Below are 69861 nucleotides of genomic sequence, written 5' to 3'. Positions count from 1 at the left end.
CGGCACCGACACAGCTTATCGCCGCCAGCGCAGGAGGGTACAGCACAGATGTGCTGCAGGTGAGCCTGGCGTGCGCAAGTCTTCTTCCCAGCTGAAGTTCCAGACAGCGAGTGGCAGAGACGCCATCCATCTCCCATGCCCTGTCTGAACCCCTAACCCACAAGATCCCAGTGCATGTGAAGACGGAGGTTTTAGTCCCATAATAAATGGGTGTTTGGGATAGTTTTCTTTTGCAGAGTAGTAACCAGAACACACTCCTTTGATAAGAAAAGGGAAGCTTTCTCTGTAGCCATTACATCCCATTGGTAGAGCAGTGTCATGACGCCACCCTTGCTGCAAAGGGGTCTGGGAAAAGCACCCATTTAGGGCTTTATTCATGAAGAAAGGGGAGGGAGCTGGGGCATGGGAGGTGGGTGAGCTAACTGCAGTGTCTGCCACAATTGAAGATACACACACACACACACATCTACATATTCTATTTTAGTAAGCAGAGCTGCATAATAACATAAGCAACCCATGCTCCGAATGTATTTAAAGTACACTAATAGCACTCACTCACAGAAGACTTTAAATAAATGTTCTTTGTACTTAGAATATCATGAACAGTGTATCACTCCTAGAATCTGCAGCCTAATCTCTTGCAAGAATCAAAATCCTCATCCTTGGCTAATGGAAAGTAATTTCAAGATTTGGTTTGGACTTTTGTTCATCAAGATAACAGGGAGTGAGCAAGTTTTAAGGAGGCACTGTCCTATGAGCCGGAGCTGCTGCGGTGGAATTGTCTGTTCCTAAGATAAATGGGTTAGTTCAACGTTATCTAGTTATCTTTTAATTACAAATGTCCCCGTGTTTCCTTGGGAGAATGTGTGGTCCTCCTTTACAAACTCAAAAGAGAAGCTTCAGGAAACCACGCTGAGGTTTGTGGATTGCCTGTCTTTGAGAAATGCGTAGGAAAGAACTGGTTTCCTTGGTTTTTAATAACTCAATGATCAGTTTAAGTTTGTTGGGGTTTTTTTGTTATTGAAGATATGCATGCTATGATTTGTGTTGTATGGCTGTCTAAAAACAAACGTAACAGTAATGATAACACCTTTATGTTTATATGCTGCCATATTTTCAAATAAAGGTAAAGTCCTGGTCCCCAGAAGTGCTATGAGCCTTCCTATAAACACACGCTGTGAGGGCCAGGCTCCCATAATCCTGTCTCAGCTTATTAGTAAACAGCATGAGGAATAGAGCTGAGAATGGCTCTCTCAGAAGCCAGGATGGGCAGCATGGGGTTGTGTGAGAACTAGGTAACAACTCACGGTACCTCAAGGGCTGTGTTTTACAATGGCATTGGACATTGTTCCCCCAACGATTATCACCCCCATTGCAAGGCACCGCTGGAGGGACTGGGTGGGGTGCAAGGCTGCAGGAGGCAGGGCTGTGGTTCCTGGGGCTACGGCTTGCTCACCAAGAGGAGAGACTGCTGGAGCCTGAGATCAAACTCTCCCCCTCCCCCCTGCAAACCTAACTCCCAGGTAAATGCTAACGTGTGGTTAACCGTAGGAGGGGTTCTTTAAAATGCAAAACTTAAAATTTCAGTGTGTGGCTGGTGATGTTCAAATGATACAAATCTGTTTTCTCTTTTAGAGGAGTCACACTGTCAGGACATGGAGTTTTACTTATTTGTTTGTTTGTTTGTTTGAACAGGCAGAGTTACAGTGAGAGAGAGAGAGAGAGACAGAGAGAAAGGTCTTCCTTCCATTGGTTCACTCTCCAAATGGCCGCTACAGCCAGGAGCCAGGTGCTTCTCCTGGTCTCCCATGCGGGTGCAGGGCCCAAGCACCTGGGCCATCCTCCACTGCACTCCCGGGCCACAGCAGAGAGCTGGACTGGAAGAGGAGCAACCAGGACAGAATCCGGCACCCCAACTGGGACTAGAACCCCAGGGTGCTGGCGCCACAGGTGGAGGATTAGCCAAGTGAGCCGCTGCGCCGGCCAGGACATGGAGTTTTAAATGTGGAACCTTTTCTCAATTGAGAGATGTCACAGATGACCTACTACAAACCTTTTTGTAGGTGAGAAAACTATAAGTTGTTAGAAACTGAGATGAAACTCCAGTCTCCCAGTACCTGCTCTCCAGTGTTTTCTCTAGTATGCTGTAGGGCCTTGGGGAGTATGAGTGTGTCTTTATATTAAAGTCGGGGTGAAATCCTTTTATACCCCTGAGCTAAACAGCAGTTGCTCATTCATTTTTGACATCTGAATTTCAGAATTTAAAATTCCATTTATTGTCATTGATAGTTAATTAGCATCTGATGACTGTTTTAATACTTTTTTTAAAATATCTATTTTTTTAAGAGGCAAAGAGAAAGGGAACTAACTCTCATCTGCTAGTTTGCTTCCCAAAAGCGCAGTCCAGGTCTCCCACTCCGGCGGCAGGAAACCAAGCACTTGAAGCAGTCACACCTGCCCGCCAGGGTGTCATCAGCAGGAAGCTGGAGCCAGAGCAGAGCCAGGGCTGGGAATGGGCCTTCTGCAGGGTTGGTATTTTAAACGTGGACTTACAGACTGTGGACATTCCAAAAGGAGAATCTGTGCCGGTCTGCTACAGAATTCTTGGAGTATGGACAGGGTTGACAAAACTACAATTCATCTCAGCCAAGGCTAACACGCTTCCCTAGTTATAGTGATGTATTTTCGAAAGTACACATCAAAACACATGGCCCACGCATGGTCCTACAATCTGGATGTTGGACAAGGCAGAATTATTTGCCTAATGGTACGGGCAATCCCGCCCCTGGAGTTTCTCTTGGTGAACCATTCCTGAGAGAGCCTACCTAACTTCTTGCCGTTTCTATGCGCCACCAATTATGAGATTAACCGATTTTTATCACAAACGGAATTAACGTTCATTACAGAAAACCCAAAACAGATGAGCACAGGAACGCCGAACGAATCGTTTATATTACATTTCCATGAAGAGGAAGGTTTTTTTTTTTTTAATATAAACTCAAAATGCTTGCCATAGTTTCACAATTCAGTTCTACTCTCCTCTGTTCGCCACCAAACCATCCCAACCCTAATAAAACAAGCCTAAATGTGGAGTCCCCGGGTACAACTTTAGGGATCCGAGCGACAAAAGGAGGCCCCGGCCACGCCCCATCCCCAGACCCCAGCTGGCCCCCGGCTCCTTCCCCTTCCCGCACGCACGGAGACTTCTGAAACATCGTCTCTCCCTGCGGCTCCTTCTCCGGGGTGGGGTGGGGGGTGTGCAGAAGGCGGCTGCACCCAGATTTCGCGCCCGCACAGCGACCAGCCTCTGGCCCGGACACAGAAAGCGGGTTCGTGCCCGCGCAGCGCAGCGGGTCTACGCCGCGCACCGCCTTCCGCGAGCCCCGCTCTTCCGCGGGCGAAGGCCGGCGGCAGCGGCGGTGTTCCGGGAAGCGCGCCCGGGCGCAGGGCGCAGGGCGCAGGGCGCTCCATTCACGGCCCCGAGGCCCGCTCCCGCCCTCGCTCCCCCTGGACCTTCTCTCCGCTCCAGCGGGTCCGACTCTGACGTCCGTCTCCTGGATACCAGGCGGCCAATCGCCTGCTCCTCAGGGGCCGCGCGTGGCCAATCAGGCGTCGTTGCTACCTGTGAGTAATATTTTTAGCTGCGAGGGACGCCCCACGGCTCCCAGTGTAGCTCGGTGTGTTTCTCCGCGGCCGGTTCTGACAAGCCGCTTGCCCGTCCCCCGTGGGTCCCTCTCTCGCCCCGCTCCCTAGGTTTCCGCACCTACGTCCACCGAAAACCCTCCGGAACGCGCCGTGTTTATTCCGTGCACCTGTGTTAACGCCCTTGCCATGCACAAACGCACACGCACACAGATACATACGCAGCTTGGCACGGCGGCGCCACCCCCCAGCCACCGAGGGGCCCTGGGAGTGACATGTGCTCCTTCTTACGGCCTCGGGCCACCCCCAGCTCCGAGCCGCTGCGGGTCGCCCGGGGAGGCCTGACGCGGGACGGCGGAGGCGGTTAAACTGTCACCTGGGCGGAAGGTGCGGCGAGCTGGCCTCCCGTCCCCACCCCCAGCCCGGCGGCTTTGGGTTCTGCAGTTGCCACTCTGCCGGTGGCAGTTGGCCTAGGCCCTGAGGTGATTAATATTCAATTAACCGAGCGCACGAGCCCCAGTCCCAGTCTAGACTCCCTCGGCGTGGGCCAGAGGTCGACTTGGTAGCTCATCCACCAGAGGGATTTTCCTCGGTCACAGTCCCGCTCGGGCCTGTGCGCATTTTCTGCACCCGACCCCTCGCTCTCGAGGTCCCGGGCCGTCCGCCCCGTTCCCCCTGCCGCTTTGCCACCTGCTTCGCTCCCCTCCCCCTGCCTCCTGGCGCTCTCGGCTGCGTCCGAGCGTCAGCAGCCCTGCCCCACCCCTTTCTACCCTCTCTGACACGTCTCTCCTCCAATCCCCGTCTAAGTTTCCTCTTGGTCCCGCCCACAGCCCCTCCAGACTGTCGGCTCATTGGCCATTCTGGTGCCCGAGGAGGTGTGGCCTTCCCCCACCCGGGCCGTTCGCCGCCCGACGGGACATGGGCAGGCGGGACTTGGCCAATGGCGTCGAGGGGTAGGGCCGGGGTGGAGCGAGCCGGCGAGAGTCCGGGGTGCTGGACGGGGAGGGCGGGGAATGGTTACGCCGCCCCGAAGCTGTGTGACGCGGGCGGGCGCGCGCACCCCCACGGAGGGGATTGGGGGCAGGGAGAAGAATATAAAACGAGAGGCGGGGCGCGCGCCGCGGCAGAAGGAGCGAAGCTCTGGCCCGGCGTGGAGTGGGCGCTCTACGGGGACGCTGGGCCGGGGCACCGGGCTGTGTGGAGAAGTGAGCGCGCTCGCCTGACCCCCGTCCCCGCCACCCCGAGCCAGAAGCCGCGAGCTCCTGAGGCCCGCCCGAGGCCTGCGTCCTCCGTCCGGCGGCGGCGGCGACGACGTCTTGCATTCGGTCGACTCGCCGCTCCCGCGCCCCCGCCCTGCCGCCCCTTCTGCCCTCCCGGCCGCCAGCCTGTGGTGGACGCAACCCCGCAGCAGCCCGTAAGTATCGGCGAGGCGGCGGGCGGCAGGGAGACGGGAGCCCAGACCGGGGCGCCGAAGGAGGGGCTGCAGCGTCGTCGAGCCCCGGGCCCTCGGGGTGGGGTGGGGGTGGGGGGCTCGGGGACGGCGGCTTCGCGGCCGTGGGCGCGGACGGACAGCTCCCGGGACCCGACGGGAGCGGCTCCGGACGCCCGGCCCCGAGGCGTCGGGCTCGGCGGGGGCCCGGCGGGTGACCGGGAAGGGAGGCCCGGGGCGAGCCGCCGGAATCGGGGGTTGGGGCTCCCGGGAGGGGCGGCGAGCTCGCGGGCAACGCTGGGGTGCGAGGGGCCGGTGGCCGCTGAGGCCGAAAATGGTGCCGGGGAGCCGGTGCTCCCCGGGCCCTGGCCGGGTCCCAGGAGCCTCGGGCGGGGGGCGGGGGCGGGGAGAGGCGGGTCAGGTTACGGCGGGGGGAGGGGAGCGGCTGACCGGCGGCGCCGGACCTGCCCGGTGCCCGGTGCCCGGCCGCGGGAGCTGGCCTTTCCCCTTCCCGTGGCCTTCGTCGTCGTTGTCCCCTTCCTCCTCCTCCTCCTCCTCCCCGGGAGCTCGTACTCTTCCTCCTCCTCCACCTCCTCCTGCTGTAGCTGCCGCCGTAGCGCTTGGGCTCCGGGCGCTGTGAGCAGAAATCTAATGAGAACTGGCTGTTTATGTAATTCTCCACACTCCCGTGTTCAGGCGCCGCCTGAAAACTACCTTCCGCCCAGCCCGAATGCGCTCGGCGGCACCTTCCAGCCATCGAGCCTCATCGGCCGCCTCTGCCCGCACTCGGGCGTGGGGCTCGGAAAGTGTGGGTCGTTCGGGCGCAGCCGGGGGCTCCCTTCCCTTTGTCGCCGCGAGCAGGGGAAAAACGGAAGCGGGGCTGCCAGGTCGGTCTTTGCACGACCTTTCCCATCCATCTCCCTGTACACACAGGTCTCCTTTGCAAATATCTTGTGTTTGCCCTTGATCTTTCCTTATCCCCACCCAGTGCTGACCCAGCAAGCGTGTAAAGGTCGACCTTATCATACGTGCCTCATGGCTGTTCTCTTATCCTGAGAGGCTGGGAGGTGCTTTTCAAAATCAGAATAAAACTCCAGCCCTGCCCTTTAAGCAGAATCATCGGTGTTCGGAAATTCATTTGTCGCTCCCGTGCGGTGCCAGAGAAGCACTTGCTTTGCTCTCGCTGTCCAGGAGGTGTTTCCAGAGGTAGAGAGGGACGCACCGCCAGGCCCGGGGTCGTGTGCCTGCCTTAGTATAGTTAGTCCCCGCGTCCACGCAGGTGATTTAGTGCGTGCTTATCGTTGACTAGGATGACAGATTCATTCGGCCTATAGTCCCTTTAATTTTAGCATCATGTACTTTGAAATGAGTTTTCCTGGCTTCTCAAATTTCCACATGTTTACCGATGGTGCAGATTAAACAGTCTATAACCAGATAGAACTGAGATAGGATTCACTTCCAAGTCGGTGGATAGCGCTAACAATTAACGATCAACTTCTACCAGTGGCATATGTGTGGGGGCTGGGGGTGAGTGAGTGGGAATGCGGAATTGAATTTCCAGTAAATATTTTTGTGAGAATTTGGAGGAAGGGGAAGGAAAAAAAAAGGTATTCTGTAGATACTTTTCTTAGAACTCTACTCAGTAAATGATTCTTTTGAAGACTGTTTATTTCAACTATAAATTTACATCTCCCCGAGATTTTGAGCCTTAAGAAACAATTTTCTATTGCATGTTGATTTCGTGTGGGTTGTGTTTTTCAGGCTGTCTAGCCTATGAGGCATTTTTAAAAAGTGAAATTGCGGGGGGAATAGAGTGAAGGTCATGGGATTTGACGCTGCACGTCTCTTACTTGGACATATCTGCTTTTGTTTTGTTTTCTGTAAAGGACGAGAGCGCCGAAGGTGAAGGATAATCTTCTAAAACCAGCACTTTGAATGAAAATTTGTTTCTCTGCCACACACTGAACGCCTTTTTTTTTTTTTTTTTTTTTTTTTTTGTGGGAGAGTTGAAACAAACCTAATTTTGTGGCATAGCAGCTATGCAGCTTGAAATCCAAGTAGCACTCAATTTTATTATTTCATATTTGTACAATAAGCTTCCCAGGAGACGTGTCAACATTTTTGGTGAAGAGCTTGAAAGACTTCTTAAGAAGAAATATGAAGGGCACTGGTATCCTGAAAAGCCATACAGAGGATCAGGGTTTAGATGTATACACATAGGGGAGAAAGTGGACCCAGTGATTGAACAAGCGTCCAAAGAGAGTGGTCTGGACATCGATGATGTGCGTGGCAATCTGCCACAGGACCTTAGTGTTTGGATCGACCCGTTTGAGGTTTCCTACCAAATTGGTGAAAAGGGACCCGTGAAGGTACTTTATGTGGATGATAATAATGAAAACGGATGTGAGTTGGATAAGGAGATCAAAAACAGCTTTAACCCAGAGGCCCAGGTTTTTATGCCCATAAGTGACCCCGCCTCGTCGGTGTCCAGCTCCCCATCGCCTCCCTTTGGTCACTCTGCTGCTGTAAGCCCTACCTTCATGCCCCGGTCCACTCAGCCTTTAACCTTTACCACTGCCACTTTTGCTGCCACCAAGTTCGGCTCTACCAAAATGAAGAATAGTGGTCGAAGCAACAAGGTTGCACGCACTTCTCCTATCAACCTCGGCTTGAATGTGAACGACCTCCTGAAGCAGAAAGCCATCTCTTCCTCAGTGCACTCTCTGTACGGGCTGGGCCTGGGCGGCCAGCAGCAGCCGCAGCAGCAGCAGCAGCCGGCCCAGCCGCCGCCGCCGCCGCCACCACCGCAGCAGCAGCAGCAGCAGAAAACCTCTGCGCTTTCTCCTAATGCCAAGGAATTCATTTTTCCTAATATGCAGGGTCAAAGTAGTAGTACCAATGGAATGTTCCCAGGTGACAACCCCCTTAACCTCAGCCCTCTCCAGTACAGCAATGCCTTTGATGTGTTTGCGGCCTATGGAGGCCTCAACGAGAAGTCTTTTGTAGATGGCTTGAATTTTAGCTTAAATAACATGCAGTATTCTAACCAGCAATTCCAGCCTGTTATGGCTAACTAAAAAAAAAGGAAGAAAGAAAAAAAAATGTACCGTACAAATTAAAATGCTCGGGCCCAAGGGGGTTTTTTTTTTTCACCTCCTTGAGATTTTTTTTTTTAAGCTTATAGTAAGGATACATTCAAGCTTGGTTACAAAAATAAAACATGCATCATTTTTCATTTGCCAACCAAGCACAAAGTTATTTTATACTGACTGTATATTTTAAAGTATACTCTCAGATATGGCCTCTTACAGTATTTAAGATATAGCAAGGACATGGCTGATTTTTTTTTTATAAAAAATTGGCACTAATAAGTGGGTTTATTGGTCTTTTCTAATTGTATAATTTAATTTAGTACAAAGTTTGTAAAATATCAGAGGATATATATATTGTTTCTACGACATGGTATTGCATTTATATCTTTTTACTACAGTGATCTGTGACAGCAGCAGCTTCATGTTGTATTTTTTTTACTGAAATTGTAAAATATCCATCTTAAAGACATCAACTATTCTAAAAATTGTGTACAGGATATTCCTTTAGTGGTGGAATTAAAATGTACGAATATTTGCTTTTTCAAAAAAATGTATTTTCTGTTAAAGGTTTAAAGATTTTTGCTATATATTATGGAAGAAAATGTAATCGTAAATATTAATTTTGTACCTATATTGTGCAATACTTGAAAAAAACGGTATAAAAGTATTTTGAGTCAGTGTCTTACATGTTAAGAGGGACTGAAATAGTTTATATTAAGTTTGTATTAAAATTCTTTAAAATTAAAAATGCCTCTTGTCATTTTTTCTTAAGCCTTTGGAAAAGATCTCCCTCTAGAGTTATGCTGTAAATGCTAATGACGGGGGAAGGCCTGACTCAAGGAATCACAGAAATAATGGAAAGCAGTCGCTGCCGCAGTGCCACACAGAAGTGTCCTGGCAGAATTAACTCCGCCGGACCCGTGCTTGGGACAGCTTGCGTTTTTGAGGAAGCCTCTTCAGGCCACCTTTGTCTTTCCATGATGAGGATGGCATATTCAGGCTGTTCAGCCATACGTTCTAGCACGTTTTCAAAGGAGGTGTCACACTGACATCTCAGAGTCAGGTGATCAGAGGAATTTCACTTGTGTAATCTGGGAGAATTTGTTTGAATGTGTGGAGAAAAATCATTGGATTGGTTTTCTGTCTTTGCCTGGGAGATGAGTAAGTTTGATACTTTCTTGGACAAAACTGCTGACCCAACTTTAAAAGATTTAGATCTGTTTACTGATCCTCATGCTTAAAGCTCTGTCATTGTGTGTAGCTAGAGAGAATGTATGGCCAGAATTATTCACAGTTCAGTAATAGATTGCTAAATGGTAGCCTTTATGTTCATTTTCCCAGCTAAAAGTTTACAAGTGGGTATCCAGCTTGCTGATGGGGGGGTGGGGTTGAAAGGTCAGTCCATGTGTCAAATCATGGTGGCTTGGTGAGGATAGTTTTTTAAAGCGGTGACAAGAAGTTGGAAGAAACTAAAATGATGAGTCATTTCACTATTTAAATGCCCATTGATAGTGGTGTTGACACAGCATTGGTAAGAAAATGGTCTTACACTGGAAACTTCCCTGTGCTTTTATACTAAGAAACCAGTCCTGAGTTGCCAGTGAAATAAATTTTGATCTTAAATGAGTTTTTTGGACACCAGTCTACAAAAGCCTTTTGTCACTTACCCATGTGGTTTAGAGCAATACAGAGTTTTAAGGAAATAAGCATTGGATCTAATAAGAGTTTGGCTCTTCCGTTGGCTCCATGGTGAGGCCTTTGTCCTTCAGGGGACAGAATGAGGCTATGAAGAAGTATTGGGAAATAGTGGACCTGCAGAGACCTGGCTGGCCAGCACTTAGCGGTTACGCACTTTTGTTGCCATGAAGTTTGAAAGCTGTCGGAGCAATCAGCAAGGGTTTTAAGCACTAGCTTGTGCTGGAGAGTGATGAGGTTCTAGCCTGGGAAAAAACTAAGTGAAGAAAGAATCAAGGAAACTGAAAATCAGAAGGCAATTCGCATATAAACTAGCATTTGTAACAGTCTGGACTGTGAACATAAATTCCCATTTTAATGATGGAGCTTAGTGATAGGTATTTTGACGAAAGTCTTGGGAAAGTTGCATTTTGGGACATGTTGGTTCGGCAGTTGAGAAGGGTTGAATTTTATCTTGATTGTTTTCATAAAAACTAGTTTGAGCTTAGTTCTTCATAATTTTTTCTTTTAAAGAATGAAGAAAGACCTTGTGTGTGTGTGCCCTTTTGCTCTTTAGGAATGGAAGGTCTTTAAATGTAAAAGGTGTTTTTGTCTAAGACCTCTTTATGGGTTCTTGCCCCTGGGCCATCACAGTTTTGGTGCTCTGAAGGCTTTGTTGACAGTTTGAAGAAGTGATTATTTTCAGGACTTTCCCTTCCACGGACTCCTGTAACCACAGATGCTGTAGCACCCCCTGAATATCCTGCCTTGGCCAAAACGCTGCCTTGCAGGTCTCACAGCTCACCAGTGAGTGAGGAAAATGACACCAAGTAGCTTTCCAAGTTCAGTTCTTGTCTTTGCTGTGTGTGCTTAATTTTTTCTAAAGTCAGGTGCATTGTGAAGTCTTTGCATAGCTTCACTTCTAATAGATGGCAAATACAGGCTTTCAGGCCAAATGCTGCCTTTTCGACAGTGACAGTTCTTATTTAATCCTGTGACCAGTTCGCCTTTGAAGGGGAAGCTAAGAGGCCCGGGAGGTTAGCATGTCTTTCTAATGTATGTTGGTGTCAATGTCAGTCATTTCGGTGCTGGTATTTTGCTTGGGTGAACTGATCTGACTGAATCTAACCTTCAGGACTTGGGTGATTTTTAAAATAAGCCACAGCAATGTAAAGAAAATGAAGTGTGCCTCTTTGGACATCATTAAGCTGATGAAGTAAAATGCTGTTTGGAGGCCTTCCCACATCCTTTTTCTTCCCTTGCATGGGCATGGTGCATCAACTAGCTGTCCTTACTTGACAGGAGTGCTTGCTGACAAGAAGGGCAAGAACAGGTAAGCCCTGTTAGAGGACACGGATGTGGAGTCGTCATTGTTGTTGAGGTATGCCACCCAGTGGTGCTTAATCAGCGTGACCCAGGAGGTCATGTGAGGTCAGAGCTGCTTCAGGTTTTGTGGTATTTGGGGAAGATAACTGTCTTCTGTTTAAAAGATCTAAGATCAATATCTGTGTGCATACAGCTGGAAGATTGTGCACTTAGGTGCGTTATGGTCGTTTTTAAAGACATTCTAAATCCTGCCATTAACAAACACTCATACACCACTCACTGTGGCAGGTGCAGCTTTACCCCAGTTTATTGGGGGTGGGGGGAGGCGGTGACAGGCACCGAAAGCTTGCCTCACCCAGGGTTGCAGGCCAGGGAGTGGCCAAGGGCATTCAGATTGGTGGTGGTTCTGATCTGAAGTCAGTGACAGGAAGCCGTTTTTACTGTGTGAGCCAGTATGTGTTGAGTCGGGTCTATTGGGAGCAGATGGTGTTAAATATGCCCAGAAGTCATAGTGTTGTTTTGAGAGACTGTTATGTCCATTGGCCATAAAGTGATCAGAGGCTATCTGGAAATGTTTTTAGAAATAAAGTTACCTCAATGCTCTGATTTTGTTGGTTTTCTTAACGGGCTCATGTAAATCACTTTCCTCATTCGAGAACCACTGGATGAGTCTTTAAGGACTTCAGTGCCCTTGCCTCAGTGAAATTTTAACTGCTGGCCCCTGTGGCTGTTTTCACACATGTTCTTTATCTCTGCTCACTGATAAACACTCCAAAAAAAAAAAAAAAAAAAAGGCCAGGTGACTTACAAAATGGTCCTCGGGTGTGTGTTTCTAGTACCCATGACTTTTATTTTGAAATTTCGATTAAAGTAATACTTGCACACTTTCAAGGGGGTACAGTGCAATATTTCATTACATACACACGTTACAGACCAACCATCTGCTTTGTTTTTAAATTACTTTGAAAAGCTTTCTTAAGCAAACCTTTGTAATTCTCAATTTCTATATGAACAGGTGTTGTGATGGATGCTCTCTTTGCTTCAATTTTAAAACACGAAGGAAACAAAATGACCTCCCATTTCAAACTTGTTCTGAAAGCCCTTCTTGAAAATACCAAAATGTATTTTGGTTTAAAATAAACCTGGTCACATTTTAAAAGCGTAAGTAAGCTATCGTAGATGAACTTACATAGTCTGTATTATCACTGTTAGTTCTGAACGTGTTTAAACTGCCGAGGACACAGAAGGACCTCCCTTTTGAGTGGGCTCAGGAGAATTTCCATAGCTTCTATATGGACTAACTCCTGATGTACTGAGTTGCCTGCTACATAGATTTTTGTGTCAGTCAGAGTTTGATCTGCTGAGCCGTGAGATGGGCTTTGGGGGTTTTGTTTGAGCTAAAAGTCTTATTGTTAGTGGTATTTGACTTCTAAGTCATAAATTTCTAACAATTTCTCAATATTTGAGTATTTGAGTTTTAAGATTTTAGAAAACTTTTTTTTATAGACAGTCTGTTGATGAGAACTTTGAGATGATGTCACAGCTGGACAAACCTTAGAAGAAAACCTTCTTCATACATGGGATATTTCGTGTCTACAGGCTATTTGAAAGTGCTGGTCTGATTCCTTGCTGAATCCTATTAGTCATTTGATGCAGACAGTTCAGTGTATTCATTTGCAAAATGGGTACAATCAATGATATCAGTCAATTAATATATAGAGTATATGTCCTAGATGCTCTTGGTATTTAGAAGCCATGAAATTCAGAATTTTAGCCATGTTTGCTGCCCTTTGAAATCAGAAAAGTAAATGAAAACCATAACTGTCCTTCTATGTCAATGTTTTGTTGCCTAGTGAGTTATTTGCATCAACCAAGCTTTAAATTCTAGTAATAGCTTAAAAGCTATTCTGTTTGTGCTTAATAAATATCATGGAGTTGTATTTCTAATTTTGAGGCACTGAAGGAAACCAGGATCTGAGATCCTTTTCCACACACTTGGAAACTTGACTTAAGCCCAGGGTACTAGTTTGCATTCTTCATAGAAGCAACCAAAAATGTTGCTAAATTCAAATGTCTATACTCTTGAGAAAAATATAAAAGTAGTTCACATTTAAACAGTATTGGCTCAGGAATAGTAGTAGTTAAAATGCAGGCTCTGATGGGTTTGTCATGTGGATAACGGTGCTAGCTTTATTTTAGTGCAGGTAGAAAAGAAGAGGAGGTTTGCTTTACAGAAGGGAAAAACATTGAAGACTTGGAAGGAAAAACACATTCCGTCTGGTGTTATGAGTACTTACTTCACTGATAAAATATGACCAGTGTGCAGAACAGAGAACAGGTGTAAAATATTTTTAGACAAACCTTGGCATATACCGTAGGTCGCATCCCTTCTGTCTCTATACTCCTCAAGTGTTCAAAAATAATTGCAGAAAAATCACATCGACAAAGTGAGCTAGACGTTGTGCGAGTGTAGGGAGGGGTGTGTGTGCGTGTGTGTGTGTGTGTGTGTGTTGCACTGAATGCTAAAGTCAAGCATAAACTTCCTTCCCAGCCCTCAGGTTGCAGCTATTTTTAGACGCTGGTTCTTCACATGCCCTTCTGCAGCTCTTGAGGTCTCTCTTCTTCTCCTTCCTTAGTAAAATGAGAGAGCTGCAAAAATGTGGCGCCGTAGACTCTTGGGTTGTGTGTCCTCCTAAAACGAGATTCTGACTTAAAATGATTTCATGCTTCCGTGACAGGCAGGGACATGGCGTTAGCGTGGTCATCTAGTAATCGGGTGGACGCTGAAGACTGCTGGATACTGACAGGAATACGATCGGCGTCATGTCAGGAAGGTTTAAGGAACGCGGTCACAGCTATTGTCCCTATCCTGCCATTGTTCAGTCCTTCCCAGGCAAAGTCCTTTTCTCTATGTTTCTATTTTGCACCAAACACAAGTACTCCTTTCAGATGGCTTTTCCTTATCATTCCTACCAATCATCAGTAGTCACTTCTAGTAAGGGTGAAGGTTGGGCTTTGTTTTGTTTTATAATAAACAAGCCTGTCCTTTTTGTTTTGGCTCTAATCCAGATTTGCCTACACCCTCAGAGCTGTCTTCCCAAAAAGAGCTCCCCTGGTTTTGTCAACTGCCAGCGGTCCTGAAGGTCTACCCCTTCCTAGTCCCAGGACACGTGATGGGCACCCCCCCCCAGCATTTTGATGTGATGTGTAAGAGAGCTGCAGTCCCTGGGCAGTGTTCCTAGAAACCGGGGTGTCACAGAGGCTCACTAAGGACTTGGTCTTCCCACAGCTGTGATGGATTTTTACCTGGGGAAATTTCACCTTTCTGAATCTTACAATTAGAAGAAAGGAAGGGAACCTTTTGTTGTTGTTGTCTGGTAACTTAGGAAGAAACTTTTTTTTTGGAAGAAGGCCCCTGTTTATTATCTGAACCACAAAAGTTCAAGGAACATTTTGGGTTCTGTGTAGAGGGAAGATGAGAGAGATGGAGGCAAGGTCTTATCTCCCCCGCAGGGTCCAGCTGAGAAGGATGGGCAGCAGGCAGAAGGGGGCTCGGGTGTGTGTCTTTTATCTCTGCCTTTGCTGGGGTTCTGGGGAAGGCAGACGAGTAAGAGGAGAGGGTCTGTGCACACTGCTTGGGGAACTCACCCTGGGGATGAGTTCGCCTTGGAGGCTGGGCAGAAGTTCTGAGGTTTGGGACGGGCACCTCTAGCAGGCATACGGGTTCCTGCTGGCCACGTGTCTTCTTCCAGATTCTGCGGGAGGGTAGGGAGCTGCTGCTGTGCTGTACGTGTTACCTGTTTGGAGAGTGAGAGTTTCGATGCTATTATAAGTCTTAGGGGGTCCGGAGAGAGTGAGCCAGCCTCAAAAGCTCAGTAATAATAGCCAACATTTGGATGGCATTTACTCTGCACTAGATATTATTCTAAGCACTTAGACATTTTAGATCTTTTCCACTTCCTACCAGCCCTCTGAAGCTTGCCCTGTTTCCCCCATTTACAAAGAAGTAGAGGCAGAGAGCCGGCGACAGCCACAGCCGATGGACCTGGGACCTGAACTGTGGGAGTCTGATCCCCAAGTCCATGATCCTCACCCATCCTGGTGACCTCATGAGGTAGATTTTTTTAAGAGAACCACACAGGGTTACTTAGGAGCAGTCGCCCGAAATGCAGGCTCTGCCAAGTTTCTCTCTGCACACCCAGCAGGATCCTTAAGTGGTTGTTTGCTCAGCAGCCACAAACCCAATTTTAATACCAACCTTTCACAGGCACAATTGGGAAAGTGCCACCTGTTGCAAGAATACAATGGAGTCAGATGTGAGTTTGAGGCCATGTGCCAGTCTTATTTACCCACATCCCTGCTGCTGGCTGGACGAGCAGTCTTCTAAGAAGGAACCACAGGAGTTCACCTAGTGAAGTCTTTGGTCCTAGCCTTTGCTAGCAACTTGTGATAGCTAAACAGTGGTTTGGGCTCAAGTGGCTGCTCTGGGCTCAGGTTCTGCTCTTGTCTGTGAGGATCCAGGCCCTCGTGTCCATCCACCCAGCACATTCATTGAGCATCTGCTGGGCTGCGAACTGGCAGCAGTGTATGTAGCCCGTTAGAACCTTCTAGAAGCTCAGGATCTGGCCGAAAGGTGATGCACAAAGCCCAGATAACCCCAAAACACAAGGACGTGTTGAGATCTGAGACCAGGCCTGACTGTGGGGTTTGAGATCCGGCAGCAATGTAGCTGTGAAAAACTGGTGAAACACTCGTTGGAAGGCCTGGACTCCCTCAGGTTCCCAGCTCCAGCGAGGAGCCGCCCAGCAGGGGAAACACTTCATCGAGCGTGTCCACAGCGGGAAGGGTGTGTGTGGCAGAAGCACAGCCGGCAGCAGGAGCAGCAGCTCTGCGCCAGCCCATTGCTCCTGGGAGAAGCTGCCTTTGCATCTGGACATTTGTCTTTATTTCTTCCCCACTGTTCCAAGCTTTGTATGGAAACATGGTAGAGCGATGGCTTAAAACTTCTTCATTCACCAGGGAAAGGTGGGGAAGACAGGGAAAGAAGTGGTGGGAGGGAGGGAGGGAGGGAGGGAGGGAGGGAGGGAGGGGTCAGTTTGTGTAGGAGGAAGACTGATGCCTGTCTTCATAGAGGTTCAGTTTCATGCTTATCCTAGACACCTCCTCAGGCCAGAAGCTCCCTCTAGGGGCCATCTCATTTGTTTTCTACCTTTGGTGACAAAACCTCCTTTTGGTTTTGTGATGTCAGGGTTCACAGCAGGTACCACCCTTCCAGAAGCTGGTGTCAGTGGAAAGTGTGCGTTCATTGCAGAAACTGAGACGCTCCCAGGTCAGCCCCACCCTGCCCCACCCCGGCCGTGGTAACATGTCTTCGCCGAGTTCACCTGTTCCATTTTCCAGGTTGGCTTTTGGATGCTTGCAGTCTCTTCCAGTGTGAGCTTCAGAGAATGAAGCTTTGTGTCGACTGCAAGCAGAAATCAACAGCCCTGAGTCATTTTCCCCGTGGGCCACTTCCCCTGGGCCTGCCCTTCTGCAGTGCCGAGCACCCTATCATCCACTGAAAATACCCCCACAAGCTGGCCGAGCTCCTCCATGCGCCCCAGGCTGCTGGGAGAGGCATCCGCGAACGCGGGTCCTGCTTTTGTGCAGGAGACACCAGTGTCTGCTCCAGACCGCCAGGCGGCGTCACCTGCAGGGACATCTGTAGGCCTTCGGGCCGTTCCTCCTTCGTCCTGTTGCCCTTCGCAGTACCCCCTCACAGCACCTCGAGGGGAGGAGAGCTGAGCCCTGCACCCCTGGAGGTCCCCATGTCTACCCGGAAGACCACACTTCTTCTGTGTGGGCCCCTGTCTGTCCCCGCCTCCCCGTCTTCTCCAACCACCCTCGTCCTGCCCTCTTCCCAGGTCAGCAGGGGAGCCTGCATCTGCTCTCACCCCGTCTCTCTTGGTTCCTGGTCGAGACATGCGGCAGCCACTGTCCCCTCTGGAAGAGTACTATGGGGACTGTTATTATCCCATTTTATAGATGGAGATACTGAGGCACAGAGAGGTTAAATTACTCCCAAGCCACACAGCCGGTATTTGAACCCAGGAGATCTGACTCAGAAGCCCATACGCTTCCATTACTTCACCCTTTTCTCACCGTCACCCACCCTGAACTTGAAGGGGTTTTGAGGACCCTGAGCCCTAAAATATTTGGGTCCTCCTTTTAAAGGCTGATGTGATGCAATTATAGCAGCAGTGAGCACCAACCAAATGATCCTTAGGCTTTTCATCAGCACTTGCATGTGAGATTACAGCTCTGGCACAGGTGCCTCTGCAGAGCTGTTGAGTAACCGGCCTGTTGTCTGATACCTGGAAGGCAGCAGTTTGATGAGCGCATCTTCACCTGAGCTCATGCCTGTTGGTACAAGGGCTGTGTGTGCTAATTTGCTTATCTCTTTAGGAATTCCAGGGTACTGAGAAAGCTGATAGAGAGCTTTGCACAAAGGCCTCTAAGCTTTCTGGGAGGAAAAATGAAGGGATTTTGAGACCAGGTTCAGGGCTCAGAGGCAATGGGGATGATGAAAGAGCCCTTGTATGGCCGGTGCCGTGGCTCACTAGGCTAATCCTCCACCTTGCGGTGCCAGCACACCGGGTTCTAGTCCCGGTCGGGGCGCCGGATTCTGTCCCGGTTGCCCCTCTTCCAGGCCAGCTCTCTGCTGTGGCCAGGGAGTGCAGTGGAGGATGGCCCAAGTGCTTGGGCCCTGCACCCCATGGGAGGCCAGGAGAAGCACCTGGCTCCTGCCATCGGATCAGCGCAGTGCACCAGCTGCAGCGCGCCGGCCACGGCGGCCATTGGAGGGTGAACCAACAGCAAAGGAAGACCTTTCTCTCTGTCTCTCTCTCTCACTGTCCACTCTGCCTGTTCAAAAAAAAAGAGCCCTTGTAGCACTGTTGACAATGGAACCCATGAGGGCCCAGAGTGAGTCCCAGCCACCCCACTGCCCATCTAACTCCCTGCTAGTGCACCTGGAGAAGCAATGGAGGCCCAAGTCCTTGGCCTCTGTCATCCACATGGGAGACCTGGCTGGAGTTCCTGACTCCTGCTTTCAGCCTGGCCCATCCCTGGCCTTTGCAGCCATTTGAGTGACCGGTGCATGGAAGATCTCTCCGTCTCTCCCTCTCTCTGTGTCATTCTGCCTGTCAAATAATTTTTTTTTCAAATAGGACTGATGAGGCCGCATACCAGCATGTGGCTAAGAAAGAAAAACCATGGAATCCCTGGAAGGGGAGGAGCTTAGAGTTAAAATAGGGAGAGCCCTCCTGCCCCTACACAAGTCTGCTGCCGAAGGAAACAAGAAGTATGTGTTAGTCCTCTGTAACAAGCTGTGCAATAGAATTTCTTATGATGGTGGAAATACTCTTGTTTTGTTTTTTGTTTTTAAAGATTTATTTGTTTGTTTGAAAATCAGAGTTACAGAGAGCGGGAGAGACAGAAAGAGAGATCTGCTGGTTCAATCCCCAGATGGCCACAACAGTCAGGGCTGGGGCAAGCCAAAGCCAGGAGCCAAGAGCTTCATCCAGGTCTCCCACATGGGTGGCAGGGGTCCAAACACTTGGGCCATCTGCTGCTGCTCTTCCTAGGCATTAGCAAGGAGCTGGATCAGAAGTGGAGCCACCAGGACACAAACTGGAACACATATGGAATGCTGCCATTGCAGGTGGACAGCTTTACCTGCTATGCCACAGTGCCAGCCCTGGTGGAAATATTCCATATGGTAGCTACTGGCCACGTGAAGTGTGGCACTTGAGATGTGGCTAGTACAACCAAGGATCTGAGTTTTAACATTTTATAGAATTTGAATTTGTTTACAGGAGTTCAGCACTGTCTACGCTGGGGAGCGCAGGTTGGTAACCTTGCTGTAGTCTTTGCACAGTGGAGGTCAGGGCCAGTTAGAAGTGGTGGTTATAGATGCTCAGAACACCCTTTGCCTGCAACAGGGGTTGGTGCTTCAGTCGGGAAAGCAGACAGGCACTAAAGCCAGCCAGACATGAATCTGAATCTTGGCTCTGCCATTTGTTGACTGTGTGACCTTGGTCCAAATCTCCTTTAAATATTTAGAGTCTCAGATTCCGCATGGGTAAAATATTGGAAACAACACCTGTGAAGATGTCTCTTTCTCCACAAGGTCCTTGGGGCTTGCTTCATTTATCCACTCATTCATTCATTCAACAAATATTTACTGCACACCACCATAGTCAGGGCTTGTTTGGGGTGCAGGTGAACAAAGTTCACGCTGTCTTCACCCTCTAGGAGGTCGTAGGTTGGGATCTGTCAAATGGCAAAATCGTCCAACCCCACCGGGCTTAAATACAGTCCTGAGGACTCAATCAGACACATCATGTAAGGTGCATGCGCCTGAGTTTTTGGGGCTCTCACGACCGCTTGTCTTCTGACACGGGGCTTCTCTCCTGCTGGGGTCCTTGCTGCCTCCTGGCTGCCCAAACAGAAAGGAGACCAGACAGTCCCCAGCCTCCATCCTCTTAGATTACAGACAACTGAACGGGTCCCTCAAACCAAACTGTCAGGACGCACGCATCTCCCCCTGGCCACGTCTCTGGACTTGAAAAGGGCAGGAGACCCCCAAGCTCCCCACCTCACCCCCACCTAACAAGTCCTCCAGGAGAGTCCAGACTGGACATGTGGGAGCTGAGTCCTGTTTTCCTCTGCTCTGAGCTGGAGACCTGAATGCCAGGGTCCCCCATCCTGGGGTCATCTGGGATGCAGAGAGAGAGACTTCAACCTGACCCTAAAATAGAAGTGCCCAGGGGTTCAGGAGCCTGGGAGGTGGTAAGGAGAGGGGTGGGTGCCCACCTGCCTGCCCCACCCTCTCCCCCAGAATGCCAGCTGGAGGTTTAGTCTTCTTTCCTCCTGACACAGCGGCAGACAGGAGCGTCACTTGACCTCAGGGCACATTCCAGAATGAGGCCACAGCCAAGAATAGGGCCCAGGAACCCTGCCACCCATCCCGCCCGCATGAATCACACGCTCCCCAGATCAGTCTCCTTGGGGAGTGGTAGGAAGAGCAGCAGGAGGAGGTGTCAGAGATGGCGCCTGGCAAAAGCGGGGAAGACCTCAAAGAGACCCCGTCACAGCCCCATGGTCACCAGCACAGGAGCCCCCCCGTGGCTTGTGGTCCCTGGGTCCCTTGTTCTTGTGACAAACCCCTGGTGTACCCCGTGACCCAGGCCCCTAGACCTCGGGGAGCCCCCAGGATCAGCGCAAGCACTGAGGGAGACGGAGCCTGAGTGAGGCAGTGGCTTCCCCAAGGAGCTGAGTCTTGGAGGATGAGTAGGCTCACGGCTGATGTCTCGCTCAGGAATCTAGGCCACCGCTGCCTGTGCGTGTGATGGAAATACGTGTCACGTGGCAAGGCCATAAACAGCCCTGGGGGCGCTGCACACGACTGACCGAGGCAGGCTCTTGGATGACACCTGGGGTCTTGATGGGACTGCCGACTGCCCTGCCCAGTGCCATGTGTGTGTCTCACCTGCAGCCAGCCCTGAGGTTCAGGGCTCTGAGTCAGGCTGGCAGGACGCCTGGGTGAGCTGGGGCAGGTGTCTTACCCCTTCCAGCCTTAGTTTCCCCACCTGCAAAACCGCAAGTGCCTGTCTCACACAGCTGCCCGGGGTCTGTCACAGGGCAAGCTCACTCCTGCTGACGTGGCTGGAACAAGATGGACGGCCGGGCCGGGGTCAGGGAGGAGACTCCCCAGCCTCGGGGGGTCACCACAAGTTGGGTGTTCATTCTCCCCTCCTGCCCCTTCCATCCTCAAGCCCCGCCCTCTGGCCCTCCTGTCCGTGGGTGACATCACACTGTGGAGCAGCTGGCCAGACAATGGAGCAGAGTGTCCTAGGAGGGTGGAAACTGCCACACTGTCCTGCTCCAGAGGCCCCGGGCACTGGAGACCAAGCAGAGGCGTGGTCTGGGGGTGGGGAGGAGTGGGTGTTCGGCGTGGCCAGAAGCAGGAGGAGCTGCCTTGGTGAACAAAGCCTCCATCTCCCTACATCCTGGGACCTAGACACTGGGAGGCTGCCTGGCAACTGGGCCCGAGTTCAGCCTTCGCTGAGCCGAGCCTTTGTTGGGTGGCAGGCACTGCACACAGCTTACAGGAAGGGAGAGAAAGGACTCCTGTTTGGTTTCAAGGACAGAAAATAAATACCAGATAGAAGGTAGGAAATTAGGTGCCTATATTTTCTTTTTAAAATTTTTTTAAAAGATTTTATTTATTTGAAAGTCAGAGTTACACAGGGAGAGGAGAGGCAGAGAGAGAAAACGGGAGAGATCTTTCATCCACCGATTCACTCCCCAGATGGCTGCAAGGCCAGAGCTAGGGCAGACCAAAGCCAGAAGCCAGGAGCTTCTCCTGGGTCTCCCACCAGAGAGCAGGGGCCCAAGGCCTTGGGCCATCTTCTACAGCTTTCCCAGGCCATAGAAGAGAGCTAGATCAGAAGTGGAGCATCTGGGATTCGAACAAGCACTCATATGGGATGCCAGCACTGCAGGCAGTGGCTTTACCCACTACGCCATAGTGCCGGCCCTCAGTGAGGACACTGAGGCAGAGAGGCAGTAGGTAAGGGGCAGAGCCCAGACGCAGGCCTGTACCAGTCCGACTCCACAAGCTGGGCTTTTGCAGCTGGGGACGTGGTGGGCAGGGGCCTCCCGAACCTCTCACACCTCCACCAGGGAAGCAGGGCAGCAACCTGCACCCTGCTGTGCCAGCCCAGTCACAGCACTCGGCCCCACGATCCTGCAGGGCCTGGCCTGTGGACACTCACTCACTCGGGCTACGGTAATGCTCCACGGAGCACCTTGGGCGAGGGGCAGGTTCAATGGAAGGTCCCCCACCTCTGAGAGCAGGGTGACTGCAACTCACTCCATCCCGGTGGCTCAGGTTTTTGTTTTTTATTTTGGTTTTGGTTTGGTTTGGTTTTTTGTTTTGTTTTGTTTTAGATTTATTTATTTACTTGAGAGCAGAGAGGCAGAGTTACAGAGGGAGAGACAGAGAGAAAGACCTTCCATCTGCTGGTTCACTCCCAAATGGCCACAGTGGCTGGAGCTGCACCGATCCGAAGCCAGGAACGAAGAGCTTCTTCTGGGTCTCCCACATGGGTGCAGGGCTTTCTCAGGCCATCATCAGGGAGCTGGATTGGAACTGGAGCAGCTGGGACTCGAACCAGTGCCAATATGGGATGCCGGTGCTGCAGGTTGATGCTTAACCTACTGCACCACAGCGCCTGCCCCTTGGTGGCTCAGTTTTGTGTTCAGTGTCTCTCTAGAGCTTGTCTGGTGCCCTTGCTGCAGATGAGATGGGCTGGGTGGAGCTGGGCCTGGCCTGGATTCTTTGGGCTGTGGCCAGCATGAGAAAACCCAGAGAAGTGTGCAGGGGAGAGGTGCCTATTGTGGGGGACAGACAACTGGGGGTGAGCAAGCTCCAGGGTTGGGCGAGGCCGTGAGCCCCACCGAGGCCAGAGTGCTGCCATCCCATCACCAGAACCGAGTCCCGTGTCCCGAGCACACCTGGAATGGGCCCCACCCAGAGACCCCTGGGTGTCACACCAGGGCAGCACACTCCCTGCCTACCCCCCCGCCCCCGGCTGCCTCTTCCGCCTTCCCGCCTCTGCACCTGACCCGGTCAGCAGCAGGACCTGGACTCTGTACACCGTCGCAATGGGCTGGGAGGCCTGAGGTTGTGCCAGGGCCTCAATGCCGCCTCCCGCCTCCCAGAGCTGCGCAGAGCACCAGAGCGAAGGAGTCCAGTGGTAGCAGGTGTCTTCCGCCACTCACTCGCCGTCCACCCACCGGCCACACTTGCCTCTAGGGTCACCAGAGCACAGGACTCTAACTACCCCTCCCCCACACCTCTCCCCTGCAAGCTCAGCCCCAGCGGACCACACACAGCCCTGTGGATACAATGACCTTTTAATCGGTGCCTCCATGCCAGTATCCGAGCTAGAAGGAGGCTGCCCCACCTGCCCTTCTTCAGCTTTGCAGGGGCAGGGACGGGGAAGGGCTGAGGATGGGATGAGGCGCAGATGCAGAGCTGATAGTGGGGTTCCCAAATCTTTCTAGTGCCGGGGTGCCTGGGGCCCACACAAAATCCTGGAAACAAAAGAATCACCTCCCCTAGCACCTCCTTCCAGGTCCCCGCGGGCTCCCGAGGCCACCACCAGGTGGAAGCATCGAGCAATGTTGCTCCCTTCCCAAGCCTGGCTCCCCTCCTCTCCGGCGCCTGCCGGCTTTTTCCTGCATTCCTCTCACTAGCAGGACAGACCCTGGCCTTGGCCTTGTCTGCTGTGCGTGAAGGAAGCCAGGGGCACGTGATGGGAGCGCTTGACAGCTGAGAGGGCCAGCCTGGGGATCCCAGCTCCGTGTCCGGGCACGGAGAGCGGTGACAGCATCGCCCTGTGATCTAGCACCTGGCCCCAGAATTGAATGGAACTGAACCGACAACCCAGTGCCCCCAAGGAACAGAAGGCTGTGATGTGCAACGCCACGGTGGCCCCAGGGGCATGGGCTGACCACCCAGAGGCACCTGTCCCAGCAGCTCCCACCCTGGGCAGGTCGTTTGCTGGGTTGGACTACGTCTCTGGCCTCCCACTGCCCATGACCCCTAGCACCAAGTGGTCTGTGTTCGCGGTGGAAAATTTGTCCCATTAAGTCCCTGGGCCCTCCTATCTCTCCCTACCTTCTCCCTCTGCATGCTAATCCATCATCGGTGCCTGTGGCTGTGTCTTAAACCCTAGCTAGACTGCCTGGCTCAGGGATGGGGAGTGGGGGCCTCGGCTCAAAACAGGTGCGGCCCCCTGTTGAACCCAAAGAACAGAAGTCGATTTCAGACCATCCCCTCCAGGCTGACTTTTTTTGTTTTGTTTTGTTTTTTTTTCCTGCCATGCTGACTGCTAGTTCCCTGCTAGCCCAGGACTGTCTGATCTGACCTTGCCCGGCCGGCTGACCAAGGGGCATCGGGGGTGGGTGGGGGTATATGGGGGAGGGGCAGGGAGGGCGGGAGGGCTTCAGGGCAAGGCCAGGAGCTCCTTGAGGACGTCACAGGTCTTCTTGTGCACGACCTCGTGGAGCTTTCGGACCCGCCGGGCGCTCGCCGCGCCCACGAAGCTGTCAGGCCGCAGCATGGCCATGCCGCCCTCCACGTCGCCCATGAGGATGAGCGGCGTCTCCCCCGCCGTCACGTTGGGGCAGGGGCAGGCCCAGTCCACGTGCAGCAGGGTGACCTCCAGCGGCTCACGGCCCAGGAACTTGAGGCCCATCTTGTCATCTTTCAGGACCTCGTCCACGGTCACCAGGGCGCGGCCCGAGTCCGGCTCCTCGGTCAGCTCAGAGACCCGGCCCAGGATGACGAAGTCACTGCGGCAGAAGCTGGTGACGAGCTTCTGCCGGGGCTTGCAGGCGCGGCAGCGCTGGTTGCCACGGGGGACCGGGCACGACTCCTCGCAGGCCTCGCGGCTCTCGAAGTTGTTGCCGTTGCCCTCGCAGCCACCGTAGACGAAGGACTGGCACTGGCCCGTCTGGCTGTTGTAGGCCCAGCGAGGCGCGTAGGCCTTGCAGGGCCCCTGCAGAGCTGGCAGGCTGCACACAGCCAGCGGCCCGCTCATGCAAGCCAGCACGCAAGCCTCGTAGGTCTCGAAGTGGTTGAGGTTGCGGTGGCAATGGCCGAAGGTGAAGGTGAGGCAGTTGTTGGCCTGGGCGTCGAAGTGCCAGCGGGTCTGCTCCTCGCCGCAGTCCTCGCTGTCAGGGGGCTGCAGGCACTCGGCCGCTGGGAAGGCCGTGCCATTGGGGCTGCTCTCGGAGGTGGCCGCGGCCTGGCCCCCCCGGACTACCGAGAGCGGGAAGTCTGCCCTCAGGACCCCGGCAGCATTCCGAGCCGTGCATGTGTAGATGCCGGCATCCTGGGGCTGGGCGTTGTAGATGACCAGCTGGGCGATGTTGGTGACCACCACGTTGCCACGCACGTGGTTGGGCCACATGACCACGTTCTCCCGATCCTCCAGCTGCTTCTCCCAGCTGATCTCAGGCCGGGGCCGGCCCACCACGTCACAGAGGAAGCTCACCGTCTCACCCACCGTGACTGACTGGTGCACAGGGTGGTTGAGCAGGGCTGGGGCCGCCATGTCCAGCCCGGGGGTCTCGGGGGAGGCCGTGGTGGGGTGCACGGTGGTCTCGGGCGGCGGAGGGCTGGTGTTGGGCCAGGTGAAGTGATAGCGGCAGGTGACGACGGCCAGCGTGATGCCCTTGGAGCAGGCCTCGGCATCCATGTAGCAGCGGTTGTAGTAGGTGAGGCCGTCCGAGGCGCAGGTGAAGCTGGGCTCCTTCTCGCAGCGATCTCGGCACTTGCACACGGGCTGCCCGTCCCAGATGTCGCACTCGGAACCCTGCTGCAGACACATGAAGTGGTCGCACGTGGCTTCCTTGGGCATGCCCACCGGGCCCTTCTTCCCTCTCACGTCCATGTAGCGGGCCGCCACGCAGCTCTTGGTCCCGCACACGTTGGGACAGCACTTCTCGTAGGTCTCACACTCCTGAAAGAGCCACACAGGGAGGCTTGAACAGGGGAGCCCAGCGGACCAGGGACAGCACCCTGGCACTAGCCCTGGGTTTGTGGGGGAGGGGTTACCGTGCTCAGCATCTAGTGGGGGCCGATATTTGATGACGCTACAAGGGAACACAGGATGACACATCTTTTCCGAGAGCGCAACTCCTGTCTCTCTCGATGGCTCACTCCCAAGCCTGACCCGGGGGCAACCGTCATCCCCCACCCTGTACCAACGATGCTGACTCCAGGACAGAGGGGGAAGGAGCTCGCCCAAGGTTGCAGGGACCCTGGAGTGGGACCCCAGGCCTCTCAGAGGGGAGTCTTCTTACCGCTGGGGGTGGATACCACCCAAGAGTTCTGGGCTGCCCGCGCTTTTGTCTTTGTCTCCTTCGGGGAGACCGCTCTGGCCTCCCAGCTGCCGGGGTGACCTCCCTCCACGCTCCTCCTCCTGGCTGTGAGTGAGCCGATGCACACCTGGAGCCGAGGGTCAGGTGAGGCCCTACCTTGTCCAGAGCCCAGAGGGAGGGCAGGCATCTGGGGCCAGGATGCTGGGTCTCGCGCCACAGATGGCGCCGGCCCCGGGTGCTAGGCTCCGGGCGGCACAGCTCGCAGGGAGCAGGCAGCAGGTGAGAAGGCCTCTTGTGTGGCAGAAGCCAGCGAGGCCATAATCCCCTGGGTTTCTGTGGAGCCACGTCAGGCATTAGCTTAATTCCTCGAAATTAGCGGCGTGTTCCTGGAGCCGACACAAACAAGGACTTCACGTGGTGCTTTCGACAATAACACCTCGTACCCACCGGGCAGGCGGGCACGGCTCCTAATCCTGCACCAGGCAGTGGCTCCGAGCGCCGCTCCCCACGAGGCTGCTCCAGCCTCTTTGACATTCCACATGGGCTAAGGGGGCGCCCCTGCCGCGGGCCGTGTGCGGCCGCCTGCCTGGCTTGTTTACTGTTCTCTGCTCTCCGCTCAGAATGGCGACTTTGTTTTGCAGTCTTTGCTTGGCATAAGCAGCTGGGCCACTCCAGGGGAGGTCTGCGACAGGGATGGGCGGCTCTTGGAGCTGGGGTCCCTGGGGGGGGGGGGTACTGAGGGCCCGAGGGAAGGTGGGGCAGCAGAACCGGCTCCTCCACTCCTGGAGGGGCTCCGGCCCAGGAAGCTCCTTCTAGACTCTGGGGGGCCTGGAGTCCGAGTCTGGGGTGGCAGGAGGAAATTTGAGGGATCCTCAGGATACTGTTCAGCTTCAGGGGGGCCAGAAGGCACCCTTGGGCTACCTGAGTCCCCACCCCACAGGTGCCTCCTTCCCAAAGACGCAAGCTCAGCCAGGGTTGTGCTGTCCCCAAGCCCCGCCCGATTTGTCGGGCCAGTCTGTGCCAGAAGAAGAGATCTCCCTGTAAATGTAGCCCCCTAGCCGATGGGCACAGCCCCCACCCAAATCTCCTTGGCTTCCTCTCCCTGGGCATCACCCGTACCCACTGGCAGCATCTGTCCTGAGGACTCTGACCATTGCCCCCAGGCCCTGTGGGGCAGAGGCCACTCGACCCAGGGCAGCCCTGGGCTCTCACGTGGGTGACCGGGCATCTACAGGAGCTCCAGGTTCTCTCACGTTCCCTGGTGACGCCCAGTCCGGACTTGGAGCCCTGAGAAACTCCACGCTGTTCTCAGAGCTGGCCAGGCCGGGCAGGAAAGTGGCTGTGCCTGCAGCAGGTGTAGGCACCACGGGCCCTCTGCCCCTGGGGAGTGGGCATCGATGGCCCCTGAGCGTGGCCTGGGAGCCAGGAGCCCTGCTAGCTGCCGAGTCCTCGGACGAGGATCAGAGGCAGGACCAAGGAATCTGGTAGGGCTGAAACTCATGTGCTTCCCCCCGGGGACACGGGAGTGCGTTCAGGGCGGGGCTGGCCCTGCCTTCAGGCAGCCTGGATGCGCTCTGCGTAGGGAGAATGGAGGCAGGCCTTGTCAGACAGACACAGGTTGCCAGCCTACCCTGGCCTCGCTCTGCACAGCCACTCTCCCCTGCCTGCCTGCTGCCCACCGTGCTGATGTGCCTGGCAATCCACACACGACGTGCCTGGTACAACGTGAGCTCACTGCAGCCCCCAGCCAACAGGACGGGGGGATCCGTGGGGTCCTGGTCCCCAGGGAACTCACACATCACATCCACCTCTTCTTCCAGGCCTCGGGGTTAACCGACAGGCATCAGGCCCTGTTTATCTCCAAGTGGACGGGGCCTGTGTCCCTTCACAGTCCTGGACCCTGCGGGGTACTCCCGCGTGGTCCCCACCCGGCAGCTTCCCTACCCCCCACCGTCCCACGTACTCACGTGGCCCACCTGGGGTTCTGGAGTCCCACTCACCTGGTCGGTCTCACATTCCCGCTTGCAGGTGCTCTGTGCATCCACCCAGAGGTTGGGGTTCATGTCGTTGGGGCAGACGCCAGCATGGGAATAGCGGATGGGTGGCGGCGCCAGGCCTCGCGGGGGCACCCCAAGCAGCAGCAGCAGCAGCAGCCCCCAGCGGGTCCAGAGCCGGCGGCGGCACCCCAGGGCCCACATGGTACGGACTGCGATGGCCAGAGACCTCCCCTGTGACGACGCCAGGGGCTGGGGCCCACCGGGGCCTTCTTCTCCGGGGCTGGAGACACCTGCCCTCCCCACCCCAGCAGGTCTCCTTGCTCAGGCGGCGGCGGCGGTGGCGGCAGCGGCTGCTGCTGTGGCTGCCTCCACCAAGTCAGTGCAGCCTGCTGGGCTGTGCGGCTTCAGATAAAAGAAAGGTCTTTGGAAGGAAACTCCCCTCCTGGGTGTGCAGGGAGAGGAGCCGCAGCAGGGGCCTCCAGCTGGATTTATATCCTGGGCGCGCCACCCGAGTGGGAGCGAGCTAACCTGACGCCTGTCACAGGCAGGCTGCTGGCGCCTCTGTCCCGTGGCTGATCACAGACTTATTGCAGAAGGGGGGAAAAAAAAGCTGGAAGCAGTTTAGGCAGCGTATCTGGCACGGTGGGACACCTGCTTGTTTTTGACTCCAGGAGGCCTTTAACCCCTTCCAGAGCCAGAAATGGCATGTGCTTTGGGGGAGCTGGCTCCGGGACACGCAAGCTCACTGCAAAGAAGGATTTGTTTCCCTCTCCGGCCCCCCCTCGCCCCGCTCCTCGGGGCCGGGCCCCCTCCTCCCCTGTGGCCACCTCTACAGAACACACGATCGCTTGTTACAAGGAGGGACCTGCAGCCGCCGGGTTAGCGTCGCCCGGCTCGATAGTACATTTGAGAGCAAATGACGTGGAAAAATAACAAGTTCACGGCCATAGCAGGGCGGGCCTGAGCAGCGCCGTGCTGTGTAAGCCGACTCCCACCCCAGCACCAGGTCCCCCTAGTTGGGGAGGGGGGCGGTTTGCGCACCGACAGTTCCCTGTCTCTGGGCCCCTGGCAGTCTGCGACTTAAGTCCCAGCTTGGGGGAGTGTTCCCCAGATCATTCCAGGGACACCTACCCGCTGAGCTCCACTCCCCGGCGCCCGGGACGTATCACGTTCCTCGTCCTCCATGGACACTTGTCGGCTCCAGGAAAATCTACGCGGTGACAGCGGCTCGGGATCGCGCTGCCCAGCCAAGCTGCCCTCGCCCATGACCCACTGCGGCCGGTCCTCTGTGAGCTCTTTCTTCGCGCCAGGCACCGTCTAGGCACAAGTCTGGGGAGGGGGATTGGAATAGGAGAGGGCAGGCAGCTTGCTGGAGGTCACGCACGGTGAGCAGCCACGGTGACACCGGCTGCCGCGTGTCTGGGTCTCCCTGTGTGCCAGGGTCACCCTTGGCACCATTTCACTCCACTCGTGCAACAAGCCCCGATTCAGGTTTGAGGAGAGGACGCACAGAGAATCTAAGCATGGCCCGGACTGCACAGCTCCATGGGCCCCCCCGCTCAGCGCAGGAGGCAGGGACACCGTCCCTCTGGGTGTGGGCAGGGGCCTCTGGCACCACCCTTCCCCCACCCATCTGTCGGAAGTGCTGTCGAGGCCCAGCCCTGACTGTGGTTCCTACAGACTGGACGCCAGCGGCGGTGTTTGTGGAAGGGCTGGGAAGCCAGCCAGAGGCTGCCAGGGCTGGGGGCAGGAAATGGCTGGGATCGACAATGCCACACGCTGAGTGTTTGGGTGTCGGTCACTGGATCTTGGGGAAGCGGGAGGGGCCTCGCCAAGGCCAAACCGCCTGGGCTTCTAGGAGCGGTGACCGAGCTGCCCTGTCTGGGGGAAACGCACGCGTCACAGCTGGAGGGCGTCTCAGTTGAAGGGGAAACTGAGGCCCAGGCTCAGGCCTCTAGGTGCAGCAGGCCCCGTTTCCCCTCCCGGAAGCCAGCGCAGCGCCTAATTGGACTGTGAAGAGGCTGCGCGCCCCGTGCCTCCCCTGCAGACTTTTCCTCTTTCGCGCTGGGTGGTGCCTTGCTTGCCCTCCGGAGCTGCCTCCTTCCCGGTGTGGGTTCTTCTGTCTTCCCGGCTCACGTCAGATCGCTAATGAAGGGTGTCAGATCCTAATCCTCTAACTGATTGGAATAAACCTCCCTCCGAGGCCAGTCCCAGTAATGAAGCCAGACAGCGGGCGACGCCGGCTGCTTTGAATTCCCTGTAATTTCATAAACTCGTGTTCCAGCTGCTCCGAGCCAGGGCCTCAGCACAGCCCTCAGCCCGGCGCACCCTGTGCAGCCTGGTTTGATATCGCAGAGGGAAATGGACAGTGACACGTTTCTAAGCAGGGCGTGGAAGGATTGTCAGGGCCCCAGGACTCGAGGATGAGAGTCCAGGGAGAGGAGGTGCATTTCTGGGAGGCGGTGGAGACCGTGGGAGAGAGTGGGGGGAGCAGCAGGAGGGCGAGGGGGGGAGCAGAAAAGCAGGAACTCGCCCTCCTGGCCTCGCTGCCCGAGTTGATGGAGCAAGGGCGCACGGGCCCCACTCCTGGCCACTGTGCTCCGAGAACACAGAGCAGCGTGCAGAGCGCAGGGGCCCCGGGATGCTCTGGCTCTCCCTCTCAGCCCTTGCAAGTCTCCCACCGAAACACAGCTCGGAACAATAAATAACATCTGATCGGGGCTGGGAGCCCACCCAGCCGACCGTGCTACATCATCACTGCTGACCTCACGGCCGGGAGGGGAGACCCAGTCCTGGAGAGGCTTAGGCCCGGCCTGCCCAGGGTGGGGGTGGGGTGCCCAGGCCCGTCCCAGCCGTGGCATGGCTGTGGGCAGGGGCAGACCTTCCCCTCCCCTCCTCCGACCCCAGCCTGCGCTCCGTGCAAGCTGGCGCCGGCTTCCAGCCCCTCCACAGAGCCTGGCCGCCCTTGTTTAGCAGCCGCTCTGGGAGTGCTGGGAAGGCTCCTCCTGTGCGCCCTCCTTCCCAGAGCCCCTCCGCCTGGCTCCCTTCCCGGCCCACGGCGTGTCTGCCTCCCTCATACTCCTCGCACACCACATGACCCAGTGCAGGCTCCTGCCCAGGGGCTCATCTGCCCAGGCCCCCCACTCGGGCTGCAGGGGACAGGGCCTGGGCGGGGTCTGCTGGGCAGAGGCTGGGCCTCAGGGCTGGGCTGAGCTGGCCAACTGCCAAGGGGACCCTGCCTTTCACCCTGGCCCCAGGGACCCAGGCCCCAGCCTAGGCCCTGTTGCCTCGCAGCGATGAGAAGTCAAAGAGGGTTGGGCTCTGACCTGTCTCAGAGGAGCCCCTGCCACCCTCACCATTGCTAGGGGTAGAGAGAGCACCTGCTGGGGGTGTGGTGGCAGGACATCTCCCCAGGACAGTGAACTTCAGGTGACCCTTGACCTCAGGTCACCATGAACAGAAGGCCTCCTGGACCACTGGGGTCTTGACAGCTGACACCCTCGCCCACTTCGCGTGGGGACACACATGACCACAGAAGAAGACCACAGGAGCCACGGCAGCACTGCAGATGCCGGGACCTCACACGCTGACCACGCCTCTCCCCTTGCAATGCGGCTGCTCCTTCTGTCCCTAATGATTCCTTTCCACCAATGTTTTCTAAAGCACCTACTGTGTGCTAAGCTCTGGGCACATGGAGACCACAGCAGGGGTAGAGTGCAGGCCAGCACACAAGCACACAGAAGGGCAGGAAGAACCGGGCGGGGGCTGGGGCAGGGCTCAGAGAGCAGAGAAGGCAGCAGTTTCCTGTGCCTCCCTCGGCAGGGCCCAGGCACAGGGGAGGTGAGGAAGCTGCAGCAGGTCGTGGTGGTGGGGTGGGGGTGGGGTAGGGGCTGCAGGTCTGGCTTTGGCTTAGCTCCTCGCCTGGGGCGGCCCCAGCAGAGTCCAACCGCCCTGCATGGGCCCCAGGCCTGAGGCAGCCACACTTTCTCCCAGTTGGACGGGGGAGGCCACCCCCCCCCAAGTCCCGGCCCAGGAGCCTGCCTTGGACCCTCACACATGGCCAGGGGTAGGAAGGATCGGAGGAGCAGGAGTCAGGGTGCCAGGAAGGAGGAAGCGGAACCGGGGCTCGGTTAGAGGCAACGATTACCCAGACCCCGGCCCAGGAATTCAATAAAGCAGTCGGGCTCATTACTCAGCTGGGGACCCCCCGCCCGAGCGTCCCCAGGCCTGGGTTACATTACAGGGCCGCTGGGGCTTGCAGTGATTATGGGGCCTCAGCAGATGGGGGAAGTGGCCGGGGGGAGGCAGGCAGCTGTGGGCCACGTGACTTGTCGGCATCTGTGTGGAACAGGACACGGGAGGGTCTGCCCTGAGCTGGGGGGCGGGGCGGGGGGCACAGCGCTGAGCGGGGCTCTGGGAATCACAGCATCGGTAAAGGGGCGTATTGAGACCGCTGCCAGGGCTGGGGCCTGCCGGTGCATCCAAGCCAGGGGACACTGGAGGACTGGCGGCCGGGGCTCTGTGTCTGCCCCGAAGCACCACGAGGAGACTCACCCTGGCACAGCACGGGGCGGGGCGCCTGCAAGCACGGCGTGTCTTCCGGGAGGGTCTCAGCGGCACCACATCCACTCAGGAGTTGCCGGGCGAGGGGTCAACACTCATCCTGCTCCCATCAGGCCCTGCGGGGGGCCACCTCCGCCCCCTCCACCACCCTCCCATCCACCCCACCCCACCCCACTGAAGCCGCTCCAGCTCCCTCCTCTGTGATCCATGTCCTCATTCCTGCAGCTTTGCCTTGATGGAATCAGCTGCAGAGAGCCCCGGGCAGCCCTCAGCCAAGACAAACAGCGGAGGGCAGAAGCCCCACTCTGCTGTGCTGGAGACCAGCCAGGGCCCGTGTGCACTTTCTCAGGCCTGTGTGTGTGTGGGAGGGGTACTTAGCAAGGCTACACACAGAGGCACGGCCTCCCTTCCATCCTCACAGCTTCCCCTGGCCGCTCAGCCCCCCACCCTCCTGGGTGGCTGCCCACTCCTCTCTTCTTTTGGATGAGAGGGCTGTGGCCCCTAGGGCCTCCCTGCTCCCCCCCGCTGCTGAGCCAGGGACACGTGTCCTCCAGGGGCAAATGCATCCCCAGACTCGTCCCCACTGTACGTGCATGCCTGGGTGTGTGTGTGTGTGTGTGTGTGTGTGTGTGTGTGTGTGTGCGGAGCGTGAGGAGGGTATGAGAGGCAGGCCTTTTCCTGGCGGACCATTAATCCAAGACTTCTGGCTTGAAGATGGCTTCCCCATGCCAAAGACAAGGGCCAAAACATTTTACCATGAACGTCTGCCTCTGCTTCTCCAGGCTGCTCACTTGCCCCCTTCTCTCTCAGATGCTGGAAGCTGCCACGTGGCTCTTTCAGCTTTTTTAGAATTAGTATTTATCTGAAAGTCAGAGAGAGAGAGAGAGAGAGATTGAGATCTCCCATCTGCTGATTCGCTCCCCAAATGCCTACAGCAATCTGGGTTGGGCCAGGCTGCAGCCAGGAGGCCAGAACTCCATCCAGGTCTCTCACGTGGGTGGCAGGGACCCAAGTCCTCGAGCCATCATCTGCTGCCCCCCAGGATGCACATTAGCAGGAAGCTGGATCAGAAATAGAGGAGGGGCCGGCGCCGCGGCTCACTAGGCTAATCCTCCGCCTTGCGGCGCCGGCACACCGGGTTCTAGTCCCGGTTGGGGTGCCGGATTCTGTCCCGGTTGCCCCTCTTCCAGGCCAGCTCTCTGCTGTGGCCCGGGAGTGCAGTGGAGGATGGCCCAAGTGCTTGGGCCCTGCACCCCATGGGAGACCAGGAGAAGCACCTGGCTCCTGCCTTCGGATCAGCACGGTGCGCCGGCTGCAGCGGCCATTGGAGGGTGAACCAACGGCAAAGGAAGACCTTTCTCTCTGTCTCTCTCTCTCTCTCACTGTCCACTCTGCCTGTCAAAAAAATAAATAAATAAAAAATTTTTAATAAAAGAAAAAAAAAAGAAATAGAGGAGGGACTTGAACCCAGGCACTCTCACGAGGAAGACGGACAACCTGAGCAGAGGCGTAACCTGTGAACACAGCGCCTGCCCCTGGCTTTCCCCTCGGCCTCCCTCAGTCACTGCCCTCTGCCGTCTGGCTGGGAATGTCTTCTATCTTTAAGCGACAGCTCTCCAGAGGCCTCTGAGGACGAGGAAGGCCAAAGCGACGTCCCATTTTGACATCGCTTTTAAATGATAAAACAAAACAAAACAAAAAGCCCCAACTGGTTACACAAGACGTGACAACGTTTAAATGTTCCATGTTGGAGAGGGTCGAATGGTGGCCCCCAACAGACACGTCCACCTCCTCCCCCCAGAAGCTGGGAAAAGGGTACTGGCAGATGTGAGTCAAGGACTGAGAGGAGATCATCCTGGGTTCTCGGAGAGTCCTAGCTCCAACGACAGGTGTCCTTATGAGAGACAGGCCTGGAAGGTCTGAGACCCAGAAGGCGGCAGAAGCAGGGATCGCAGTGATGCAGCCACAAGCCCAGGGACACCGGAGCCCCAGACGCTGGGAGAGGCAAAGAGCAGCTCTCCCAGAGACTTGGGTGGGGGGGCAAGATCCCACCATCCCTTCAGTTTGGGAACTCTGGACTCCAGACCTGTGAGATCATAAACACGGGTTGTCCTAGACCACAGATGTGTGGTCATTTATGACAGTATCCCCACGATGTGAAAACACCTGCCAGACACATTTCATTCTTCCTGGTCAGGAGAAAATGACATCGCCACCAAGACCTGCCCCTTTGTAGTTCCTCTAAAACAGCTCTCGGGGGTGCCTCTCTGTTCTGACAAGGTGAAGGCTCAATGGCACACACACACACACACTTATGTGTATATATGTGTACACACACACTTATGTGTATATATGTGTACACACACACTTATGTATATACTTAAGTATGTACGCACTTACATATATATATATATATACACACACACATACATACACACACACATATATATGCTACGATTTTGGTTGTTTTACTCTTTAATAGAAACTTATGGCCAAGACAGTCTCAAAGACAGTAGGACTCAGGTGAGAACTGGGGGGCTGGATCCAGCCCGCAGGGCCAGAGACGCTGGTGGGAGGGGACAAGCTTTTAGGAGGCAAGCCCTGACAGAGGGAACGGAGCAAAACTGAGTCCATTTCCATTGTTTTTTAATTTTTATTGATTTTTAATTTTAATTTGAAAGGCAGAGAGAGAGAGAATCTTTCACCTGCTGGTTCACTCCCCAAATGCCTATAACGGCCAGGGCTGCGCCAGGCCAAAGCAGGAATCTGAAACACAGCAAGGTCTCTTAAATGGGTGGCAGGGAGTCCAAGTACTTGAGCCATCATCTGCTGCCTCCCAGGGTGCACACTGGGGAAGCTGGAGTCAGAAGCAGTCAAGACTCAAACCCAGGCTCTCTGATACGTGATGTGGGCATCTTTACTGCTGTAAACCTTCCCCCCAGCCACGTCCACCTTTAATCTGTGATCTTTGAGGCTTTCAAATATTCTGACTGCAACATCATTGGAAATTCACTTTTCTTTTTTTATGTGTATATATATATATATATATATATATATATATAAGGATTTATTTATTTATTTGAAAGTCAGAAATACACAGAGAGAAAAGGAGAGGGAGAGGGAGAGGGGAAGGGAGAGAGAGAGAGAGAGAGAGAGTGAGAGAGGTCTTTCATCCTCTGGTTCACTCCCCAATTGGCTGCAACAGCTGGAGCTGTGCTGATCCAAAGCCAGGAGCCAGGAGCTTCTCCCGGGTCTCCCACATGGTGCAGGGGTCCAAGGACTTGGGCCATCTTCCACTGCTTTCCCAGACCATATCAGGGAGCTGGATCAGAAATGGAACAGCCAGGACTTGAACAGGTGTCTATATGGGATGCTGGCACTGCAGTTGGTGGCTTTACCCGCTGCGCCACAGCGCCGGCCCCAGTAATTGCTCTTTCTATATGGGATGCATTATGTAGCCTTCTAGCAGCTGCAGGACATTTGGAAAGGTTGGGAACAACCATCAGAGGCTGCAGGACCAGGGTAATAATATACAACTGCCACTTGCTTTTCTTATACCACAGTAACAATTGGAATTTGAAATTAAACAGACAAAACCATTTACTATCCTATCACAAAAATATTTATTACATGGGTATAAATCTAAGAAGTATGTATGGGGCCTATATGTAAAAAACTGCGGGGCTTCTGTTGTGGCGCAGCCAGTGAGGAAGTCACCTATGACACCGGCATCCCGTATGGGCACTGGTTCGTGTCCCAGTTGCTCCACTTCTGATCCAGCTCCTTGCTAATGCACCTGGGAAAAGCAGCAGACGATGGCCCGAGTGCTTGGGCCCCTGCCACACACATGGGAGACCTGGAGTAAGCTCCTGGCTCCTGAGACAGCCCTGGCTGTTCCGGCCATTCGGGAAGTGGACCAGTGGATGAAGGATCTCTCTCTGTATCTCTGCCTTTCAAATAGATACATAAATTCTTAATAAGTAAATAAAATACAATAAAAAACTAAAGAACCCCAATGAAAGAAACCAAAGAAAATCTAAAGATATGAAGAGATGTTTTGTGTCCATGGATTGGATTATTCAACATGGTTAAATGTCAAACCTTAGAAATTTGATCTATAGATTCTCTGCACTTCTCATCAAAATCCTGGCAATTTATTTTGTGATATTGACAAAATGATCCCAAAGTTCATAGGGAAAGGTGAAAAACGCAGAATGTCTGCCACAATATTGTAGAAGAGTAAAGTTGGTGGACTGATGTTACCGAACTGCAAGACCCACACTAAAGCCATAGAGCACAAGACAGCATGGTAACGGGAGAAAGGACAGCACATGGATCGATGAACTAGAACAGAGAGCCAGAAATAACTCACACAGAAGCGAAAGCAGCTCAGTGGAGGACGGGTCTCCTTTAGTGACACATGATGCCAGGCCAACAAGACATCCATATGCAAAAAAAAAAAACATCCCAACATAATAGACTTTATGTCCTTCATGAAAATTAGCTAACAATGGGTCAAGGAGTTAGATGCAAAACAAGTTCCTAGAAGATAACACAAGAAAAAGATAACACAAGACCTTGCATCTGGCAATGACTTTTTAGCTACAACATCCAAAACATGATCCATGAAAGAAAAAACCCAACAAATTACTTCTGCCCCTGAAAAAGACACTAAGAGAATGAAAAAGACAAGCCACAGACCAGGAGAAAATATCTGGTAAAAGCCTTGTACCCACAATATATAAAGAACTCTCAAAACACAATAACAAGAAAATAGGGCCAGCGTCATGGCACAGTGGGTTAAGCCGCTGCCTGTGACGCTAGCATCCCATATGAACACCAGTTTGAGTCCCAGCTGCTCTACTTCCAATCCAGCTCCCCACTCATGTGCCTGGGAAAGCACTGGAAGATGGCCCTTGCCACCCATGTGGGAGACACAGATGGAGTTCCAGGCTCCTGTCTTTGGCCTGGTCCTGCCCCAGCCATTGTAGCCATTTGGGGAGTAACCAGCAGATGGAGGATGTCTTTCTCTCTCTCTCTCTCTCTCTCTCTTTCCCTCTTTCTCTATAACTCTGCCTTTCAAATAAATTAAATAAATCTTTAACCAAAAATAATAAAAAGAAGAAAATAAACAACCCAGTGACAAATAGGCAAAAGATATGTATAAACAAACATTCACCAAAGAAGATAGATGGATGGCTGATAATGGCATGAGAAGATGCTCCACATCATTGGTCATCAGGGAAATGCGAATTAAAACCACGATGAAATGCCATTACATACTAATTAGGATGGTTTAAATGGTCACAAAATGTTATCATCATGAGGCCGGCGCTGTGGCGCAGTAGGTTAATCCTCCACCTGCGGCGCTGGCATCCCATATGGGTGCCGGTTCTAGTCCCGGCTGCTCTAGTCCCATCCAGCTCTGCTATGGCCTGGGAAAACAGTGGAGGAAGGCCCAAGTGCTTAGGCCCCTGCACCCACATGGGAGACCAGGAAGAAGCTCCTGATTCCTGGCTTCTGATCGGCCCAGCTTTAGCTGTTGTCATCTGGGGAGTGAACCCCGCAGATGGAAGACCTATCTCCCTCTCCCTCTCACTGTGTGATCCTACCTGTCAAATAAATAAATACAATCTTAAAAAAATAAAAGGGCATCATCACCCCATGTGCTCACATGAAACAGAGGGTGTGGCAAAGGCCATGAGTGCACACCATCTCCCATGGCTTCTACACTTTCCAGCCTTCAGTTAGGTGGGTGGAAGCTCTCTGGGGGGATTCCAAGGTCTGTATGACCTCTCTGACCGGAGCTCCCATGCTGAGGCCCCCAAACTCTTCACTCTGCATACCGGCACAGAGTTAAGGGTTACGGGATGTTTGAGATGAGAGGGATGAGGAGGGCAACCAGCCATTGCTCTGTCCAGCCATCTGTTCAAGCACAAGGCCTACCCAAGAGTTCCAGCCCCAGAGTGATGAGTGACAGAGTGACAGCAAGCCCCGGGAGTGTCCCCATGGGGAAACTCCCCATGCAGCTCTCACCACCAGCTCAACACTGCCAGGCAAGGCATCCTGTGGTTCAAGATGGCTGCGAATTCTTTGCCATCCCTTTGCGAGAGGTGAGCTGGGTTCACCCTTCCCTTGAGTCTGGCTGGTCCTGTAATTGACCTTGACCAATAGAGTGTGAAAGAAGTGTAGCTTTCGAGCCGGCGCCGTGGCTCAATAGGCTAATCCTCCACCTTGCGGCGCCGGCACACCGGGTTCTAGTCCCGGTCGGGGCGCCGGATTCTGTCCCGGTTGCCCCTCTTCCAGGCCAGCTCTCTGCTATGGCCAGGGAGTGCAGTGGAGGATGGCCCAGGTGCTTGGGCCCTGCACCCCATGGGAGACCAGGAAAAGCACCTGGCTCCTGGCTCCTGCCAGGATCAGCGCGGTGCGCCGGCTGCAGCGGCGGCCATTGGAGGGTGAACCAACGGCAAAAGGAAGACCTTTCTCTCTCTGTCTCTCTCTCACTGTCCACTCTGCCTGTCAAAAAAAAAAAAAAAAGAAGTGTAGCTTCCAAGTCAGGCCTAAAAGATGACAGCTTCCACAGCCTCTTTGAAGGCTACCTCCTGGAAACCCGCACCCTGTCAAGTCCAGCTACCCTGCGGCATCCACACCGCAAGGAAGTCCCGATCAGCCACTCGGAGACAGATAAGAATCTGGAAGATTGAGGGAAGAATGCCAAAGTACCAGATGTGTGAATGTGTTTTCTAGACCCTTCCAGCCTAACCCAGCCACCAGCTGAATGTAGATGAGTGAACGATCTCAGGGGGGCAGAAGAGCAGCCCAGCTGGGCTCTGCCCCAGCTCCTGGGCCGTACGATCAGAAGCAAACAAGACGTTTCGTGGTCCTGACTTGCGGGAGAGTCACCTACGGAGCAAGGCACAAGTGTGGCAGGCACGGAGGCCGGTGTCAGCTCTCGGCGCCGGCGCTCACGGTGCGTCAGCAGGCAGCAGCAGAACGCTGGCGGCCTCCCCTGTGCGGTTCGCCCTGGAACGCTCGGGCTGTTTTGTAAGTCTGGGCCTTCGGCTGTGCTCATTAGAGGGGCCTGGGATGTGGAGTGGAGGAAAGCACCCTCAGCAGACCCCAGACCCACAGCCCTACTCAGAGGAGGGTGGAGTATGCGTGCGTCTACGCAGCAAGGGGCTTGGAGGAGCTGTTGTGTTCCCGGCCCTGTACTTGGAGCTAGCGAGATGAGAAAATAAAACAGTGGCGGCCTCTGTTTCCATGTTTGAAGTCTGGGTGTGGGAAACATGCAAATGTAGTGGACAGATGATGAGGGATGCCCAAAAGGAAACACAGAGGGCGCTTGTGGGACACCTGGCCGTGGGGGCCGCTCTCCTCCCCTTGGTCTATTTTCTGCACCTGTGGAGCCGGGGATGCCGTTTGGAATTGACCTTGAACACCTGGCAGGCTCAGGTTCCAGGGACGGTGTTGGGGGTGAGAAGCCCTGCTTCCTGTTTAGAGCAGAGGTCAGGAGGGAGCTGCTACAGGAAGTGACAAGGATGTGAAAACCTGAAAGATGAGCCACAGCTGGGCAAAGACAGAATAGCGCGTGCCAAGGTGGGGAGGCAGGAGGTGCACAGAGCATCTGAGTGAGGCTCAGGAGGATGGTGAGGCTGGCTGGAGGGGAGTGAGTCCAAGCAGGACCCAGAGCGATGTCTCAGACCCAGGCACACACCACCACCAGAAAGGAGGCCCTGATTTTACCCGGAGGCTTTCGAATGTTTCCTTTGCACTTGGAGCTCTGTTTTGGGGTAGGTGTCGGGGTAGAGGTTTGAGAAGAGGAAAAACTGCAGCAAAGGGAAGACACAGATCTCAGATCTATCCGGGGTCACTGCTCTAGTTTGCAGCAGCAGAGTAAGAACATAAGAACCAATGCCTGGCAGAACCCGGGCATCTCTTGGGCGTGAACTAGGTGAGTGGTGGAAAGCTACTGCCCATTTCACGTCAGAATGGTTGGGGACACTGCTGCACACAGAGAGTGGGCCAAAAATGGTCCATTTGTCGGGAGCGACCAGCAGGTGGCCTGGGCGGGGGGTGGGGGGGCAGGTACTTTGCTGGCTTTGAGTCCAGAGGATGGGCACCAAGGCAGAGGGCCACCGCGTGCTTCCCTGAGGGTTTGCCAGGTGTTTTCTGAACTCCAAGTCATCAGCAAGGAAGCGCGAGGGAAGTGGAGGACGGAGAGGAGACGCTGAGGGCAGGCAGCCCCTACGTGCTCTCAGATTTCTGCTCACGGGCAGAAGGCTTGAATCTGCTGACCCGTCCCAGGCTCACGGAGGGCGGCATCTCCGGGCATTGAGATGAAGGTTTGATGCCCCGCTGTGACTCATCTCTCCCCTAAGGGGCGGAAGGAGGCAGCACACACACACAAAAGGCCAGGCCAAGGGACCCTGCCACCCCACGTTCAATGCGAGTCACTTGGTGTCTGAGCCCCTGAGACCCTCCACTCGTGGAGAACCTGACTGAGCAAAGAGCCCCGGCCAGGAGGCACAGGCCAAGCTTCAGCCTCCCAGCTCCCGTCCCCAGGCTCCTGGCCATGGGGTGGACGCTGGCTGACTGCCCGGAGCCCAGCCACAGCTGGAAGATGGACCAGGAGAGACAGCGAGGCCAGGCCCCTGCCCACTCATCCACGGTTGGGTCAGTGGCTCCGGGTCTGGCTCCCACGTGGGAGCAGTGAGGGCAGAGACAGAGAGGAGGGGGAGGAAATGGAGGCAGGGCATGTGTCAAGTCCATCCTTGAGTCAACCATGGGTTCATGAATATCGTTGACATCCACTCAATAAAACCAGCCACCCCGCACCCTCGCCACAGCCTCTCCATCTCCCAACCCACTGCCCGCCGGGAGGGGCTCCGCCCATGTAAGGCCAGTGCTGCCAACAGTGCCTTGTGGGGTCCCAACCCTTTTCTTCCCTCTCACTGTCCATCATCCTCCTCTTTCCCAGGTACCACCTCCTCTCAGCTGGATCGTTTTCATTAGCACTGGGACACACTGGCGTCTCCCGCATCCCAAACAAATCACTGAATCACTCCCTGCCCCGCGTCCGTCGGCAGCCCTGCCTCTCTCCTTGCCTCAAAGCCCTCCTGCATTTCATCTCGTGTTCTCACCTCCCAAGTCCTGATGCACAGCTCGCTCTCCTGCATACAAGGCTCTTGCCAACAAACCTGCTGCTGAAGTCGCCAGCGGCCACACTGGCCCCAGGTGCCATGTGCAGTCCTCATTTTCTCAATCTCTCTCTTTTTTTTTTTTTTTTTTTTGACAGGCAGAGTTAGCGAGAGAGAGACAGGAAGGTCTTCCTTTCCGTTGGTTCACCCCCAAAATGGCTGCTACGGCAGGCGCGCTGCGTCTATCCGAAGCCAGGAGCCAGGAGCCAGGTGCTTCTCCTGGTCTCCCATGTGGGTGCAGGGCCCAAGGACTTGGACCATCCTCCACTGCACTCCTGGGCCACAGCAGAGAGCTGGCCTGGAAGAGGGGCAACCGGGACAGAATCCAGCGCCCAAACCGGGACTAGAACCCGGTGCGCCGGCGCCGCAGGTGGAGGATTAGCCAAGTGAGCCGCGGTGCCGGCTATCATTCTCCCAATCTCTGTCGGCCACTCGCTCTTCACTGATTGCCCTCTCCAGGGCATCTTCGACGTGCCCCTCCCTTGGTTTTCCATCCACTTTCTTGGCCCCTCTTGCACTTGCACCACCCCACTCCACCCCACCAGCCAGAGGTCCCAACCCGGCTGCATGGCTACACATTACAGACACCTGGAGGACTTTAACCCACACCAGCACCTGGCTGCTCCACCCCCCTCCAGTTCAATCAGAGTCCTGACAGTGCTGCCCAGATGTGGTGGCTTCCAAAGGTTCCAGATGATTCCTGGGTGCAGCCGGACTCCCGAGCCGCTTGCCTTCAAAGTTGTATCTGGAGATCCCGAGACGTGGAAAGGCAGCCTTGCTGCCCCCAAAGGCACCCAGCCAGGTCCCCCGGTGTCTTCTCAGCCTTTGTAGGGGGCATTCCAGAGACCACAGGCACGCAGCTCCTCCTCACATTGCCACACACTCTGTGCACACGTTCCCATAAGGAACTCCTTGGGGTCGTTCTCTGAGACCTTGAGAGCATGCCCAGAAACAAGTGTATTACTTTTTTCTCTTGAATCATGAATTGAAAAGGAAAAAGCTAGACTGCGAAAATGCCTATGCCCAAACTGGGAGGCTTTGCTCAATGCACGGCTTCCCCCGCCCCTTACCAGAGTTGTCACTGCTCTCCGTCCACGGTGCCCTGACCTGGGACACTCGTCCTGCTCTTCCTGCCAGTCGTGGTTCAGAAATCACCTCTTCCGGGGGGATTCCCCGGATCTCAGCCAGGCGAGCCCAGCACCCACGTCGGTGAGCAGAGCTTTGCTGGATATGAGTCCCTGTCTCCCAGCCACTCCCTACTCCCCACTGCCGGTCTGGTGGCCACCATGGTGCCTGGCACAAAGTTCTGTTCAACAAATGAATGGATGGAGATTTTGTGGGTGTTGCCGTAGAATAAGCAGCTCTGATTGGTTTGCTAGAATCGTTTGATAAAGAGGAGCTGGGAACCCAGAAACCAGACATTGGCACTTGCACAGCAGAGCACGGGCGAGAAGGAGTTCTGGGCAGAGAATCCTAAGCCTGGTGTTTGTGCCAATGCCCTGAAGGCCTTGTGAAAGCTCTCCTGGCCCCATCGGCACAGGACCTGGGAATTTGGTCTTTACGTACTCCCTAGAAGCTAGCCAGTTGCCAGGTGGCCACTCCAACACTGGCTGCAGTCCAAGGGCCAGTTTCCCTTACTCAAACTGAGGAAGCAAACTCTGTAGTAAGGTGGACGTCACAGCAGCCCAGGTGGGAGGCCACCTCTGCCCCGGGACTCCCCCGGCGCCCCCTGCTGGGGAGGGGGAAGCCCCACGCAGGCACAGAAGCCGTGTTGCCCACGTTCCTTCCCGGTGAGGAGACGGCCTGTCTCCCCGCTTCCCGGGAAGCGGGGGTGCACAAAGAAGCCATGGGAGTGGTGCAGAACGTGGGGACTCTGGGTACAGGAAGCCCAGCAGCTAGATAATCTCACCTGTAACAGGTGCTTCCCGGACCTGCAGAGCCTGCCGCTTGTGTTCCAGGCTGTATTTTTCCAGCCCCTAGTATGCATCAGCCCTGCCCTGGAGACACAACTCCCTTCCAGTGCCTTCAAGAGCAGATACAGAAATGTGGGAATAGTACTGTGCCGGAAAAAAGGAATAGAGATACCCCAGGCTCCAACACGAACGACTACAGCACGCTGAGTGACAGTCCACAAATTGTTGGATTCCATGAATATGAAATGCCTCTGATAGGCATCCACAGAGACTGAAAGCTGTTGATGGGTTGCTGGGGACCGAGAGGATGAGGGAACGAGACTGATGACTAGGATAGCTAATGGGGGCCATGGAAACTGCTGGAACTAGACAGTAGTGAAGTCACACCACCAATTGTGAAAGTACTAATGGCCGGCACCGTGGCTCACTAGGCTGATCCTACGCCTTGTGGCGCCAGCACACCGGGTTCTAGTCCTACTCGGGGCGCCGGATTCTGTCCCGGTTGCCCCTCTTCCAGGCCAGCTCTCTGCTGTAGCCAGGGAAGTGCAGTGGAGGATGGCCCAAGTCCTTGGGCCCTGCACCCCATGGGAGACCAGGAGAAGCACCTGGCTCCTGCCATCGGATCAGCGCGGTGCGCCGGCCGCGGCGGCCACTGGAGGGTGAACCAACGGCAAAGGAAGACCTTCTCTCTGTCTCTCTCTCACTGTCCACTCTGCCTGTCAATAAATAAATAAATAAATAAATAAGAAAGTACCAAGTCACTGGACTGTATGCTTTAAGCGTGATTGAAATAGCCAGGTGGCTTTTGTTTTTTTGGCCGTTTTATAACTTGGATCCGCAGTTGGCTCTCAACCACGTTGACTATAGATTGTTGAAAGTGCTGATAGGCACGTAGCTAACCAAAGTACAGAGCTTGTTTGGTGAATCTCCATCCTCATGATGCTGCCTGGACACTTGTGAGTGGATGCCGTATGACCTCTGACCCTGACAGCCTTGTGGGGCCTGGTGTCAGTGCACACCATCTCCTGCGCGGTGAACTTCTGGATCTCTGTGAGTGTCCCAGGGGCCCGCTCTGCAGAGGCGCTTGTGTGTGCTGATGGGGCATAGCCGGTCACCACGGCATTCGTGGGAGTACGGCCACCCCTTCTCACAGAGACCCGGGCTGCAGGAGGGGCCGAGGGCCGAGGCTGGATTTGTCCTCTCGCTCACGCAGGTGTGAACTGTGAAAGCACCCACTCACTGGGGGTGGGAGCACACAACATCCCGAGGGTGTCCAGGCTTGGGGGCTTTTTAGAGAAAAGCAGGTGAGAAGTCACAGGGCGCTCAGGACAAGCCATGGCCCCCTAGAAAGATGTGTTGAAATCCTAACATGTGCCCGGAACGTGACCTTGGAAACAGGGTCCTGGCCGAGGTAATTAGCCAAAGGGAGGTCATGCTGCATAGGGAGGGTCCGGCCTGGACGGTGCTGGGCTGCAAGGAGGAACAGGGGTTAAGCTGTCCCTCCGAACGCCCACAAGCAGGAGTGGAAGGAAGGGGCAGGACTGAGCAATGGCTCTGCCCTGCTGAGCGGTCTCCCAAAGGATCCCCTAGGGGACCTGCCCCAAGGCATCCCCCCGCACAGGATTTCCCGAGCACTTAGGAAAGGAACAAGCTGGGTGGGTTTCTAAGACGCCACTTGGGACACTCACCTCCCATATCAGTGCAAAGGCTGGAGTTCAACTGCTCTGCTACTGACCCAGCTCCCTGCTGCTGCACCTGAGAGGCAGCAGAAGATGGCCCAAGTGCTTGGGCCCCTGCCGCTCCTGTGGGAAACCCAGTCTGAGTGCCTGGCTCCTGCTCTGGCCTGGCCCAGCCCTAGCTGTTGCAGCCATTTGGGGAGTAAATCAGTGGATGGAAAATCTCTCTCTCTCTCTCTATTCCTCTGTCACTCTTTCAAATAAGTAAATAAATCTTCAGGAAAAAAATAATAAAGTCCATACTACCCTAAGAAGTTTATCTATTTAATGCAAACTGCAATGAGATTTTTAAAAAGAAAGAAAAAAATATGCAAACAAAAATCCAGCTCCCAGGGCTGGCGCCGTGATGTGCTGGCATCCCATATGGGCACCGGTTCAAGTCCCGGCTGAGCCACTTCCCATCCAGCTCTCTGCTATGGCCTGCGGAGGGAATGGGAGATGGCCCAGGTCCTTGGGCTCCTGTACTCACGTGGGAGACCTGGAGGAGGCTCCTGGCTTCAGATCGGTGCAACTCCGCCCATTGCAGATGGAAGACCTCCCTCTCTGCCTCTCTCTGTCTCTACCTCTCTGTGGCTATGCCTTTCAATTAAATAAATCAATCTTTAAACAACAAAATTCAGCTCCCATTTGACAAATAGAAAACGGAAAGTTAATTCAATAAGATTTGGCTTTTATATTGTTTGCATTCTCTTGCCCTCATTAAACAAAGTCTTTTTTCAGACGAGACAGACAGACAGACATACACACACACACATGTGCAGGCAAGTGGCACCACAGTTGGGCTTCTGCTTGGGACGCCCACACCCCGTGTCAGATGCATCTGACGTCGAGTCCCAGAGCTCTGTCTCTGATTCAGCTTCTTGCTGATGCACACCCTGGGAGACTTGAGCCCCTGCCACCCATGTGGGAGACCCAGATGGAGTTCTGGGCTCCTGACTCCACCCCAGCTATTTCAGGCATTTAGGGAGTGACCAGCAATAGAAGATCTCTCTCTCTCTCTGCTTCTCAATTTTATATTATTGTAATATATGACAATATAATAATACATATTAAATACAGCGTCCCTTGGTCTGAGTGTGTCGCCCACAAGCCTGTGTTGGAAACACAATTCCCAATGCACCAGTGTTGGGAGGTGGGGCCTAGCGGGAGGCGATCAGGCCATGAGTGGAGTAACGTCGTTATCTCCAGAACAGCTGCCTTATAAAATGACGAGCCCGCTCCCGCTCCCGCTCCCGCTCCCGGGCGTTCCAGGCCCTGGGTCCCAGCTGCTCAGAGGACTACGACGTGCTCTTCCCCCACGTTCCTTCCTTCCCACTCGTCCCTCCTCTGCGGCCACCTCCACTGCCCCGCGCCCCCTTTTTTAATTAATTAATTTATTTGAAAGGCAGAAGACCAAAGAAACAGAGGGAGAGGGAGAGATTTTTCCATTCGCTGGTTCACTCCCCAAATGGCTGCAATGGTCGGGCTGGGCCAGCCAAAGCCAGAGGCTCCATCCGGGTCTCCCACGTGGGTGGCAGGGGCCCAAAGACTTGGGCCACCTTCCGGCGCATCAGCAAGAATGCTGGATGGGAAGCAGAGGTGGGCATCCCAAGAGGTGGCTGACCGTGTTCCTCAAACTCCTGTCCCCATGGGTAGACCCAGGCCTCCTGCCTCACACGCTTGCTCCCTGCCGTGGGTCCCCCTCTCCCAGGGCAGTGGTGACAATCGAGCTTCATGGGCCTGGGCATGGGCACTCCCTGAGTTTGACTTTGCACAAGGCTGACTCTAAACTGCCCCTCGCTGCTCAAGGGCTTTTAAAAGAGGATTTCCAGGGGCTGGCGCTGTGGTGCAGCACATTAAAGCCTCAGCCTGCAGTGCCGGCCTCCCATATGGGTGCCGGTTCAAGTCCTGGCTGCTCCACTTCCGATCCAGCTCTCTGCCATGGCCTGGGAAAGCAATAGAAGATGGCCCTAGTGCTTGGGCCCCTGCACCCGCCTGGGAGATCCAGAAGCAGCTCCAGGCTCCTGGCTTCGGGTCAGCTCAGCTCTGGTCGGTGTGCCATTGTGATCATTTGGGGAGCGAACCAGCGGAATGGAAGACTCTCTCTGGTTCTGCCTTTCTCTGTAATGCTGTCTTTCGAATAAATTAAAAAAAATTCTTTTTAAAAAAATAAAAAAGGAAAATGCACAGAAGCAGTGAACTCTCCCAACCAAGGCCTCAAATTTCTGAAGTCTCTACTTCATTTCAGTCTTGCCTGCAAATCAGCGAGTTCTTGCCTGGGGGCCTCGGCTGTCTAAGGTCTTGCTTACTGCCACCAGTAACCACCACGGCTTGCTCTGACTTCTGTTCTACAACCTCTTCCCCTAGGGCTGCAGATTTCAGAGCCAGCTGCGCTGCTTATCTCAGCTAACTGTTTTACCAAATGGCTTGTGCTTGCCCAATGTCAGTCTCCATCTTCCCAGCTCTAGACAGCAAAGGCAATGTCATACATACTGCATTATGGTCACCCTCACTCCTGGGCCAGTGTCTGTGTCGGTTAAACAGCAGCTTATGTAAGAGATAAGCCCCAGATTTTTAGTTGCTAAGCACAGGGAAGTTTATTTCTTACTCTATAAAAGAAAGAAGGGGATGGAAAGGGATAGAGTGAGGGACTGGGGTCCACTGTCCCTTCCAGCCACTCGGAGACCCAGACAGGTGAAAATGGCGTGTGGTCTCTGAGTGAGATCCCGACATCAGAGCCCAGGCAGCAGGTGGGAGAGAGCAGAGCAGCAGCTGGCCTGTCTTTGAGGGTAAGGCTTTAGTGGAACAGCCCTGCCCTGAGCGGTTCTCATGGCTGCCCGCACGCGACCGCGGCACAGCTGACGGCACGTGGCACAGACTGCCTGCCTCACAGAGCCTTGAAATCATTACAACCTGGCCCTGGGCAGAAGAAGCCTGCCAACCCCAGGAGTGGAGGACTGGCGGGTTCAAGGTAGCCATCCCTATGCCAGGCCCAGGCTAGAACTCAGCCACCCAGCTCTGCACACTGCGGGGCAGGCTGCAAAGTGTATCCTCTGTGTGTCCCCAGAAGGAAAGGGAGGTGCGTGGAGCCATTGCAGGCCATTCTCTGCCACACACAGAGCTCTCCGATGACTTCTGACTCAGTATCTATCAGACCTCTGACTCAGCATTTATGGGTCCGACCTCACTCCTAAACTTCCCGTCTACATTTCTAGCGACATGCCTGACTTCTCGCTCTTCTCGTCCTCAAACAGCACCCGATCCCTTACCCTGGTCAGTGAATAATTCACCCTTCACCCCTGTGACCTTCCCCATCCACCACTCTCCAAGCCATGTCCTCGCCTGTCTCCCCAACCCTCCCCCTCTTCTCTGTGCCCCCAGCTCGGCTCGATGACCCTGACCGCCCAGCTTGTCCACAGCTGTCCGAGTCAGCTTCTGCAAACCCTTGCTGACCACCTCACTCCCCTGTAGGAACTCTCGCTGGCCCCATAAGGCACAAACCTATCACCTAGGATCGCCCATCCACGTAGCGGCAGAGCTGAGATGGGAACTCTGGTCTGACTTTCAAAGACCCCGCTGCTCCACTGCTCCATTCTTGGCAGGATAAAGCACCGGGAAGCACAAAGAAAATTCTTTGCATAGCAGAGACACTGGAACAGTACAGTCAGCAGCCCGGAGGAGCCTGTAGCGGGCTGAGCACTGAGACTCCTTGCCCGGGTTCTCTGTCCCCAGGACTTGCCAATGCTACCTGTTCTGTCCCGAGACCCCACTTTCCAGAGCTTGAGGACAGGGACAAAGCCTTTCCCAGAGACCCCTGCGGTCACTGAGGGTCCACCCTCCTCTCCTGCCTCTTAGCAGCAGCCACTTTGTGGCACAAAAAAGAAGACAACTGGACTAGTGTCCTCCTGGGTGGCCTGGGCTGGATCCCTTGAGCCGCCTGGATGGCCACCCTGCTCGATGCAGAATCTCCCGGTCACTCTGTGGTCCTGTCACACCCATCCCACTGTGAATCCGTCTTACACAGCTTTGTGTATTCGTTAAACCAGGTGCCGAATTCCTGGGGCATCCCCGTCTCTCGCACTCTTTCCCCAGCATCTAGAAAACTGGCTCAGCTCAGGCACGCCGAACATTTTTGCTGAATGAGTGAAGTGGCTGGCAAGGCCCCGGTGGCCTCTCGCCTCTCCCACCCTCTGCCTCCCTCCGATGCTGCTCTCTGCATCCGGGTTCCTCCCCACACAGTGCAGCCCATGGCCGCAGTCACAGCCCCATCCACCCCCAGCTCCGGCGCTGTCCTGTCTCCCTTCCCTCCGACACACGAGCCCATCTTCAAGGTGAATCTGGAACCTGCCTGCCTCCCATGGCCACCACCTACGTACCAACTCCACCCTGATGGCAGCTGCCGCCTCCTAACGGGGCTCCCCCACTTCCCTTCCTCCCACTCCGATCGCCTCACTCCGGCTTGCCTCCTCCCACAATTCCCTGCACACCTAAGATTAAGCCTGAAGCCCTCTGTGGCTCCCCTGGTCACTGCCGCTGTGGCCTCCTTCCCTTCCCCTCTGCTGTGCTCACTCCGTCCAGCACCCGGGCTCCCCACTGTGTGAGGACACTCCTATCGCAGAGCCTTGGAGCTCGCTGTGGTCCTGACCCAGAACTCTGCTCAGCATCTTTGCGCACGGACCGTTCTCTTGCTTCACCAGGTCCTGGGTGGGAGCCGCCTCCGCCCTCGCTGGGTCCGAGGCTCTCCCTTCCTAGCTCCTTTTGCCTGTGTGGCACTCCCCAGGGTTTGCTTCTGTTTTCCTGTGCTGTTGTTGTAGGCAGACACACAGGATAAAATTGAGATTTGTGAGCTGGAAGTCCACGCCTTCACCATGCCCCTGTGTGACCTCGTGCCCCTACCTGACCCCACCTGTGCGCCCGCCTGCCAATCAGGCTAGTTAACCACTCCCCTCTGGAAGTGGATTAAAGGCCTGGGACACAGTGGGCCCAGCTCTTTTTTCCTTTTGTCCTGGACCCGCTTGCTGCCCCCGTGCCTTCGGGCCACCCGCCCCATGCTTTGTGGCCTGCAGGCTCCTCCACGTGGCTGGCTCCCGGTGCTGGGTGTGAATCCAGATCTCCCTCTCCCTAGACAGGGCCCTCACTCCCCTATGCATTGCTCTCACTGAATACAATGCCTGGAATTCATCATGCTGCCTCGCTCATTTATGCCAGCATTCAGAATTCTTCTCTGAATATAAGGCAAAAACCCACAGGCTTATTAATATTCCAAGTTTATTAATAAGCAACCAGTAATGGGGCCGGCGCTGTGGTGCAGTGGGTTAACACTCTGGCCTGAAGCGCCAGCATCCCATATGGGCACCGGTTCCAGTCCCAGCTGCTCCACTTCTGATCCAGCTCTCTGCTATGGCCTGGGAAAGCCGTAGAAGATGGCCCAAGTCCTTGGGCCCCTGCACCTGTGTGGGAGACCTGGAAGAAGCTCCTGGCTCCTGGCTTCGGATCGGCGCAGCTCCAGCCATTGCGGCCAGTTGGGGAGTGAACCATCGGATGGAAGACCTCTTGCTCTGTGTAACTCTTTCGAATAAATTTTTTAAAAATAATAAGCACCCAGTAACATAAATGACACCCCACACTCTGATATTATCTGGCATCCCAGATGGGACTTCCGAGGGCTATGTCTCCTATAACATCTCGGTCGCTAAAAAGGGGCAGAGCCAGTCTGCCCTGTGGGCTGCTCTATTCCACTGTCCAGGGCGCGTGTGGAATGCACACAAAGTGGTGGCTGAAGGAGACACGCCCTGGGTGGGAGGGAGGATGGGTTTGGGGCTCAGGTAAGAGGCTTATGGTCCAGTGCACCAGGGCCCCAGTTCTGCACCCCCTTGGTCTCCACCATGGGCCACTTCCCGTCCTGCTTCCCTCCCTGCCCCCCCACTCCCACCCCCACCCCCACCCCGACTCTGGGCTCGGCCACGCCTTGCTTGGATGCCAGCAGCATCTTGCCCTCTGCTCGCCTACAGGAACATGCCCGGGCAAGCCTTCAGGGATGAGACCTGGCTGTGAGGGGGACATTCCAGCCAAGGGAAGGGCCAGCCCAAAGGTCCCAGGGCAGGGGAAAGAGCAAAGGGCCAGCAGGGCCGCGGCCAAGGGAGACAAGGGACAGGCGCAGGGGCCATGAGGAGGTCCCCAGGGCGGTGCAGGGCTCACGGAGTGTTCCAAGACTCCCACTTTCCCACTGGGCAGGGAGAAGCCGGGTCGGAGCGAGATGTGACCGAGGGTGAAAGACCGGGTTTAGCACTGGTGCGGAACAGAGCGGCCGCTCTGAGGTGGGGGCGAGGTGGGCTTCCGCCCAAGCTGTGAGGTTACGGCTCAGAGTCCGTGCAAGAAGCCAGGAGTTGCCAGCTAGGAGGGGCACAGAGACCCTGCCCCACTGGCCCTGGAGCCCCACCCACGGGGCCCAGGTCTGTCTGCCCCGGCTGTACTGGCCCTGGCTTTCATTGCTCCAACACATCCAACGCCTTCCTGCCTCAGGTGCTGGGCACCTACAGTCGCCTTTTCCTCCTGCGCTTTGCCTGGCTAAGCCTTGTCCTTGGGGTCAGAGGTAAAAGCGCATCTACAGGGCAGGTGTTGTGGTGCAGCAGCCACTTGCGACATCGCGATCCCACATCAGGGTGCCAGTTTTGAGTCCTGGCTGCTCTGTTTCCCATCCAGCTTCCTGCTAATGCACCTGGGAAAGCAGATAGCCTGAGTGCTTGGGCCCTCGCCATCTGCCTGGGAGACCAGGGTAGAGTTCCTGGCTCTGGGCTTCAGCCTGACCCAGTACTGGTCTTGCAGCCATCTGGGGAGTTACCCAGTGGATAGAAGCTTGCTCGCTCTCTCTGGAACTCTTTCAAATAAATAATCTTAAAGACGGGTGCTGGGAGTATCTAGAAGCACCTTGTGTGTTTAGACGACTTCACCGCATCAGGCAGGCTCTCCAAGCAGCAAAAGGCAGCAGCGGGCTAGGCTGAGACAGCCCAGATGGGGCAGGTTTGGAACTGCCTCTTGGCAAATGCAGATTCAAAGAAATTAGAGCGAGCCATGGCATTTGTTGTTTTTGGTTGCTCAGCAGCAAACACCCATGGTAGGGCGTGGTAGATCCCAAGATGGGCTGGAGGCTTGGTGTCCCCTCACCAGTCCATCCTGCCTACGACTCACAGCGTCACAGAGAAGCTGGTGTGCAGGGGTCAGCGCGACCCTCCTCACTAGCCCCTCCCTGTGGCTCTGTCTCCCAGACCCCATGTAAAGCCAGTTCTCCAGCTCACCTGGTGTCTCTGCGGACCTTCCCCATCATCCTTCCAGAAAATTCTATCATTAACCAGGTGGTTTCTGCAAGCAGGGGCTCGATGTGTCTCCCCTCCTAGACAGGGCTGCGCACCACCCCTCAGAAAACCTCTTCCATCACCCTGGGCTCCACCCTGCACATTACAGGGAGCACAAAGTTCCCCTGGGGGTTCTGGGTGTGACTTAGTCTGTACTCAGAGTACCCAGGAAACAGGGCACAAGGTGCGGCAGGCGGCTGCTCGGAACCACTCACACCGCCCCGCCCTCACGATGCAGACGGCGGCGAGGGTGTCCCCAGGACAGGCAGAGTCCAGAAGAAATGGAGCCAGGCTGGCGCCGCGGCTCACTAGGCTAATCCTTCGCCTTGCAGCGCCGGCACACCGGGTTCTAGTCCCAGTCGAGGTGCCGGATTCTGTCCCGGTTGCCCCTCTTCCAGGCCAGCTCTCTGCTGTGGCCAGGGAGTGCAGTGGAGGATGGCCCAAGTGCTTGGGCCCTGCACCCCACGGGAGACCAGGAGAAGCACCTGGCTCCTGCCATTGGATCAGCACAGTGCGCTGGCCGCGGCGGCCATTGGAGGGTGAACCAACAGCAAAGGAAGATCTTTCTCTCTCTCTGTCCACTCTGTCAAAAAAAAAAAAAAAAAAAAAAAAAAAAAGAAAGAAAGAAAGAAATGGAGCCAGAAGCAAAAAGGGCTCTCAGGCAATGAGCCCTTGCCCCACTCCAGCCCCATTCTCTGGGGACAGCTCAGAGCTCAGGGAGCATACAGCCTGCGGGCTGGGTGAGGTGTGGAGGTGCCACACTCCCAGAATGCCCCACCTGCGTCCACGCATGAAGTGGACATGGTGGCGCAGCTGGTCTGGGAGGAGAGGGCCCGAGATGGCCCCCTCCCACCCCAAGCTTCCCACCCAAGTGGCTGAGAGAGGGTTCTGGGCCAGGAAGATACGATGAAGAGGGCCCTGGGTGGACCCAGCATCCTCCTGGTGAACCCTGGCAGAATAGGCCCCGGCATAGGGATGCCACGGCACTGCATCTGGCATGGAGAGACCTCAGCAGATGACATTCAGGGGGGCTGGAGACCCCCATTGCCGACGCCAGCAGAGGACTATCAGCCAGAACCCCAGGGAGAAGGGGGCAGGCAAAAACTTACAACTCTTTAAGAAAACGTTTCCACATCATGCAATGAGGAAACACGAAATGGAAATTATTGTCTGATATGGAAAATAAAAATGTGCACACATCTGACTCGGGGACCCTGAAGTTTGTGCCCACTGAAGAGATCCCACCCCCAAGGAACCATGCTGCCATCGGTGCTGAGAAAACAAAGGGTGGAGACAGGCTGGGAACTTTAGGGAGGGTTGCGGAGACCCTGAAGTCTTGGTAAAGCCACGCGCATTAGGCTCCTGCTGTATACCATGCTGGATGCGGCCATCTATTACTCCTGAGCAAGGTGGCAATTATCCCTATTTGCAGGTGAGGGTTCCTTGGAGGAAGAACACGTTGGACTGCTTTCCCACAGGCCAGGTTATGTCCCGGTGACTGCAAAGATGGATTTGTAGGACACTGGGAATACTGCTCTGGGGCTTTAAACCCGAAGGTGTTTTTGGGAGAGATGGGAGGTCCCCAAGGGACGTGACCTACGCACACGCACGTCCTGGGAAGTAATTCCGGCAGGAGTGGTGCGGCCCCTGGTGGACATGAGGAGAATGGCAACTCAGGGGTAGAAGAGCCCAGCCGTGGCTGGGACTGCAGAAGGGGTGGGAAGGGGCGCGCTAGGGCAGGTGCCCGCAGGTGTTAACAGGGACCTCCATTTTCTGGATTCAGAAGCTCAGTCCCATGACGGCAATGGCTACTCCTGGGGACCCTGGGCTGTGGAGGAGGCGTTGCCTGAGGACAGAGAGGAGGAAGATGCTTCGAAAAGACAAGCAGAACTTAATGGCGTACAGTCTAAAAACGGGAAAAGCTACGCAAAAAACAGAAAACACGAAGATTAAAGAGAAGTTCAGGGGCCGGTGCTGTGGCACAGTGGGTTAACACCCTGGCCTGAAGCGCCGGCATCCCATATGGACGCCAGTTCCAGTCCCGGCTGCTCCACTTCTGATCCAGCTCTCAGCTATGGCCTGAGATAGCAGAAGATGGCCCAGGTCCTAGGGCCCCTGCACCTACATGGGAAACCCAGAAGCAGCTCCTGGCTTCAGATCAGCGCAGCTCCGGCCGTTGAGGCCATCTGGGGAGTGAGCCAGTGGCTGGAAGACCTCTATCTCTGTCTCTACCTCTCTAACTCCGTCTTTCAAATAAAAAAAAAAAAAAAAAAAAAAAAAAAAAAAAAAATTGTTCAACTCAAGAAAGCATTCCAGGGGTCAAAGCAGATCTCTGTGATGCTAAGGGTAACAAGATGCCTGAAGAGTTAAGCTTTGTGGTGAGGACGCGCGTTTGGGGGCACAGTGCCTCGGTTTGAGTCCCGGCTCCACTTTTTTTTTTTTTTTTTTGGCAGGCAGAGTGGACAGTGAGAGAGACAGAGAGAAAGGTCTTCCTCTGCCGTTGGTTCACCCTCCAATGGCCACTGCAGCTGGCGCACCGCACTGATCCGAAGCCAGGAGCCAGGTGTTTCTCCTGGTCTCCCATGGGGTGCAGGGCCCAAGTACTTGGGCCATCCTCCACTGCACTCCCGGGCCACAGCAGAGAGCTGGACAGGAAGAGTAGCAACCGGGACAGAATCTGGTGCCCTGACTGGGACTAGAACCCGGTGTGCCGGCACCGCAGGTGGAAGATTAGCCTAGTGCCGGCTCCACTTCTGATACTGGCTTCCTGATGTGGGGAGCAGCAGGGTAGGGCTAAGGACTTGGGTCCCTGCCATCCACGTGGGAGACCTGGACTGAGTTCCTGGCTTCTGGCTTCAGCCTGGGCTCAGCCCCTGCCATCACAGGCATTTTAGGATTGTAAACCAGCAATTAAAAAAAAAAAAGTAAAATTTAAAATAAACCAAACACAAACTTTATGGCGTTAAGAGACAGGGCACCTCTGACACCTGGAGGTTAGCTTCTCTCTCGCCTTCGCTCCCCTGGTTCAGCTGCCCGGGGACCCCTCCCTCTCCCCCTCCTCCTGCGGCCCAGGTGCTGCAGGGTGCTTACAGCCAGCCTGCCAGCTCAAGGAGTCTTCTCGCCAAGCCCAAGGTCAAAGACAATGGCAAAGGCTACCAGAGCACCCCTCCTTCCCCTGGTGGATGGGAGGCAGGGCTGGCAGATGAAGGGTCCCTAGTGAACAGGTCTGTCCCGGAAGAAATGTCCCCATCTTCTTCTGACCCCTAGCGGCTGCCCAAGGCCTTCGTCTGAACTGGTTTCTTCAAAGCCACCAGGATGCCAGCAAGAATGAGTGACACAGCACCTTCTGGTTCGCAGCAGAGGTTTCTGTACCCTTGCTCCTTGCATCATCCCGACAAGTAGACCAGACAGCTGTGAGCTCCTCGTCACCGTCACCAAAATACCTGCGAGGTGCTTCCAGTGAAGGGAATCCATTTATTTTAGCTCCCAGTTTTAGGGGTTCACGGCCTGAGACCAGGGGACGGGGAGCTGAGCCCTCTCTGGAGAATCCCCCTCCCTGGGCACCCAACAACCTCCCATCTGCTCCACCTTCCAAGCACTACCACAGAATCAAACCTCCCCCTCAATCCATCAACCAGGAACTCAAAGACTCTGCGAATGAAGCCCTTACCACATCAGCCTTTTGGAGGGCACACAAAATATTACCCAGGGGCCAGCGCTGGGACATGGCAACACTGGCTTCCGCTATCACAGCACAGGCTGGAGCCCTGGCTGCTCCACTTCCCATCCAGCTCCCTGCGGACGCACCTGGGAAGGCAGCAGATGACCAGCCAAGTGTGAGGGCCACTGTGTGGGAGACCAGGATGGAGCTCCTGGCTCCCTCCTAGCTCACACCCGGCTGCTGCAAGCATTGGAGGACTGAGCCAGCAGACAGATCTGTCTCCCTCTGCCACTCTACCTTTCATGTAGAAAAAAATACTTTCTTCGAAGTATTTTTAAAAGGTAGTTCATGGAAAATGGGATTAAAACAGTTTATTTTGAAATCCAGGACAGTTTTTCTGTTGTACACAGCTTCTACGTAATGTGGGGAAATTTTTAAATTTTATTTATTTGGGGCTGGTACTGTGGTGCAGCAGGTTAAGCAACCACCCACGGTCCTGGCATCCCATGTGGGTGCCAATTTGAATTCAGGCTATTCCACTTCCAACTCCTTACTGGTGTACCTGGGAAAGCAACAGAAGATGGCCCCAGTCACCCACATGGGAAATCCAGATGAAGCTCCTGTTTCCTGGCTTCAGCCTGGCCCAGCCCTGGCTGTCGCAGTCATTTGGGGAATGAACCTGTCACTCTGCCGTCAATATATAAATCTTTTTTAAATTATGTGTTTGTTTATCTGAAGGTAGAGTGACAAAGAGGGAAAGACAGAGACAGATCATCTATCCGCTGGTTTACTCCCAAATGCCCACAACGGCTAGGGCTGGGCCAGGCTGAGGGCAGGATCCTGCAGCTCTAGCTGGGCCTCCTCCACAGGTACCAGGGGCCCAAGCACTTGAGCCATCATCATCCACTGCCTCCCAGGGTAGCAACTGGCAAGAAGCTGGAACTGGCAGCAGGGCTGGGACTCACACCCAGGCACTCTGATATGGGATGTGGGCGGCCCTGTGTGGGTTAAACACCGTGGCCAAGTCTGCCCCTCTTGTTTCATAAAAAAAAAGTTACCAAATTTTTTTTTCAAGATTTATTTTTTATTTATGTGAAAGGCAGAGTTACAGAGAGGAGAGACAGACAGAGACCCTTCCATCCGCTAGTGCACTCCCCAAAAAGCCACCCAACTGCCAGGGCTGGGGCAGTTCAAAGCCAGGAGCCAGGAGCTTCTGGGTCTCCCAAGTGGGTACAGGGACCCAAGCACTTGGGCCATCCTCCACTACCCTTCCAGGCACATGAGCAGGGCCCTGGATCAGAAGTGGAGCAGCCGGGACCCAAACCGGCACCATATGGGATGCAGGCCCGACAGGTCTTGGCTTTAACCTACTAAGCCACAGGGCCAGCCCCAACCAGGATCTCTTATAATGGGCAATAAGCCAGCCGAACATTCACCCCAGAAGACGACGTTACCTTTATGACACTGGACAGTAAAGAAGCCAGCCCCCTGCCCGGGGGGAGACACTACGTCTATCAGTGTACAGCACCGCTGCAAAACAGAAGTCCAGAACAAAGGTAGCTGGTGCCTCTGATCCTCTGAAATGCACACGAGAGATCCATAAAGAACTGTCTCCCATTACCTAGCAAGTCCTACTAAGTGATCAAGCACACAATAAAAGAATTCAAGTGTGGCAGTATATGAAACCAGTAAACCAAAATTAATAGCCTTCTTATGTTCAAACAGTAAGCAGTTATATAGTGGTAGAAGAAATCATATTTACAGCAACGTCAAAATAGATCAAATAGTCAAGAATCAATGTAAAACAAGAAACATGCAAGTTCTCTTTAGAGATTTTGAAAACACTCCTGAACAACACAAGCAATGACTTGGACAAATGAAAAGATGTGCACTCATCTGGTGACACACAAACATGTCTGAGTTAATTGGTGAAAGAAGTGTACCCGATAGAACCATCAATCAGCCTTTTTATGGCACTACATAACCATGGAAAAACAAACACGCAAGGTCAGGAAAATGCTGAAAAGCCAAAGCTGTGAAGAGGGTCCAGCTTTGCTCTAACTAAAGCAGTGTTCTATTCCTACAGGAATCAAAGACACATAGGAAAGAACAGAACGGCTACGAATAGACTCCAGGACACATGAAACAGCACACGGTAAAAGTAGCATCTTAGATGACTGGGACAAAAATATTTTTTATTATCCTCCAAATTCTTTATTACAGAGAAAGCAGAGAAATCTCTCACCCACTGGTTCATTCCCCAAATGCTCATGACAGCCCCGGGCCTGGGCCAGGCCGAAGCCAGGAGCCAGGAACTCAATCAACGTCTCCCATGTGGCTGGCAGGAACCCAAATTCTTGAGCCCTAACCTGCTGCCCACTAGGATGCACATTAGCAGGACAATGGAATTGGGAACAGAGCAGGGGCCCAAATCCCACTCCAATATGGGCCGTGGGCGTCCCAAGCTGTGGCTTAACCACTGTGCCAAACGTCCACCCTCAAAGAGGGATTCTTAAATAAATTATGCTGGGACAACTGGATAACCATTTGGAAAAAGGATAAAATTAGAATCACATCTTACATAAAAATAAACTCCAAACGAATTAGAGACTGAAATGCATAACATGAAAATCACACAAGTACTAGGAAAAAAACAGTTGTAAGGGTTGGGTGTTTGATACCCTGATTGGGTTCTGGGCTCCTGGTTCAGCCTGGCCCAGCTCTGGCTATTGAGGGCATTTGGGGAGTGAACGAGCAGATGGAAGACCTCTGTCTCTGATTCTCTCACTTCAAACATAAGTGCAAAACTAAAACAAGCAACCATCTGCATCGTGCATGTCTAGTTATTCCGATGCTGTGACATCTGGAGCCCTGCTGACCCCTCTGGGCACTGTCCAGTTCCCAGAGGCCATGACTGACTGGCCCTCGAGCCTCCTGCCCAGTCCAGACCACCTCCTCCCTCCACCTTCCCCAGGCTGCCACACTCAGGGCCACGGTTCTCCTGCCTTAATCACACCAGGGTGCACCTGACGACCCCAGAGCCCATGGAATGACTCAAACCAGGCAACCCTGCACCTGCCCAGCCTGCCTCACTCTTAACGACCCATGACTAAAGGCTCTCGGCCACGTGCCCACACATGTCCCCTCATCCTGGCCCCTGTCATCAGAGGATGGCTCAGCGTCAGTCCTCCCCTGAGCTGCTGGTCTCACCTCACCTGAGTAACAATAAAACCTAACCCTTACTCCACCATCCCTTACCAAAACAGGCACATAAGGCTCACAGCTGGACTGTCAGATACACCTCCAACAATACAGAAACACACAGACACAAGATTATGCATTGCAGCACGGTCTGCAATTACAAAATACTGCAAACATACTAAGTGCCTGTTACCTAGGCTATCTGTTGAATAAACTACAGAACATGCACACTGTTGTGGGAGAGGTAGGAAAAAGAGTGCTAGGAACAGATATAGAATGATCGCCAAGGAATACTGTAGAGAAAAGCCAAGTAGGAAAGAATGTATGTACTGTTTTTGCATAAGAAAGAGAGAGAGGGCACTGTGGCACAGTGGGTTAGGCCAGTGCATCAGCTGTCAGAACCAGTGGGAACCAGTGGACGACGGCTCAAGTACACGAGTCACTGCCACCCACATGGGAGACCCAGATGGAACTCCTTGCTCCCGGCACGGCCTGGCCCAGCTTTGTGGACATTTGGGGAGTGACCCAGCACATGGAAGGTCCTTCTCCTCCCACCCCCCTCTCTCCCTCCCCTATCACTCTGCCTTTCAAATAAACAAATCCTTAAAAAATAATTATAGACTTTTTTTTTTTTATTTGAAAGGCAGAGTGAGAGAGGCAGAGAGAAGGAGGTCCTCCATCTGCTGGTTTACTCCCCAGATGGCCAAAACAGCTGGAGCTGCATCAATCTGAAGCCAGGGGCCAGGAGGTTCTTCCAGGTCTCCTTCCACGCAGGGGCGCAAGGACTTGGGCCATCTACTGCTTTCCCAGGCCATAGCACAGAGCTGGATGAGGAGTGGAGCAGCCGGGACTCCAACAGGCGTCCATATGGGATACCGGCACTGCAGGCGGCGGCTTTACTTGCTCCACCACAGCGCTGGCCCCTGACTTGTTTAGTTTTATAAAAACAAACATAGGAAGAATAAATTTAACAAGATTGTTTTCCTACAGGTAACAGATGGGAATGACAAGAGATGGGAGGATTAAGCAACACTTCTTTAAATGTGTTTTGACTTTTAGCACTATATTAATGTTTTATATACTGAAAATCAGTAAATTAAGAATTCTAAAAATATAGTGACCCTGTTTCAAATGAGCAACTCTGAAATGACTTTCAGTGTGTGATAGGTCTGAGCAAAGCCTATTTATTAAAGATGTTAGCAGCCAGCGCTTCCACTGCTGGAGACGAGTGTTTCTATACAAAACGGAAGTGAGCTGAGCCAAGGAATATCATGAATTGGACTAGGAGAGAGGCATGAAATAAACCCTCCCTTACATCCTCCTGAAGCAAGCAGCCTGCTAACACCCTGATGTGAGATTTCTGGCCTCTAGAACTGGGAGAGAATACATTTCCATGGTTTAAAACAGAAATGGGGCAGGCATGGGGGACAGTGGCTAACCTGTTCACTGGGAAGTACCCATCCCTTACTGGAGTGCCCGGCTCCCAATTCCAGCTTCTTCGGCTCCAGTAGTTGGGTGCTTGCCACCCACATGGGAGACTACTGCTCTCCTGGCTCCTGGGTTTCACCTGCTCCAGGCCCGGCTGTTGCGGGTATTTAGGGAGTGAACCAATGGGTGGAAGATCTCTTCTCTATCACTGTCTCTACCTTTCAAATAAAGAAAAAGAAGTCTGTACATATTCAGTGCAGACCCCACTTTTCTCCAAATGGTTTCAATTTGTAGTTAGTTCAATCCAAGGATGTGGAGACCACGGATACAGAGGGCTGGCTCTGTGTGTCCATGGATCTCATACATACATGCGTGCACAGTCTCCCCATGCAACCATTTATGTTGTAGACATTTTCCTTTATTCCAAAAGATCCCAAGCTGTATTTCCTGATTACAAGATATTCTCTTACATATCTAAGACATAATAATCAAAATCAGGACATCTAGGGGCCAGTGCTGTGGCATAGCGGGTAAAGCCATCTACTGTGTGCCGATTCAAGTCCCAGCTGCTCCACTTCCAATCCAGCTCCCTGCTGATGCGCCTGGGCAAACAGCAGAGAATGGCCCAAGTGCTTGGGCCCCTGCACCTGCGTTGGAGATCCGGAGGAAGCTCCTGACTCCTGACTTCAGATTGAACCCGCTCTGGCCATTATGGCCAGTTGAGGAGTGAACCAGATGGAAGCTCGCTCTCCCTGTCTCTTTCTCTTTGTAACTCTGCCTTTCAAATAAAGCTTCTATAAAAAAAAAAAAAGTTAAAAACAATCAGGAAGTCTGACTTCTACATTTGTTAGTATTAGTTTAACCACAGGCCACACTCAAATTTCACGTCACTACAATATCCTTTTAAGTCTGGGATCTGATTCTGGATCATGCCTTGCATTTAAATAACTAAATTTAATTTTCACGTCTCTCTAGTTTAATCCAGAACAGTTCTTCAGCCTTTGTCTCTCACGACCTTGACATATTTGTGAAGGGCCTGCGGCAGGAATTCCGTCTCCTGGTGGTTGGATCCGCATGGTGCCTTTGGCGGGAAGAACACAGAAGCCAGGCTGCATTTTCTTCAGTGCACCCCGGCAGGAAGCACGGGCTGGGCTGGGCTGGGCCTGATTTCTGTCTGCCCGCCTGCCAGGCTTTCCCACTGTAAAGTCCTTCTTTCCCTTTATGGGGAGAGACTACCAGCTCCTCTCCTTCTGATCCTGCTAACGCATCCTGGGAGGCAGCAGATGGCAGCTCAAGGGCTTGGTCCCTGCCATTCACGTGGGAGACCACATGGGATCCCTAGCACCTGGCTTCAGCCTGGCCCCAGCCCTGGCTGCTGCAGGCTTTTGAGGAGTGAACCAGCAAAGGGAAGATGTCACTCTCTCTCCCTTTTTTTTTTTTTTTGGACTGGCAGAGTTAGAGAGAGAGAGAGAAAGGTCTTTCTTCTGTTGGTTCACCCCCTAAATGGCTGCTATGGCCAGAGCACTGCGCCAATCCGAAGCCAGGAGCCAGGTGCTTCCTCCTGGTCTCCCACGGGGGTGGCACTCCAAAAAATCTTAGCTAACGGAAAACCTACAAGGGCTATGAGAGCTCCAGATCTACTTGGGATCCACTTTTTAGGAGTATCTATGCCGTAAGAACTGACAGACTTGAAAATCTTTAAAGTGGGTATTTTATTTAATAATCCATTTTTAAATTTATAGGTGATCTAGAGTTGGTACTTAAAAGAATTCCAAGTCCCAAAGAAAATGAATTCATTCTACAGTCAAGAACCAAAGTATGAAAACCCACTAAGCAAGCTTTTGTGAAGCAGAGACAGAATAAATGGAGATCAGACAGTACCAAACTCACTGCTCAGACAGGTAAGGTTTCTAAGTTTCAAACGCAGACTTTCCAAAGGTAAAACTCTGTTCGGTGGAGCAAGCTATTTAGCTTTCACACTTCTGACTTGAAAACAAATTTCAAAACACTGGAGACACGGGCAGCCAGGTCATTCTCAATCTGGCACCTTCAGAGATTTGCACACTAACCCATAAACCCTTAAAAAACACCCTGACTACGTGACTCCTCAATTTAAGGCTCTAGCCCAGTACGTTTGGCTTTACCAATCTCTGCAAAACTGAGTGGTCAACAAAAGGGGGCACGACCCTCGGGATACAAAACACAAACCCACATTTGCCTAGTGAAGGTCTTGGCCATCTCAGAAAACTTTTTTTTTTTTTTTTTTGAAACTTACATTTTCCAGACTCAAAATATAGATCCCACTTTTTAATTTCAGAAGGAAAAATCTCACTTGGACTTTTGGGAAAAATTTATTTTCATCTGTAAAACAGAGAGAGCTTAAAGCTGCTGCTTCACTCCCCACATGGCAGCAACAGTCAGAACTGTGCTGATCCAAAGCCAGGAGCCAGAATTCTTACAGGTCTCCCACACTGGTGCAGGGTCTCAAATACTTAGGCCATCTCCCATTGCTTTCCCAGGATATAGCAGAGAGCTGGATCAAAGAGAGCAGCTAGGACATGAAATTGGCACCCATACTGGATGCTGGTGCCACAGGCAGAGGCTTAGCCTACTGTGCTACACGGTCAGCCCCAAGAAGTTTAAAATGAACAGGGGCTGGCGTTGTGGCATAGCAGGTAAGGCTGTGGCTTGTGACACCCACATCCCATGAGAGCCCCGGTTTGAATCCCAGCTGCTCAATTTCAGATCCAGCACCCCGCTAATGGGCCTGGGAAAGCAGCAGAGGACGCCCCAAGTGCTTGGGCCCCTTCACCCATGTAGAGACCCAGAAAAAGCTCCTGGCTCTTTGGGGAGTGATAGAGCAGAAGGAAGACCTCTCTTTCTAGTCATTGTGCCTTTCAAGTAAGTTAAATAAAAACAGTGTTTCGGGGCCAGCGCTGTGGCATAGGTTAAGCACCTGCCCACAGTGCACAGATCCCATATGGGCACTGGTTTGAGTCTCAGCTGCTCCATTTTCAATCCAACTCCCTGCTGATGGCCTGGGAAAGCAGATGGCCCACGTGCTTTGGTCCCTGCACCCACATGGGAGACCTGGAAAAAGTTCCTGGCTTTGGATTAGCCCAGCTCCAGCCACTGCAGTCATTTGGAGGAGTGAATCAGGGGATGAAAGACCTCTTCCCTCTTTGTAACTCTGCCTCTCGAATAGATCGATCTATCGATCTCTTTTTTCTCTTTTTAAAAACTGCTTTGACAGTTTTTTTTTTTTTTTTTTTTTTTTTTTAAAGATTTGAAAGACAGAGTTACAGAGAGCGGTAGACAGAGACCTTCCATCCACTGGTTCACTTCTCAAATGGCCACAATGGCCAGAGCTGAGCCAATCCGAAGTCAGGAGCCAGGAGCTTCTGCGTCTTCCACACAGGTGCAGGGGCACAAAGACTGCTTTCCCAGGCCACAACAGAGCTGGACCGGAGAGCAGCAGCCAGGACTAGAACAGGCTGCCCATGTGGGATGCCAGGGCTTCAGGCTAAGATTTTAACCCGCTGCGTACCACAGCGCTGGCCCCAACAGAGGCTTAAAAAAAAAAAAAAAAGTTACCTACAACAAGGCAAGTATTTTGTTTTTTTAAAGATTTATTTATTTGAAAGGCAGAGGCAAAGAAAAGTCTTCCATCCACTGGTTCACTCCCCACATAGCTGCAACGGCCGGAGCTGAGCCAAACCAATGCTGGGAGTCTGGAGCCTCTTCTGGGTCTCCCATGTGGGTGCAGGGGTCCACCCTCCATTGCTTTCTTAGGCACATTAGCAAGCAGGTGGATCAGAAGTGGAGCAGACAGGACTCAACCAGGGGGCCCCAAAGGATGAAGGCGGCAGCTTTACCCACAACAGCACCAGCCCAAGGCAAATTTATCCACTGGTTCACTCCCCAGATAATTGCAATAGCCAGGGCTGGGCCAGGTAAGGTGGGACCCAGTAAATCTCCACCAAAGGCTGCTGGGCATGGGTTCAGTAACACTTTCACCAACACCTAGCTCAAAGGTGAGTGGTCTTCCTATTCCCTAAGTTCCACCCCATGACACTACCTAAAATCCTTCTGGTTCAACTCTCCTGGTGGCTTCTAGGTAGTAACCATAGACATTCATCTAGCTGAGGCACTTTACACACATCTTTATTCCTACCAGGTCATCTGTAATCCTTCCTGAGATGTAGAAAACACCAGAGCTCTTTACTGACATGGGCACATCTTCCTTGTTTCCATTCCCCAACTTCTCAGTAGCTCAGGTGGGGGTGGGGCACACAAGTTTTATTACCTAACTGTCCAGGAGAGAGGGAAATGATTTAAATAGCATAGAGGCAAAAGCTGTGTCCCATTCATGGAATGTTATTTGTGAATCTGAGACCTGAACTTGCTCAGTACTTACACCCTCTTATGGTAGGAGCACCTTAGCACCCAGAGTAACTGCCCAGGCAGGCACTGCCTGGGTTCAAGTCATGGCTACACTCCCAACTACGTTTCCTGCTCATGCACACTCAAGGGGCAGCAGGTAACGGTTCAAGTACTTGGGTCCCTGCCACCCACATCTCAGACCTGAATGAAGCTCCTTGCTTTTGGCTTAACCTAGTCCAACTCCAGCAACTGTGGGATCTGGGGTGTGAACAAGCAGAGGATAGACTTCTTCTTTCAAATACATGAATACGAACTCTAATAAAAAGCACAGCCTATTATGCAAGCCAACTCGAGTGATCTGTGTTCCAATGCCAGATTTTGTTGACAGGTGCAGGGAGTCAACCCCAAAGTGACATCTCCCTAAGGGACCTTCAATTTTGTTTTGAATAATGAAGAAAATTCAGCCAGAGGCTCAGGAATGATTGTTAATGGATCAAAGCCACACTTTGTGCAAAACTGAGATTGTGTTTTAAAATATAGAGAATAAGCTTGAAAAATCGCTTCTCGGCCTTTTGGCTAAGATCAAGCGTAGAATAAGCTTGAAGACAAATTACCACTGAAGGAAAGCTTGCACTACCCTAAGAGCAGAACCCACGCAAGTAACTGCTTACAGGAAGATCTTCGTGGGCAGCAAATCCATCACAAGGTCAATGAGCAAACAATGACGGAGAACTTTTGACTACAACCTATGTTCACTTAGGATGAAGGAATGGGGTGACTGGTAACTCACAGCACCACGCCCCCCAGCCCTGAGGAGTGCCACTGCTGCCGTGAGGGCACCCGCACTAGGACAGTAGCTGCACCTACTTTGTTCACTCCCAGACCCTACACACCACAGTACTTAGCACGCAGAAGCGCTTGAGGGTGTGTGGCAATCACACCTCCTCTTGAGCTCACACAGGAGTCAAGTTTCACCTGGAGAGAATGGTTGGGATGAGGGGGCTACTGCAACTGAGAAAGGCCTTAGCAACAAGTAACCTGGCGCTTGCGCACCTATAGGCAGCTTCTCACATTTCAACCATTCCCACCTTTAAAGTTATTCCTGCTGATACTCTAGTGGTGCTGTACTACTGAACTAGAAGACAATCACACGGGGCAGCCACCTGCAGCACCAGCACCCCACCCAGGCGCCCGTTCACGTCCCAGCTGCCCCACTTCCAATCCAGCTCTGCTATGGCCCAGGTCCTTGGGCCCCTGTACCCACATGGGAGACCTAGAAGCAGCTCATTGCTTCGGTTTGGTCCAGTTCTGGCCATTGTGGCTATTTGGGGAGTGAACCAGCAGATGGGACCTCTCTCTGCCTCTCAAATAATTAAAACTTAAAACACACACACACACACAGAAACAACAAAAAACAACCAAAATCAGGAGCCTCTGTGATGTGATAATCTACCTTGAGCAAGGGGAAGGAATCACTCAGCCCAGCAGGTTCCCTTTCTGGAATGGCATAAGTATTTAAGAAATGCTTCCTAAAAGCTAGAAATAAAACCCAAGTGGTAGGGCATTGTAGCACAGTGGACTGAGTATCTGCATACTGGAGAGCCTAGTTCTGGTCCCAGCTACTTTACCTCCGACTCAGCTACCTGCTAATGCACATAAAGACAGCCTATGAGGCCCAGGTACCTGGGTTCCTTCCACCCACACAGGCATCATGGATGGAGTTCTTGGCTCATGGCCTTGGCAAGGTCTAGACCAGGCTGTTGCAGGCATTTGGGGAATGAACCAGCAGGTGGGAAGATCTTTAAAAAACAAAACAAAAAACATCTATGATTAAGAACTTAAATTTGGGGGCCAGCACTGTGGTACAGCAGGTTAATGCCCTGGCCTGAAGCACCAGCATCCCACATAGGCGCCGGTTCGAGACCCAGTTGCTCCACTTCCAATCCAGCTCACTGCTATAGCCTGGGAAAGCTTGGGCCCCTGCACCCGCGTGGGAGACCTAGAAGAAGCTCCTGGCTCCGGATCAGCCCTGCTCCAGCCGTTGCAACCAATTGGGGAGTGAACCATCAGATGCAAGACCTCTCTGTGCTTTCCCCTCTCTGTGTAACTCTTTAAAATAAATATATAATCTTTTTTTTTTTTTTTTTAAATACTGGCCTAGCTCTTGTAAAAAAAAAAAAAAAAAAACAAATTTGGCACTTAAAGTACCTTTTAAGTCTGCATTCTTTGGAGGAATCATTTCATAAAACACATTTTTCTTAATGTTGTTATTCACTACCTACACCAAGATCTTTTCCCATTTTTAAAATTTTTATTAAGAAATACCATACATACAAAAGCACAAAAACATACAGTTTCTTATAAGAGAGAATGCTCATCCAGCTTCAGAAACAGCATCGCCCGCTCCTCTGAAGCCTTTCTGTGCCCTGAACAATCACATCTCCCTTTGTCCTCCCCACGCAACTGCTAACATTTAACTTTATTAATGATTTCTTTGTTTTCCATTAACCGTGTATTTATTAGCCCATTTTATCTGCACAGAAATGGAACCACAGTGGATGGATTCTTCTCTGATGTGTTTTGACACTGTATATTGCTGGGACTCCTCCATGTTCACCAGTGGAACTGTGGTTCAGTTTCATTTCTGTGGAACTACATGGTACGAACGCACCACAGTATTTATCCAACACACGGCTGATGTACATCTGGGGTCCTTCCAGGTTCTCTTCCTTCTGTTCTGTTACAAATGCTGCTGTTGTGACATTTTTACATACAGCTACCAACAAATGTGTTATAGAGTTTCTGCAGGGTATGTTATCTAGGAGCACATGGTCATGAGAAAGGTTATGGCATACCCAGTTATGCCAAATTGTTTCCAAAGCTGTTCTATTGAGAACCAATCTACACTTGGGATGGCTGAGGGGAAGAAAACATATCAACTATGAAGCTCTCAAATTGCAATTTTAAAATAGAAAAAAATCAAAATTCTGATACAATAGCAATAAATACATTTACTTCTCTGCTTTGGCTTATTTGAAATGTACTTTTAGAAGTTACATATTCAACTTAAAAGTGCTGTCTCACATCTCAAATGTTCTTAAATATTACTAGGTGATAATGACAAGAACACATAGGCATTATATATATATTAAAAAAATCTATACATATTTCCCTATATTTCCCCCACCTCCCATCTCCCCATCAAAAAGAAGCCATTTGAAAGAATAAGGTAACAATAGTAGTAGCTTCTGGAGAGGAAGAACAAAGGGACAGAAAAAGAAAGACAAAAATCACTAAACACTTTTTAAAAAAAAATCATCTGCAAGCATTACAATTGTAATACAAAATTTCAAGAAAGCAGTCAACTAGGGTTCTTTCACAACCAAAAATCCATCAAAACTAAAACGGAATGAAGTTCCATCCCACAGAACATACACAGTAACTTCTCAAGTGTTGTTTCATGCACTTAATAGATGTTTAAAACATTGTTACAGCTCATCTACAATAAATGTTTAAAAACAGAGTGGATGCAAATTCAAAAGCCTCCCAGCATAAATTTTGTTTTTACATCTCTAAAGTTTCATCTGAATGTGGCTAAACTCAATCCACACATGGTCAGTGTTCCCAGACCTTGAAATAAGGTTGGTTATACTCTGAGACTGTAAAGAACCAAACACACTGCCTACAGGTGATTAATGCTCTAACATGTGGAGGTAAACACCTAAGCTGCGCAGCAGGATATTGTGATAACAAGCTCAAGATCAAGAAAGGGGTTTCAAATCAGACTGAAGATAAATGGGACTATGCTCTGAAGACAAAAATTGTTTTAACAGCACGAGGGCATGTTGCATAGTCTGTCCCTACATTCCAGAGAGGACCCCTTGAGCAGAAAGCTCCTACTTGGTCCCTCTCAAGAGGTGTGACAGAAATTAAACTACTGGACCAGGACTATAATTTGACCCTATGGCAATCAAAAGTTCTGATTTACTTACTGTTAATGAACTGTTATTTAAGGATTCTTTGTCATTTATATACATGTTGAATTATTTACAGATTAAATAGGTCTGAGACTTGCCTGAAAATAACAGTGGACAAGGGACACACACACACACACACACACACGTCAATAATTTCATTTAGAAATAAGTTAATAGAGGTTAATTATACTGTCCTACTTCCATGTCTCAAAATTTCCAAAATAAAAACTTTAAAAAAAGATGAGCCAGTTGCTGGTTTAATCTTATCCAGTTATCTGCTAATTAAAACTGACTCCCCTAAAGGCTTTTCCAAAGGAAAAATTACACATTAACAAGCTGACAAATTTTTGGTCTCCATGGCACAAAAAACA

The 69861-nt window shown here is 53.2% G+C and overlaps 2 protein-coding genes and 2 long non-coding RNA genes across 4 annotated transcripts; 1 reads left to right on the top strand and 3 right to left on the bottom strand.

The window, feature by feature from the left end:
- Positions 1-2926: 2926 nt before the first annotated feature.
- Positions 2927-4044, bottom strand: LOC103351544 (uncharacterized). Its single transcript, XR_519312.4, has 2 exons — positions 3864-4044; positions 2927-3622 (listed from the first exon to the last, which is right to left on the bottom strand). It is a non-coding gene; the product is annotated as an uncharacterized lncRNA (long non-coding RNA).
- A 548-nt stretch (positions 4045-4592) lies between these two features.
- TOB1 (transducer of ERBB2, 1) lies at positions 4593-8911 on the top strand. Its single transcript, XM_002719288.5, has 2 exons — positions 4593-5056; positions 6958-8911. The coding sequence occupies exon 2, from the start codon at positions 7111-7113 to the stop codon at positions 8146-8148; it is 1038 nt and encodes a 345-aa protein (XP_002719334.2). The 5' UTR covers positions 4593-5056; positions 6958-7110; the 3' UTR covers positions 8149-8911.
- Positions 8912-14831: 5920 nt separating this feature from the next.
- On the bottom strand, positions 14832-17226 carry LOC127484472 (uncharacterized). The gene is made up of 3 exons (XR_007911501.2): positions 17097-17226; positions 16548-16627; positions 14832-14960 (listed from the first exon to the last, which is right to left on the bottom strand). It is a non-coding gene; the product is annotated as an uncharacterized lncRNA (long non-coding RNA).
- A 5883-nt stretch (positions 17227-23109) lies between these two features.
- On the bottom strand, positions 23110-29279 carry WFIKKN2 (WAP, follistatin/kazal, immunoglobulin, kunitz and netrin domain containing 2). Its single transcript, XM_051825510.2, has 2 exons — positions 28104-29279; positions 23110-25742 (listed from the first exon to the last, which is right to left on the bottom strand). Exons 1-2 carry the CDS (start codon positions 28299-28301, stop codon positions 24222-24224), a joined length of 1719 nt encoding a protein of 572 aa, XP_051681470.1. The 5' UTR covers positions 28302-29279; the 3' UTR covers positions 23110-24221.
- Positions 29280-69861: the final 40582 nt, after the last annotated feature.

This window comes from Oryctolagus cuniculus, chromosome 17 (assembly GCF_964237555.1).
Source record: "Oryctolagus cuniculus chromosome 17, mOryCun1.1, whole genome shotgun sequence".
In the NCBI taxonomy this organism is placed as follows: domain Eukaryota; kingdom Metazoa; phylum Chordata; class Mammalia; order Lagomorpha; family Leporidae; genus Oryctolagus; species Oryctolagus cuniculus.
Note: the sequence above shows the minus strand (reverse complement) of the source record. Positions and strands in the feature narration are given on the sequence as shown.

Excerpts from the sequence above, each read along its gene's own strand:
- TOB1 (XM_002719288.5), top strand. The coding sequence starts at position 7,111 with ATGCAGCTTGAAATCCAAGTAGCACTCAATTTTATTATTTCATATTTG.
- WFIKKN2 (XM_051825510.2), bottom strand. The coding sequence starts at position 28,301 with ATGTGGGCCCTGGGGTGCCGCCGCCGGCTCTGGACCCGCTGGGGGCTG. Across the intron at positions 25,743-28,103 it reads GGGAATGTGAGACCGACCAG|GAGTGTGAGACCTACGAGAA; the intron begins GTGAGTGGGACT and ends TGGCTCTTTCAG.